Source organism: Anser brachyrhynchus (genome assembly GCF_964034855.1).
Source record: "Anser brachyrhynchus genome assembly, chromosome: Z".
In the NCBI taxonomy this organism is placed as follows: domain Eukaryota; kingdom Metazoa; phylum Chordata; class Aves; order Anseriformes; family Anatidae; genus Anser; species Anser brachyrhynchus.
Genome location: NC_137697.1, coordinates 47912035 through 47983471, shown reverse-complemented (window position 1 = coordinate 47983471; position 71437 = coordinate 47912035). Strand labels below are relative to the sequence as shown.

The following is a 71437-nucleotide window of genomic DNA, read 5'->3' as shown; positions in this document are numbered from 1 at the left end:
CTGATTTACCAAGTAATATTCTCATGCCACCTGCTTGTGTCCAAGAATAAGCCTTCCTGCCTCGGGCTTGCGCAGCCCACTGAGGGTGACGGCCGCGTCCCTCGTCCCTCATCCCTCACCCCTCGCCCCTGTGGCACCAGAACCCGCTCCTCGGCCCACAACCCCCCAATTCCCCGGCACCACGAGGGGATGGCGACCAAAACCTCAGGGCTCCTGCCCAGAAGCCTCCCTCCCGCATCCTCCCGGTCCCCCCCGGCACCTTTAGATGGCACTGCAGCACAGCCCTGCCGCCCCGGGGCCCTGCGTGGCCTGCTGGGCCCCGCGGACGCCCTGCCCAAAACAAGGCAAAACAAGACAAAACACAAAATTAAAAAAGCAATAGTAAGCCAAAATCAGACAAAAAACCCTCTCTGTGTGCAGAATCTTGCAAAGTTTTAAAATGAATGGCAGTATTTACTCATTTTTTTCCATGGTAATTGCCTAGTGTTAAGAAGGATGTTACGCTGGAGACACTTAAAGGGAATAGATCTGTGTAAGAGGCTGGCCCTTGCACTGACCAGCAGTCCAGGTCATGTTCTGGGATTTCAACACTGGCAGCCCTTCCCTTACACTCCATCACATAAGTCAGTTTGGGATTTAGCAGCTCTGGATGATATTTTTTGAGAGAGACCTTTGAGAAAAGGCATCTTTGCTATGCCAGAATACTGGTGGCCAAGCCTTGAGTAAGTCAGTCCACCAGATATGTTCTGGAGACATGACTTCTTGTCTTTGTCCTCCTTGTATCCATCAGAAACATGCAAAGATTCTCTTCCTCTTAATTTTAAGGTAAGATGTCTCAATTTAAAAAAAGAGCATTACAATATAGCAGAGATGGTAATTTCTTCAATGAGACTACATGGGTCTATTATCTTTCAATTGGCTAATTTTGTCCAAAGCTCTTTGAACAAATCACTGAAACTTAAATAAGATATATTACTTACTTGCTCAAATGTCCTGTGAAGCTGAAGAACAAAAAAAGATCATTAAACTCTTTGCAAATTCTGTTATGTGCACTTTTTTTTTGTGCAGCCACCTTCCCCAAATACTCTGGGTATGAAATTAGGGAAAATGCAATGTTAGAACACATGAAACTTTAAGAAGGAACACCAATGTCATGAAGAAGAGAACAGAGATTCTAAGAAAAAAATCAATTTTTGCAGATGTCTGGAGAACAAGAGGGTAGCATCTCAGATGAGTGAAATGATTGGTGAAAGCATGGCCACAGTGGAAAGAAAAGGCAGAAGATAGGACTGTCTAGCAGAGAAGATATGGAGAAGTGTTTCTAAATTCAAGAGTAAAGAAAGAATGAAGAAGATGACAACGTAACAAGGAAGAAAAAAATGGGCTAATGAACCAATAAAAGCTGGGGAAACAGCCAAGGACTGAAACATAAGAAGAAATATGTAGAGCACAGAGAGTACGGTGACTAAAAAGAGTGTTAAAAAGCCAGGAGGGCCATGGGTAAAAGTTATCAGAAAATGGCTACCCGTGCTTCTGGCATCACCTGTTCAGAGAAACCCCTGGGCCTGTCACCAGCAGAGATCTGGGGGATGAAGGTGCTTGCTGCATGCCGAGGGGGCTGTCAGTAAGAGGAAAATCAGGGCTGCAGGGGTCCCACAGGGAGTGTTTCAGAGTTTGCTTTTGGCTGCTCAGATGGCAGCAGGTGATGCCATGTAATTCTCACCACAACAGCTCTAGGACAACTATACCAGGCTGGGGAGATGCTCAGAGAATTATATGTTCCAGTGAATTTAGAAAGAGGCTGATGGCATACTGAGATAATGAAGATGGTAGCAGCTCAGGGACAGGCCTTTCCAGGATGATATGATGGTGCTGGGCACTGGCACGCGCTCACAGAAAATGGCTTCACTTTCACTTCATCCCCTACTCCTTCTCTCCTTGCAGCCAAGGAATGTTTAATGTTCGCTTCTCTGCAGGCTGAGGAATGCTTAATGTTTGCTTCCTGCAGCAGAGGTTGATGCAGTGATAATAACAGTATTTTGAGCGGGCACTTGTAACCATCTCTTTGAAGCAGTACTGCAATTTCTAGTGTTTCCTTCTTGTTGCTCAGTCTGAAGTGGATATAAACATGGTCTTTGCGTCAAGTGCATTCAAGCTGCAAGTTTCCAGAGTTGGTAACATGTTGGGACCCTGAGAGTTGACTGGAACCTTCAGACTTCTCTGTAAAATAAATCAATTTGTTACTTGAGTGCCCCCAGCTGACAAGAAGCATGCCAAGGTGAGAATGTTGAAGTTTTCTATCCATGAAAGATTTACCCTATCCCAGTTCTTGCAGATTCAAAGAAAATCATCTGCTTAATTTAAAAAAAAAAATAAAGAAAAAGAAAAAAAAAAGAAACTCCTCCATAAAAACGGTATTAGCTTAATCATCTTTGATAGCTTAGGAAAACAAAAAGAGAACAAAAAAGCCCACCACAGTTATTTTCCCTTTTACAAAGCAATATAATGTAGGCCACCTTTTCCTTCCACAGAGGAAGCAGAGAGAGGAAGCTGAAATGCAGGTGTATGTGAAAGCCTTTGGCTTATTCTCTAGCTCTGTGACTCACTAAGCCTCATATTCACAACTGCCCTTTCCTTGCAGCACAGAGAAGTCCTCTGACCTAAACCTTTCCTCCTTAGTCTGCTTCCACCTTCTGTTGCAGATGGAAACTGTGTCCTTTAATACTTACTAAGGCCAGGTGCCTGACTAATGGTCTTTGGCCGCATGCACATAGATTCCCGTGGCTTTGGTAATTTGTGCTTCTGATTTTAGCTTTTAAATCCATCTTCAGGGCTGGCATGGACATCCTGTCTTATCCAGAACTGCTCAAGCTCTGTGCCAACAGTATGTCTTTTGTAAAGCACCTTCAGATGCATGCCATGTAAGGAGCTGTAAATACCCTGTTGGAATAATCTGGAGGCAGCACTTGCTGTCTGCAGCATTTTAATGTTCTACCCTTAGACTGTGCTTTACAGTAGGCTAGAGTCCATAGATTTATTCCTGAATTTTTGGTGTTAAGCTTCTTCCATTCAGGAACAGAAGAGAAACTAGACCTAGAATGGTACACACATATTTTGTACTTTCAAGGACATTCGCACGCCTTCTGTCCCTCTCTTCTTCAGGAAACATCCTGGGAATAACTCCAGGGATTAAACAAGCTCCAGTCTGTCACCCAACAGTGCAGTGAGGTGGCAGGCACTGTCTGCATCAAGGAGACAACTCCTTTCCTCCTGTCTCCCCCCAGGAAAAGAAAAACATCAGGCCATTAACATACCCTAAGACTGTCTTCAAGTGCAAAGACTTTAGGCCCAGACAGCTTAATTCCCCTTCTGTTTGCAGATGCCATCCTCATCATCCACCCTGAAAGCGCAGTGCTGTAGTGGGTGCCCTCCATGATCCAGGAGCTGGGGCAGTGACATAAAAATACAAAATGTTATGGCTTTAAACAGATGTTGCAACTGTAATGGATAAATCTGCCAACATATGCAAATAGCCCAGTTCAGTAGTAGTAAATGTAGACATGCTATGGTGAACAGTCTAATAGCAAATACTAGGTATAATATAATATAAAATAAAATAAAAATAATAAAATATGTATCAACTTTATCTAATGGTCAAAAAGTGTCTTTTTCATCGAGTTTTTGCTCTGGGCTTGGATGGTCTCTTGATTCTGAGCAGCGAGAGGCCATGAGGGGTACTGTCATGACTTCGAGTGGAATCCAGAAGCTTTATTGATCAAGCTGCCACTGTCTTCCACACAGCTGTGAAAAAAACAGGTGACGGCACGAAAACTGATCTGCTCCTTTGGTCAGAAGATCCCTGCATGTTCACATCCCACTTCAGGAGAGATTTAGCCACCTCTGTATTCACTCTGTGCTGCCAAGGCTGAGGGGCTTGGGACAGAGGCTGTAACCTTTTTGACAGAGACCAAGCCCTCCACATTGTCCCTGATGAAACCACCACTGAGACTGTGCTCTTGAAGCATGAGAAAATGTAAAGAGAGAAAAGTCCAACCAGGCCTGTTTCAGCAAGGCAGTGCAATTAGAAGAAAGAACAAGTCAATGATCATGTTGAATACAATACTAACTGCAATGCAGCCTTGGAAAGGAAGCACACAAGCATTTGGGTCTCATCTGCCTGCTGGCAGCAGGTCTAAGAGAAATGGCCCCTCTAAGGTCACAAGAAGTTTGCACTAGCTGCAAGGAAAAAGCAAATGTCCCTGCGTGGCTTTCAAATTCAAGTTACACCTTTTTGGTTAGTGGTGTGCGAGGAATGGTGGTGGGGCATAATACTTTCCCGTCATCCCTTGCAACCCAGGGATGCAGAGCAAAGGGGACAAGGCAGGACGGAGGAGGCCAGCCCCAGGGCCAAGCATCCATTGCAGCAGGGGAGCTGAGACTTCTTGTCTCCTCCGTGCCCTCTGTTCTTGCTTGCCAGCTGGGGGGATGTGTGATTCTGTCTCTGCCTGGGCTGTGTCATGTGCACAGCAGAAAACAAGCCCCTGGTCTATAAACTACCAGTCAATATGATTAGCAAGAATGCCATTATCATACTCCAGAAGGGAAAGGTGCCTTTCAGTTTATGTCATTTAAAGCAGTGAGGTATTTAAATGGCGCCTTAAGAGTCATAAGGCAGTGATTTATGCTGCTTTTTTATCTAATGATGCAACACACCCAAGAACCTTACCCTTGAATCACAGAGGAACAAACTTCAAGTGATTTTCCCGTCATTGATATTGCACCACTGTCTTTGTAGGAAAAGATCAGCATTTCTGAGCAGAAGTCACGGAAACTGAGAAGTCCCCAGCCAATGGCTTTCGCGTGTTCTGCTGCCACAGGGAAGCCTTGATTCTCCTGCCCCCTGCCTGGGTGAGGCAGTAGGGCAGACTATCGCTGCCCTCTCAGGCCTTGGCAGACCTGGGGTGGGGATATGGGTGCGGACCAGACGTGTGTAACACCCCAGAAGGAAGCCCTGAATCCGTAACAGCATGAACTGGAGCTGAAGCTACAGCATGAAATCCTCACGACTTACAGTGCAATAACCACCACTGTATCTGTCAAGGGCAACTCAAAATGCACCTGCATATAGTTGTTCTCCAGCGTGTTGGTAAACAAGCCCACAACTTGATTGCCTGCTGGACAGAAGGGAACTTAAGGCCTGGTGCGGGAGGCTATTTAGAGATCTCAGACTGTGCCATCGGCTGCTGAGCTAGCACATGTTGCTAAATCTGAGCCAGCAGTGCAATTGCAGTAATTCCCAGAGCAGTTTACCCAATGCTTATTCCAATAATAAGGTATAAGAAGGGGGGCTGCTAGGATAGGAAAACCCAAACTGCTGCTTCTGTATTTCATAGGATAGGGCAGAAGATGACAGTAATCATCTCACCTGCACTCCAGTTTTACTGCAGGCATTTCAAACTACCATCTACTCTTGGGCTGAGTCCAGTAGACTGGACATGGGTTTTATTTGGTCTGAGCACCTCTTACATAAAACAAACAAACAAACAGATAGTTTTGGTGAGGAGGCCTGGAACAGGCTCTTGGATACCTTCACTGATAACCAGACCCTCCAGTGTACCTCTGTTTTTATAAGATCCTTCTCATGTTACATCAGATCTAACAGGCCTGGGAGTATACTTAGATGCTTTTCCCCTCTTATTTTTATTTTTATGTTTCTATGCCCAGCATGAACTACCATAATACTGTAAAAATGAAAAAAAAAAAATGAAGTTTAGTTTGATTTTGTTTCCTTCTTTCTCCAAACAGCAAATAATGGAGTGACAGATGTTATGGTCACCAACCAAAATCTTGTGCTGTGATTAGCTATTATTAGCATGTCTATAATCTCCAAGGGATTAAGTGGTCACCTAAGCATGGCTTCAAGTGTCACCTATGTCTCACAGGGACATAAACTAATCTGTTTTGTTGGAAACAGATGAAGTGATAAGTGTTTTAAAGCCCTTCTAATTTACAGAAAACGCTGTAGTTCATTCTCTCTCAGCTCACCACTTTGGGGTGGAAAAGAACAGTTCTGCGCTCAGATGCTTCAGGGTAAGTTCCTCTGAAAAGCTGGTGGGCACCCAGCCCTCTTAAAGCAGTTCAGGGACTTACTCCTCCTGTCACACGATGCTTGTGGCCAAGCATTTCAAGCATTCTGCTGATCTTCCTTCCACTCCTAAACGCAGCAAGCACTGCTGGTGGGCAAGATGGGAAGACAAGGAGCGTGTCCCAGGGAAATTGAAGTTGGGCAGCACGGCGTGGGCACGAGGCCACAGGTAATGAGCTGTGCCTGAATTGACAGAGCTGGTTACCTTCACACTTGGTGCTGGAGGCTGCTAGCCCTGTGCAATCCCTTCAGGGACCCCGCTGATCCCCGGGGCACAGTACATATGGTGAGCGGACAGCTGCAGCTGAAGGATTAGTTCGGCAAACAGCCATTTGGCATCTTTCTAGAAAAACAGGCCAAGGGTCCAGACAAGACAAGGTAGATCCACATTGCCCAGGTCATGAGGCACCCCGTGCCTTCCTGCAGCAGCTGGGCACGTGTCATCTCCCCACATCTCCAGGTCCTGGTGTACCTGGATAAACCCAGACACAAACAACCAAAGGGAGAAGAAGGGACCATCACTCATAAAGCTGACCACCCCCAAGTGCTCCGTCAGCTCTCCCCTTCCCACCAGTGCTGAGGAGCAAAGCCCTGTCCTGCTCCTCACCCAGGATCAGGTTTTAGGTACCCACCAGTCTCTAGAGGGTCACTCCCCTGTGAACTTGCCCAGGATGCCTTTGAGGCCACAACACTTTCAGCACCGCCGTGTTCTGCTTCCCAGCTCACCACACGGCCTCCCAATCTCATTTTCAGGAGACAATACCTTTGTCACCATTTTGTGGGAAGGGCAATTGCCTGTAACGACAGGAAATTCTGCAAACAGTATTTTAGTAGCTCCCGCAGACATTTTATTGGCAGCTGCCAATACCCTGTGTGTGCATATCTGGGGCAGGGATCAAGTACAGACCAGGTGGTGGTGTTTGGAGATGTGAAGGTGATGTCCCACCAAGTGCTTCTGCACAAGGTCTTCACCACCCAAGGGCCCAGGTGTACTCCTAGCCATGGAGTACTCCTCTGCTTTTTTTCCCTACCACATCACTGGCTATGATTGGCTCCAAAGCCAATTTTTGTTTAATCCAGTCTTTTGTTTTTAACAAAAACAAAAAGCAAGCTTCTGCTTTTCTATGTAGGACGGGCTTGTGAAGGGTCTGCTTGCAAAGCAGACACTGAAAGACAATTTCATTCTGCTCACTTGGAAAAACAAGGCACACTCAGTCATTCCACCAGACTGCAGATGCAAAGTATCGTCTCCATCTAACATGTAAGTGGAAGCTGCACAAAGGCCAAAACAAAGTTTCCCTTGGCAGCAAGCTGGCACTGTCTTTGCTAGTACACACCAGCCAAAGGGTTCTGGGCAAGCAACTGCAAGCAATCTCTGCAACAAGACCAACACACCCAGAAAGCTTTACCCTTACTATCAGTGTCCAGACTGCTGAACAGTACCAAGAGATTCAGAACTCCCAGGGCTTAGTCCATAGCAACTACAGTCACCCCTAGTGAGGATGTCCAAGGCTTCGTGGCACCCATCAGCCCAGTGGGAGAAGTAGCCACCAGTGATGGCAACTCCTGAGTGAGTGTCTGAAGTCTTCAATCTCCATCCAGGTGTTCCTGGGTTGGAAGAGCACGTGGAGAGCCTGTGCAGTTGGGGAAATGTTTTGATGAGTTTGGGAAATTGAAAGAATGGCAGGCAGTGTTTACTAATACTTTTTTTTTTCCTAGCCTAGCCATTTCTGCATTCTTTCTTTCTTTTATTTTATTTTTCCTTTTGTTCCTTATTGCACTCCCATGGAAAGCACCCAGGAAGAGCATCATGGGAAGGAGAGGGCTGTAACAGTTATGTCATTTATGTAACTGGAAATGTTGGCAAGTTGGGAAGAATGTGTATAAAGATGTTTCACTGTATAGATGTACTGGGCATTCCAAGATTTTGATATGAATATGAAGGCAAAAGTCTTTATTTTTGGACTTCTTGTGTTTTTGTTTGTTTGTTTGTTTTTGTCTGTTTTCAGCAGATAATGCATAATATCTGTCTAGCAGGGATCATCTTCGTTTGATGATGCAGATATTGGAAGTGATAATGATCTATCTGTCCCATGGAAGCGGTTAAAAATGAACACATGCCTATGCAGATGGGCATGTATGGTCCATGAGTTTCCGATTAGTGCTCTGTGCTTATTCTCCCAACACGTGTAAGAAGCAGAAAGACTTCAATGAGACAAAGGTGTGGTACAATCACATCAGCAAAGTTATTAGCTTTCTGGGCAGCTTTTTCCATTATGTAAAAGCTGTGTTTGTATTAGTATAGCAGTCAGACCCACCAGTGTGAGGATTACAGTTGGTTTTTACATAATGGATTATCCAGATTAAGCGTTTTATTCAGGCACACGAGCAAAAATAACCAATTAGTGACTTTGCAGATTAATTATTTAAAGGCAGCTGGAGGGCAATTGACACAAAACTCTCCTGCTGACTGCAGCCCAAAGACTGGTGCAGAGTAGTCTCGGGGATCTCCAGCACCTCTACCCGACAGGTACGTCTCTCTTCAGCAGAAGTGGGCCAGATTAGCATCTCTTGCAGTAGGAAAGTGTAGTTCATGTAGCAGCAGCTGGGAACAGGGTAGCTGCTTGGGTGTTTGGAATTCCTGAGTTGGTAGTTCAGCTTGGATGTTGAACGCAAGATTCAGGTAACTGTGTTTTATTTTTGCATCAGAACAGGTATTCAGGGTCAAGTACTCTGCAAGAGTGTGTATGCTCTTTCTTCCCAAACGCTGGGAAAAAAATATGCTGGGGTATGGATGAAAATGGAATACCCTGGGATGTGAATACAACCATGGCCATCTGGTGGCTGCGCTGCAATGGCAGATCAAGCCTCCAGAAACTGAGTATTATTTGTTATGTTTGTAGGGAAAATAGTGTAAGGGTAAATAACACTAAGATGTATTTTGCTAGGAGAAGCCTGATGTAGTGACAAGAGCTGATCATAAACAACACAGCTTTGCTAGTTTCTCAGTGACGTGGGCACTCACTATGAAATAGCATCCTTCCAACCTATGCTATGCTATGCTATGCCAGAACACATCAAAACATTATCATTGTTGTCAATGTAAAAAATCAACAAATTTCAAATTTCTTTCAATTCTTAACAACCTTACCCAGTGTCTGGCTTGATTTATAATGTAAAAATGTCATAATCTGCTGTGCTACTACCGTCAAGCAAAATTTTCTTGCAAAGTAATTGCCACCAAAGCTCAGATTTGTCTGGAGTCAGGCTCCACAATGACTAAGATTCTCAGGGCAAAAGGTAGTACTCTATTCAGTGTGGAACAAAACCAGTTTTATAATGAGGAGAATGTATCTGTAGGTACAGCGTTAACTATCCACATTTACTGCATGAAATAAAGCTCTGCATGTTTGCTTTTGTCTTGCAGAATGAAATACGCACAGTATGTTTTCCTGGCATCGATCCTCTCCACTATCGAATATAGCCTAGCTCAGACCTGCGCAGTGGAGTCTTTCTCTGTGAAGGACAATTTTGATCCAAAAAGGGTAATTATGGTTACTTCATCTGGTAGATAGACTATATGTAAAGAAACTTCACTATATGAACTGGTTTTCCAAGTCATGGGTTATGTTTATCTAAAGGGGTTCCTCACCAAGTTAACTTTTCGCATGCTGTGTCTCAAACGTTGCTTCTACAGTTTGCTCATCTTGCTACTACTTTACCTCCTGAGCACTGTGGTAAAACTGCCCTCACAGGTCAGGGTTGTCACACGATTAGACATAATCTTCTGCTAGCTGAAATTCAGTAGAGATCTTGGTTTTGAGCAGTCACAGAGATGAAACAGTTTAGATCCCTATCAGAGGCAAAGCCCAAACGGGTACCCTGGGGGACTTGCGTCCACTGCAGGCCATCCCTGGGAGTCGCAGCAAGCTGAAAATTTGGCTGGATGGATATCCTGTGCACAGGACTTTTGTTTTAAACACAGCACTTAATTTGCCTGTCTCCGAGGAGGAAGTATGGGCTAACCTGGTGCAGGACAGGACCAGACAGCTGTGCCAGTGCCCGTGTTGCTGGACCCCTACCAGCAACACTTCCAGCTGCAGCCTTTGCTCTGCATAAAATTGGTGTTGCTGGAAACAAGCACATCTGGAGAGGGTTTTTTAAAAATTAAGTTCTTCTGAGGGCCTTGTATTTAGGAATTACGCATGCTGTTTCAGACCTCAGCATGTAACTTGCCAAACAGATTTCGGTACCTTTACTGGACAGTCAAACTTAACACAGTTAATTTCTGCTTTCCCCAGAATTTCTACTGATAATATTAGTAGAATACTGATGATATTAGCTCATGCCTGTCACTAACCTATTTATATATTCTTTTCATTTTACTAGATATTGCTTTTACATTTTTAGGGAACCATTTTTTTTTTTCCCTGGGAATTTTCTTCTTAATCTCACTTCATTCCCTCCCAGCTGCTGGTCTCCCCAGCACATCTTTTCCTCTTCATAGTGCACATAACATTTTCTGCTTCACTGGGTAGACCGTTTGAGCTGTCAGAGATCAACTTTGGCCCCTGGCAGCCACCAAAGTGGCTCAGGCAGGATGCTAATGCCTCTGTGGCTGCATTTTGGTGTCATCGTTGGCATCTTCCATAGAAAAGCCAGGGTTTGAATGGGAACAGAGAACTGGCCTGATTCACGGCAGGTGTTTCAGGGTGGGAGAAGCTTTCAGAGTTGGGTTGCTGTGACAGGCTTGTCTCAAGTGATAGAACAAGTGGATATTGAAATGCAGAGCTGCTAGATCCATTCCTTGGGGCACAGAGGCAAGGGTTTACCACACCACATAGCAGGACCTGTGTGGGACATACCTACCCAAACTCAGACTTTCTCCATAGGCCAGGCAATGGGTAGTTAGAAGGGCACAGTGTTTACAGAAATGCTTTTTTTTTTTTTTTTCCCTCTAATCTTGCTATGGTGGTTAATCCAGGTAGTAATAACCTTCCACTTTAGTATGCAGGGAAATGGTATGCCCTGGCCAAGAAGGATCCAGAAGGCCTTTTCCTTCAGGACAACATCTCTGCTGAATACACCGTTGAGGAAGATGGCACAATGACAGCATCTTCCAAGGGCCGAGTGAAGCTTTTTGGGTGAGCTTTCTTGACTTTCAGCCCTAGCAGCTGTCATGAGGTACGAGAGGTGGGGATAAGTGCACAACATGACCAGGTTATCTTTGTCAAAAAGGAAAGCTCAGTCAAGTCTGTACTTTTGAGGTTACACTTTTGAGTCTGGGCTGGTTCTCACCCTGGTTGTGGTCTGGGTCCATCACAAAACTACTGCATAACTGCCAGTTCAATTATAAAGTTAAATCTTGAATATGGAGTAGTTAGGTAAGTAAATTGCGTCTGAAAGAAGAGTTAGCAAATACTGCAGGTAGATAAGTGCACCACAGCTTTGATTTCACAGAGAGGTTCAGGGGATGGAAATGAGCATGAGCGAGCATAGCTCTTGCAGAGTTTTCAACACAGTTTTGGATGGACTTCTGAGGAAAACACTCAGTTAACTCTTGGATACCTCTGCAATTCCTGAACAGACAGATGGAAGGAAGCTTAAGAGTTTTGCTTGTCAGTCATAGTTTCTATAAGGGATTACAGCATGCAAAGGGATTAAATAGCTTTCTGGGTATGGAAAAGACAATCTGGAGTCTCCAACAGGCTATCACTACTTCTGTTCTGCATTAACTACCAAAAACTGCCTAACTGCATGTATAATATGGGAGAGTATGTGGCTGCAAACCTTAGTTTTATTTTATGAGCACAGCACTCCAGGATATTTGAGGCAGGGAAATATCTATTTGATATTTGGGTGGGAAGATTCCTGAAAGGACTCTTCAGGGACCAGGTGGGATCTCAAGGCTGCCAGATATTTATTTTAAAGGCAGGGCGAAAAGGAAGCACATCCCTTGTTAGAAAGCAAATGAAGATCCTCCCATTGTTTCACAAACCCAGGTAACACTTGCCATACCATGCACGGGTGATATTCCAAGCAAGCAAGTGCAAAGATTCATTAGAGGAAATAAAGAAGACCAGCTCTTCAGGAAGGTACAGGGTCCTCATAGCCTGTGTGAAGGCTTTTGACTGGTTTGGACAGCAGAGAGGCTGCACTTGTTTCTGTGTATGTAACAGGCACCCCTGTGCTGATAGAAGGAGGATTGGGTAAGGAGAGAGCCTCCACCAGGTTCCCAAAGGAGCCCCAAAGCAGATCAGCTCACTCTGCAAGCTGCTGCCAGCAGGGAGTCAAAAAACATCCATCATCCTGCTCGGTGGCTGTCTGCTTGTGCACAAACGGGTGGTCGGAAGCCTGCTGGGCTGCAGGAGGGTCAGAGTCTGGCCCCAGACACATCACGGTGGCACTGCAGAGGGCAGGGGAGGTGGGAGCAAGGCACTGGCACTGATGGGGATCAAAAACGCTGTACTTCATGACAAACAATGACTTTGCATTAACAACATGCCCTAGGCTGTTGCGCTGAGCCTGGCCTGGTACTTGCCCAGTCCCCAGTGGGGTGCACCCCGCTGGTGAGTTTTGTCTTCAGTCCCCCCAATCTCCTTGCAGGTTCTGGGTGATCTGTGCTGACATGGCCGCTCAGTACACCGTGCCGGACCCAACCACTCCAGCAAAAATGTACATGACATACCAGGGCCTGGCAAGCTACCTGTCCAGCGGTGGTGAGTGAACTCCTTCTGCCTCCTCCCTGGGCTAGCCTGTAGCTAACTGCTGCCTGGATCTGTGCGTTTTCAGCACATGAGCAGGAAAAAACAGTTGAGGTCAGAGTGCACCCAGGCAAGAAACATAAGAGATTTTTGTCACTGAAAACCTGAGAAGTCCTAGTCGTGCTAACACTATTAACCAAGGGTGAAAACAAACAAAGCAAGGTGGGGAACCACAAGGACGCGGGACACACCATGCGGGGATCTGCTGGAGGCGGGGGGTGGCTCTAGATGCTTGGGGAGGCTGCCCCTGCCCTGTGCCAAAGTGGGGCCTCTCTCTGCTGGATGGCCCACGCCACCTTTGGTCTGTTTTGTCCACGGTGATACACATGTGCTCTGGTGTTTCAGGGGACAACTACTGGGTGATTGACACCGACTACGACAACTATGCCATCACCTATGCCTGCCGCAGCCTAAAGGAGGACGGCTCCTGTGACGATGGCTACTCCCTGATCTTCTCTCGCAACCCCCGTGGCCTGCCCCCCGCCATCCAGCGCATTGTGCGCCAGAAGCAGGAGGAAATCTGCATGTCTGGCCAGTTCCAGCCTGTGCTTCAGTCAGGTACTTCGAGCTGCTCCGCACACTCGCTGAAATGGCTGCATGGGCAGCTTGTAGGGGAGGTGACTGCATTTGCTGTAAATGCAGCAGAACCGTAGCAAGACAAGTTATATTCGTTTGGCAACCTTATATCTGTATCTATTAAGAAAATAGCTTTAAAAGCCAAGCCTATAGCAGGGAGAGAGCCTGTTCTGCAGCCTTAAGTTTCCCCCCCCGTAGGAATCCTGTGTGCTGATGCTGGCACACTACCAAAGGAAGATCAGCTCTTTGTTTCACTAGCAGATAGATAGGTTGGGGTGCAACAGCCTGGTGTTTCTGGACTTGGACATGTTTGGCTTGGCCACCCAAATAACAGCATCTTACTTCAGGTGTGTGCACTGTCCACCAGAAAAAGGAGGGAAAGCTGTCTGCAGGAAGGAGCACCTTTGCTCTCCTTAGCTCCACCACAATTTGTGTCCTGGGCTGTCGGAATAGCAGAGATTAGGGGCTGTGAGCAGCCGTTCTGGCTGTGTCTGCAGGTGGTGGAAGTCAGCACTTGCTCCACATGCATGCAAACAAAGCATGCCTAGAGCCTATTTTGAGGACACTTTTTTTCTGGAGTTGTGGAAGCTCATCTAGCTCGTCTGCTGTTCCTGATGTGAGCAGATAAATTTCCAGGGCTATGCTGGAGGCGGGAATGTCTCTTCTCGTTGGCAGCTTAGCACCCACACCATTTGCACACACAAGGCCTTGCCTGGGTAAGCCCAAGCCAGGCCAAAAAATCATGGCCATCTGGGACTGGCAAAAGATGGGATGACAGGCACAGAATAACACAATTTATCCTAACCTTTACTATGAATCAGCAGTACCCGAGCAATGTGGTAGCTAGTTTCACCTGAGACAAAAAGGACTTTACAACACTTTGCAAATTTACTTACATGGACTGAAGTTTCTTTTTCTTTCTTTGCAGGGGCCTGCTAAAAGCACTCTTCTGATTCTATCCTTAAGCACAGAAACCAGACCCTTTGGTCTTGAAGTTGCCACTCAGCTAATTAAATAAATTCTAGTGTGTTTTTCCAAAAAACACATGAAAATATTGGGGATTTCGTAAACTCTGTGCAATACAGTATTGGTGTCTGAATTTTCAAGTGGCATTTGTCAATAAATGTTTTTTAAAAACCTGTCTGTGTAACTGCTTTCTGTTGCATGCTGCTGGGGAGCAGGAGGAGTGGGGCTGCCTCTCTGGAAGGAGAGCCAGAAGCCAACGGTGGCCCCAGTGCAGCCCAGGCAGTGTCCCTGCCCTGCACCATGCACACAGCAACACAGCAGCTATGGGGTTCACCTCAGCAGCCCACCCAGTGCATGAGGGCATTGAGGCTCAGGGTAGGGCTTGGGGCAGTGCCAAGGAATGCCTGTGATGTGGCTCCAGCCAGAAGCAGGACTGGAGGATGGTTAGGGGCAGAGCTACCGGCAACGAGGCTCCCAAGGGGCCTGGGCCTGGGCTTAGCTGAGCTGAAGTGGGCTTGTGGCCCATGGGCACAGGGTACCTAGGTGGAGGTCCCAGGTGAGGGACTTCACATACACCATACCTCTTCCAACAACATTTCTGTCCAGATTCTGAAGAAATCCTCTTGATCATCACCTCTGAAGTGAGACTGACAAGTGATCCTTGCTGCCTGGTAATGTCTTAGGGTTTTTTATGGTACATCTGAATACCCTAAGAGCACTTCTAATTAGACCCTGACTCTAGAATGCAGTATAACAAAATGTTCCTTTCAGCAACACTGGGCCATCGCTTTAAATGAGCAGCTACTTGTGTTTCTAATGGCATAAACTGTATTTTACTCCCCACTGCCTTCCTAATCCAGTCTCCAGTATCTGAGAGCTGTAGAACTGAAATAAAAAACTGGCAGGTTTTGTGGCTAAGAATTTAATAGATAGAGGGAACCAAAAGAATAACATCTAGAGAGCTCCTTGTGGAAAAAGGATAACCTGAGTCAGCATTTTTGAGTTTCCACAACTCGTAGTACAATCAAATTTACTCTGAGTATTTCCTATGAATAAAACTGCCAGACCAGAACACACCTAACACCATGCCGAACCCTGCAGCTTGGCAGCAACACAAGGACACAGGGAATACAAAGCTGGGCAGCCTCAGCTCTTGAGGCCTTCATAAGGTATGTGGTACAAGGTTTATATTCAGTGAAGAGCTTCAGAGCACCACACCATTGAACAGCTTCTGCAACATGCAATATCTTATCTACAGCAACTAATGACTATCCACTGTATCTGCTGGAAGGAGGATATAAAACACTAACTAAAGACTTCTCCAGGGCCAGATACATTATCCTCAGGTTGCTGGGAGGTCTCTCAAGCTTGCTTTTTCCAGGCAGGGCTCCTAAGCCTCTCAGCTAGCAGAGAAACTATGGGATAGAGGTGTTGCTCACTCTTCTGGTATAGAATAGCTACCTTGAAGGGAAGCAAGATGTTGAACTACCACATAAAGCTAAGGACAGAAGCAGAGGAGCAGCACACAATGCAAAAGGAAAACCACACAGATTGAGACTATCAAGTGTCGAAAGAGTATTAGCCTTTTGTGCTGGACTAAGTGCAAGGTTGGTGAATCGATTGAATGTTCACCACTTGTCCACCTCTCCCGTGAGGAAGTATTGGGGTGGAGTTCTGTGAACTTAGGACTTGTATCACAGCTAATTAGACAACACCAGCCCCTGGTGCCTGACCTTTGGCCAAGACATTCAGACCAATACTACCAGTCCTAGGGAAGTGGGATTTTAATTGTCTGCAGTTATAGCAGCTGTTTGGCCAAGGCAGATGGGAGTTATAGTAAGCCTGATCCAGATGCAGGACCAAGCACATCCTCACTGTGCTAGGTATAGTCAGTCCATAAGTTAGGCAGTGAAATCCCTCCTCTGTCACGCAAGATTGTGCCTCCACAGATGCAGAAGGATAGTGGTGATTCTAGAAGAACACACCACAGAGTTACATGTGCCCCAAGAACCTGCCTTGTCCTTGGAAGAACTGGAAGAACACATTCCCATCAGGACCACATGCAGGCCCTCAACATCTGATCTGATGAGTTAATAAACAGACCAAAGCTAGCTAACTAGCTCGGATTCATTCCTCTCCATTCACTGCAGGGATCATTAAAGGCTAGGTAAGGTGGGGTAGGTAGCAATGAGTGCATTCTGCTCCAAGCCACACTTCTCTCATTCCACTGAATTCCATATATGATATCTAGGATATGTCTAGAGGCAGACGCACTTCTGTCTGCTGTTTCAGCTGGCTGATAAGAGCCAGGCTATTATTCCTGGTCGTAAGCGTGTGTATATGTCCCAAGTCATACTTCCCATTCTGCACAGATTTCTACTAACAAGAGAGAAGAAAAGGCTGTTTACGAATGAAAAGGGCTGTTGTTTTGTCCTCAGAAGGTCCTTTGGTGCTGGCAGAAAGGCTATGACTGTGCAACAGCAGGAGGGACACTGCAAGGATTTTGTCCTGCACATGCTAGTGCACCTCCTCCCAGCAAGGACGCTGCAAGTCCTGAGATCACGCTGTGTTAGACCAGTTTTCCTTTGGGCTTAAAGAAGAGTGTCCCAAGCTGTGATAACTGAGGCAATCTATGCATTTAAGGTCCTACTTCAGCCTTGAGACTTTTTATGGTCACACTCCCTTCATGCTTCATTTCTATATAGGGCTGGCACTTGCACCAGTCAGGCGTTTCTACCTTGAGAACTGAGGCTTTAATTCACATGATTAAGTGGTCGACATAAGAGTTCTGAGCAGTCTCCAGAACACAATGATCACATGCTGTTTTTACAGGACGTATGTCAAAGATTTAAATCTGGTCTTATTGTGTAGCACAAAACATGGTAACACATCCAATATATACCCAACTAGACAATATAAAACATGCCTTCGAAAGTGTTTTCCCTTTGTATTCATTTTAACAAATAGTTGCAAAACAATCTCGAAAACTTTTGCTTGTTGAAAAGCAGACAAACAATCTAATTTTGCAGTTGCAGTTAGAGTTACTTGTATTGGTTGGTCAGCAAGAGACACACCTGAGTGCTCTGCCATCTTGCTTTTGTTCTGGTTGTACAGAACCACCAAACACGTGTTACTTCCACTTACTGCTAAGCACATCCAGCACTTCTAAAAGCTGAATGTGTGAGGGGGAGCTGATTGCTGCCCCAGTAAAGGAGAAGATGGTAGAGTTGAAGGATTAAGCAAGCAATGTTGAAAGCTCTCTGAGACAGAATCAGTTGACAGATGGTTATAGAAAACTCAAGTTTTAAGTACTAAGTAGGAAATTTTGTAGGCCTTATGTTACAAAAAAGACCAGAGAGGCCCAAAACTTCTATATGTTGTTGGTTGGAAACAATCTCCAGTTTAGAAATACCAAATTCTCTCTTCTGCTGAAGATTTTTAGACTTGCTCTTTGCTTAAGGTAGTAAATTCATACCAAAGCAGCAAAGAAAACGTAAATAAATATTGCTGAATATTCAAATCACGTTTCTGAACAGCCAGTGCACCATTTTTGGTCAGCTCTATTTTCCATGGATATTTGCCATTGCCAGCAAAATACCTGAAAAAAGCACTGTGGCGTCCACCCTTTGGCCCATGCTTAATGTAGAAACCCTAGAAGAGGGAGCTATTGACAGATTTTCAAAGTGGCTGGACTGCATCCTAAGAGCCTAGTTTTTATTTGCATCTACAATATGCTTAGGTCTGCCCTTGCAGATAAAATTTCTGTAAGTAGTGCATGGTCCTTGGTTTGAAAACTACTACTACATTCTGCTAACCAGTGTGGGAAGATTGTGAAGCAGAAGACTACGCAAATATGACATCCTAACAGGGTTAACTGTCCTCTCAAGCTTCCGTATCGTCCCCTACTTCAGATGCACTGAAATCTCTTACAGACCAATACTTGATTATTTCTAAGGGTTGTTTTCTGTGTGGTTCCTCTTCATACTGGAAAAACAGTATGTCTTAGCTGCTGCATTTATTTGGCTGTATTTCCTGATTTATCACTTAGATGTAGTTATAACAACTTTAAAATAAACTTTTACTATCTTCATCTAGGTGGAATTTCTCACTAACTCTTTTCTGAAACTGGGAAAGTTATCAGTTAGGCTCTGATGTCCTTTTTCTGTTCTACACAAACCTTTACAGGTAAGGAGTTGGCAGATTAGGATGTGACAATCACTCCTTAGTAAAACTTCAGTGAGGCAAGAAATATTTCATCTGATTTCTGAGACCAGATGCATCTTTAAGGCTAACTTTCAATATAAGCACATGAACAAGTAACTAGAAAGTAAGGAGATATGAAGCTTCATCTGACATACACCAACTTTTTCTATATGTTTCTTTTCTGTGCTGTAAATATGAAGCCATTCAAAGTAGTTTAGCTCTCTCCTACTGTGTGAACTTATTTTTTTTGTCTGTGACCTGAATGTTTCATCAAATATGCAGGCTTTGTTGTTATGCTGGTTAGGTGGCTGATGTCAGCAAAGAGAGCAGTAGGGGACTTGTTTATGTGACAAAGTTGCTCCTCTTATGGAAAACACTCCAGCTGTTTTCACTGGCATTATCATTCCTTCTACAAGCATTTTAAAGGCACAGTTCAAACTGCGCCAGTTGTGAAGCGGGATGAATAAAAAAACATCCCTGCAATTTCAGGGAACTTTGCTGTTACATAAAGTGTTTGGCATTTGCAAGGACAGCCAGAGGTGTTCTGTAGCTCATCTGAGGCAGTGACACACTTGTGCACATGCTTCAAGAAACATAGAAACTCAAACAGCTCTTGATTAGTTTCCCAGCTGGTAGTAGTTAAATGCAAGCATGTGCTGGGGTGTAATATGAAAACACAAAAGGCACTAACTAGAATTTCAACTTTCCTGGCCATCCAAAGCCAAGCCTCAGCTCCCTTAAAGTCTAAGCATGAAACTCTAGAAAGGAAGCATGTTGGGGAGAGATGTTACCGGAAGGACTATAGAAAGCTAGGCTAGGTGATAGCAATGGAGAGAAAGAGAGGTTTTGAGGGCTAGAGCCTTCACCATTAAAAGGCGTTGGCTGACAGGCTTGTACAACCACACAGGCCTCCACAGTGCAAGCAGGTGACTTGGACAAAAGCACAGAGTGTAAGAGGCAGTCTGGTCTGGAGACTAGAGCTTCTTGTGTCTCCTTCTGTTTGTGTGATGGGAATAGCTCTGGAATGCAAGTAACAGCCACAAATGCAAAAACAGCTGCATAGAAATCCCTCTGTGAGAGGGTGAAGAACCTCATACATCTGAAGACAGGGAAAGTGCTCTGAAATAATCCACTGGACCATCTATGATTAACTGGTGGGGAAAAAGAGACCCTTCACTTCATGATCTGGATGTGGCTGTCCGGTTGCTTTGTGCCGTTCCATCACTCTGTTATGTCAAGGCAGCCAGGCAGCTGAAACAGGCCATTCACTCTCAGACAGGTCCTCCTTGTGCCTTTGCTGCCATCCTCATTCATACAGCACAGAGATGACACAGCTCCTGCAGCACATTAAGGCTTAGTAAATCTTAGGTTGTCCTGGGCATTAGCTCAGTGTAAAATAGAGAATAACAAAAATTTATTTCCATAATTCCTAGTTAGAAAAACAAATCCCAGTCCTATAATTGTACAAGCTGGGTTGTTAGTTGTGTCTGTTTGCTAATGCTGACTTTGAGCTCTGAAGAGTTAACGGGGGCAGTTGCTTCCAACTTGCATTCCCAACTTGCTTCATCAGGTCCTTTCAATACTCCCTCCTAAGCTTGGGAGGAGTTTACTTTTCTGGGGAGTTGTCATCTGCAGGGAGCATATACCACTCAGTCAACAAACCAGGCACCACTCTTCAGAGTCACTTGAAAGCTTCAACATACTCCACAGGAACGGAGGACAGGCCTGCCTTCCCCCAGTAGTCAATGGCACGCACTTTGTAAAAGCCGGAGACTGAGCTTCCTGCAAATGAAAAGGTTAGAAATGGTCACTGTGAAAGGCTGACACCAGTGGTGCTTGGAGGGTGTCTATAAAATGTAGGTTTGTGGAATGGAGTGGAGAAGCAGTGAATTCAGTCCTGCACCCTACGTAAGTGTGTCTGTACCTGCCTAACTAAAAATGATTATAAATTCCTCAAGGCCAAACACTAGATCTTTTTTTTTTTTTTTTTTTATTCCCCATTTGCACCATGTACCTCCTCCTCTCTTCTTCTTAGGATTTGTGAGTAGTTACAGGATTGCTTTCACAGCATTCCCTTTGGAATGAGGCTAGGACATCTCTACTAATTTCCTTTTTTCTGACTCACTTGAATTCTGCCTATTATTCTGCCTTTGGGACAGGTTATATGCAGACAGGATCAACAAAGAAGCAGAACAAGAAGTATGCAGGCTGACTGAAAACCCTCTGCTCCGGTGGCAGGACGACTTACTCCAAAGGTATGTGAGTTCCTGTTCTGCAGCTCTCCTGGTTTTCATCCTTGATCCAGTTCAAAGAACACATCCTTCACTAGCAGACACTTGAACTTCACAAACGATATAAATGTTTGTGTTTTTTTCTAATTTATTTACTTGACTTTTATGTGTGATTTAGTATTTTATGTTTTCTTTTCTTAAAGGAAAAAAAGAAGGCTAGAAATAATGAGTAAGAAATATGTACCTAGCTATAACGGTTGCAGAGATGGGGGACTTTTTCAGGCACTCCTTCTTTTTAATTTTTGAAACAAGCAAGTAAATCTGGTAGGTTTCCCAGATGGGCAGCACTAGATGATAATGAATTCTAATCTCAGAGATTTGCCCTGGCCATGATTTACAGTTTCTGGTTACTTGTGCAGCCTTTATGTTGCAACAAGAGCTCTGAATTTTATTATGTGCCCACTGCTAAAGCCTTTCTCAGGCTAAGATGAGCTTGTGTTTCTAGAAAAAGCTTCTCTGAATTGCAACTTACTAGTATCACTTTGAGGTAAGGTCTGTCAGTGTTTCACACAACTCTGATCAGTGCTTATTAGTAATTCTTGTTCGGCAGAATCACATTAAGAATTTGACCACTTATGGTTAAACAAACAAACAAACAAGAAAATAACAAAGAAAACATCACAGCCTTCTTTCAGCCTTTTTTATCTGGGTATGTCTGCATTGCATTTAGGCTGTACTTGAGGAGATATGACCACAGCCATGAGGAGTAGCTTTGCCTGCTGACAAAGATGAACTTCACTTCCCTCTAATGTGAAACCTCTAAAACTCAGGCAGCCAGTCAGGTCTAAAAAGGAGGCTCTAGGAAACAGCAGAGAGAGGAGTCTCTCCTTGGTTAGGTGTTCAGACAGCTAAAACAAACTGTCATACAGAAGGACCTCTTCTGTTCTTACAAACTGGGGGCTTCAGTAGCTTAAGCCTGTCAAACCATATAAATGGGTTTAAGAACAGGGACAGATGACCAGGAGGAGAGCAGAAGTGCAAGCTTCTGCTGCTGCAGCTCAGAATATGATAAATGTATGACAGTCAACCCCTGCAAGAAAGGTGGATGTGACCTCACACTTGCTTGTGTGTTGCCAAGTCCTTTGGTAGTTTAACACCTCAAGACTCGGTGGTGCTAACAAATGTTATAAAGGCTGCTTGCTCCTACCACCCTACACCAACAGGACTGTACAAATTGTATTTGCCACACACTCAGACTAACTCATGGCCAATATCTGTGGGAATGAGCCCAAACCTCAGCATTGTCTTGCTTTGAGTCAACAACCAAGAGTACAATGCCAGGATCAGCACAATGCCAAGTTCTGATCATGTGGAACAATTTTTTTTTTCTCATTTTTGCATGCCTCTACACCCGTAACAACAGAGACAAAGGAGCTGCTTTGCCTCCCAGGGAGTTTGCCAGGCCCATGTCTGGGTGACTTTGGTTTCTGTGACAAGAATTTACTTGTAGCAATGTTCATAATAATGTCCTCATGACTATTTTTCAATAAATGTTTGTCCTTGAAAATAAGGATTTCACTAAGAATGTAGTCCTAAAGGAAGGGACATGCTCTTATTTGTGATGGGAACATATGTCACTAGCAAGTTACATGTTTTCAGTAGTTACTAAATGGAGTTTCACACATTTATCAGTGGAGTTATTAACATGACAAATTATGTGATATGTGTGTTTTGGCCTTACCTGGACTGTAGACCCAGAGAGTGAATATTGTGTCTTTGGCATTAATCCGCTGGTAGGCTTTTCCATCTGGTGAGAACTGCACTTCAAATGTCTTTATACATCTAGAAAAGAAAACCAGATGAGTTGGTAAACACAACTGATAATGCAGTGAATTATCAAATCTTAATCTCAGAGACATTTCAACAAAGGCCAAAAATAGAAAATATTCAGTTGACTCACGGCTATCAAATGCAGGATGGCATGAATTGTCTATATTAGGAGGAATCACAGCTCCAACAGGCCACAGAAGAAAACCCAGCCTGACTTGCAATATGGGGTACTTGTGGCATCACAAACTGGTAAGCCTTTTTTACTCCCAGACCAGGGGTTATCAAAGCTGAAGTCTGACTTGAAAAGAAGCTGTATCAGTGCTTCCTGAGGAACTCTGGATGCATATTGGGCCACTGTGGATAGTTCATCTACAGAAAGTTCTATTCCAGTATAGCTTGCTGGATCAAGGAACTGGAGGTTTTCTCTTCCAACCTATATCCTTATGGATAATTCTACCTAAGCACCTGTTAGTACAACAGTTTTTATCATGAATCTTCCTATGTGCTATGCTGAAGGAAAGTCCCTCAAAAATGTCCTTGGATACTGGTGAGCAGCAGGCAGATTCTCTTGCTCAGACAATAAATTAGTCAGAATTACTTTCTTTAAATACATAGGGATTCTACAGTTCATTTTGTCATGCAAATGTACTGTAGCATCACTCAAGGAGCAAGTAGTCATTAACTAGTAAACTTGTTTCACTTTGAAGGACTGGTGGCAATTTAGCAAGTCATGTGTTGGTTATACCCATTGCATTTTAAAAGGCACTTACTTTGAATTTACACAACCATCGTCCCACAACACAACAACCTGTCCTTTTGTGAGAGGGATGAAACGAACACCAGTCACCTGTCCAAAGACAAATGCCCATATAAGAAAGCTGTACAAACCAATCAGTAAGGTCAGATGTTCTGTCCTCATCCTACCTTCCTGAGTTTTTCCTTTGATTCTTTCCATTGAGACTTGGATTAAAAGACAAAACTCCTAGCTCTGCAGCTTTGGAGACTAGAAGTCTCCAACCTCTAAACCTTGCAGAAGACCTTCAGAGGCTCTGTGCACCACTATGAGCATGGTTATCACTTGGGATTGAACAAGCAGATACAGATATCTAATCTAGGACAGGCATGATTTCACTTCATTTTTAGCTATGAATTATTAACTGGAGAGCTGTTGTCAAGCCTGGTAGCACATGACATAATTTTAAAACAGAAACTGTATTGCTGCGTTATTATTTTCCTACCATTGGTAAACTTGCTTTTATCTCAGTGATGGCTCCTATCACTTGCTGTGGAATGCTTTATCTTGAATTACGCCTTGGATAGCCTTCTTATCAAAAGAGAGAACTGTTTATTTACTAAGTGTACTGTGGTACTTTTAATAAATAATAGGCCCAAATGCTTAATGAGATTTGAAGAAGGAAGCAGTTTCTAATTTGGCGAGTCTGTTGGTAGAACACCACACATACTTGATCAGGAACAGAACTGGGTCTTGCACAGATGTGGATGAGAAAGACTGAGGGAACGGGGAAGTCTTGCTTCAGTGTCAGGATGCCACCTTCAGGAAAAGTGAAGGGGCCTGTTGCCACTGGATCCTGTGGATTCAAAGACAGGCCTTGTGAATAATCTTCCATTAACATTACGGAATGTAATATCTAACTGTTACATCAGTGTAAAATGAGTGTGTATTTACTTAGGGGCTGTAAAAAAATTCTAGTAGAGTTGTAAATATGTGCTGATACATGGCTTATAACCATCGAAGTTCTTCAACCTAGCAGACTCTTTTCTATTTTGGCTGTATTCCATCTCTTCACAAAACACACATATTATGTCCATCCCACAAAATACTAGGCCACAATGCCCTATAGCTGCAGTCTGCAGGTTTAATTAACCTCTCAGGCATGCCTTTCAGGCTCTCAGGTCTTTACAAACTGCGCCACCTCTTTGCTGTAGATCTCCAGTGTGCACTGAAAGTTATTGCTAGCTACAACAGCCACTCAGATGAGGTTCCACAAGATGGCCAAAAGGATTTAAAGCCTTTCTGCTGTCTTGCCAAAGGAAAACCTGATGGCTCCTGTAGGATCCCATAGGCCTTAGCAATAGGGGTTTATAGTGATTGGGAAGAGATGACACAGTACTACTGTACACCTAAGTCAGAAGGCAATTACTGCCTGTGAGCACTGAGGTGGTAAAGGTGGTCTCCTTTGTTTTAACCCATGGGTCTGAATGCTATGCGAGAATGAGCTAAAATTAAATGCCACTCACATATTCTCATACACAGTAAGTAATCTGGGCATGGCTTTCCTCAGTGAGGGGGGACACCTGAGAACTTATTCCTCAGTCCCCTCTGGGGTGAAATCGGAATTGGTGAGGATGAGGGGAAACTGCAGGCCTCCCCAGGAGCCCCTGAGAGGCACAAGGAGAGGCCAAGTGTCTTCTGAACTAGTACTGGGTAGTTTCCACCTCACGTGGCTGTTTGTTTTCTGTTACAGAGGGTTTTTCTTTTCAACTATCTGCTGAGGCAATGTGACCCTCCTGTAATAGATGCAGGGCCATGTGACCTATTTGGGGCCACTAGCAGAGAAGCTAGTGATCTACATTTAGTCTCTTGTATAACATGAATGCAAAGCTATCAATTGTCTGTGAGTTACGCTTCTCTGCATGGCTGCAAGTCCATTTTCAAATGCATAAGAGACGCACACGACTGTGGACTAAGGAAAAAAATTTGACTACCTGAGCTGATGCCTTGTCTCTTTATCTTTAATTAACCAATTAACAACCACTTTAGCCACACAACACTTCAAGGAAATACACGGTCATACCTCAGCATCCCTGATTTGCTGGAACTGCTCTGGGGACGGAAAGTCAGGGCTTCCTAGTTCCTTCCACTTCAGGTAGGGATTGGTTTGGTTGTTATCCAGGTAATACGTCATATACACTGGCTCTTCAGGAACACAAATGAAAGAAAGTAAACCCTTCATTTGGATTTAAATACCAACAAGAATAAATTTAGCAGAAGGTGCTGATATATACATTCGCAAAAGCGATTTCAGCACTTTGGAGCCTGGCTTCCAGTGGAAAGTCATGAGGATAGGGTTAGCACTCTTATGAGGTTCTACAACCCAGCCTGTATTTTCCAAGTTCAAATTTTAAGTTATTATGTCCACATCCAGAATTGAGGCCCACTTATTTTTTCGCAGAGGTGCTGCATGTATTTGTTGGACAACTGCATCAATTGTGTAATAGTGTGGTCATGTTGGCTACCTTGGAGTGATCTTGGTAAGGGAATTTGTTGCCTGGCATTATCCAGCCAAGATAAATAGCTTTCTGAGAAGGTAGCATTTGCAGCTGTTGTTAAAGACAGGGGCAAAGTGGAAAGAGTTTTTCCTACAAGAGCACCATCATATCTCAGAAAAAAATGGGAGTGCCCAAAAGATGAGTGAGAAAGTTAGCAAATGAAACTCACTCTCGCCAGGAAAATAAACTCATCAGAAGTTTTTCAGCACACGTTCTGCCTTCATAATCAATTATGTGAACTGCCTACATGATGTTTGCTTACCTCTAAGTTTGGGGAAGTGGGTGGCATTCACTGTGATAGTGCTGATATTGGATGAAGTCCTGTTATCTTCACTTGAATAAATCAGTAGAGTAGCTTGCCAACTGTCAGAGGGCTGCAGCTCACTTGGGTTGTGCACAGATGCCAGGACACCAACTGAGTCGTTTTCAGTGCTTTCGCCTTCACTGCTCTTTACTTCTGCAAAGATCTGTTTTTCTCCTTTGAAAAAATGTGACAACTCTTTAAACATAACTGCTAGTCTACCCAACTTCTGATATAAAAAAGGTCAAAACATAGGGATCTATAGGTTGAGTGGTGTTCTAGCTTTTTTTTTTTTCAGGTATAGCATCAGTCAGGATTATGGGTGGATTTTATTACTGCAGAGCATGCACATACCACAGCAGGTCTTATGCTTAGCAGTTCAGCTAACAAAGTCTACATATGTAACAGTGAATTAGGATCTCCCTTTAGTAGGCTGCATGTGTCTTACAGCTGTAGGCATTTATTAAAGTCATTTGCAGCCTGAAGTGATAGCACATGAGGAAGTACCAGTCAACTAAAAAGAGTGGTTGGCATGCAGAATTTGTAAACAAAGCAGTAGATTAAATCAAAGAGATGACAGACTGTCAGGAAGATTCTCCTGAGCTATTAATTTCTCAGAGGAAATCAGAGTTCATTTTTGTAACAACCACAGCTGGGTAGGAGAAATCTGGCTTTTATCAAGAGTGAGATGGCTGACCCAATCTCTGTCATGCATGAAGCTCCTAGGTTGATGAAGTTACTGATGTGCTCTCTCCTCGGTGATTACCATACCTAGCAGTGCCAGCAAGCCCATGACAGTTAGCACTGGTTTCCGCACCATCTGGACATGAGGTGGCTTTGTATTGTTCATCTGGAAACGTGCTGTCAGAGTCCGCTGTGTGAAGTAATGGGGGTAGTAGCTCAAGAAGGCATTGTCATTACTCAGTAGTGTATAGTTGATGGTGTTGTTGGCTTTGGCAATAAGCAGGTTTTGATGCTGGATGATTACCTGCAAAATCATGGAGAAAATGGAACTTCATCGCGGAAAAAAATCCAAAGAAAACACGATATCTTTATTTATTTTTTATTTTTAATCTTTACGGCGTATTAGAAGGAACTGTCACTCTGTCATTTAGAAAAGTGTGAAGAACAAAACTGTTCTTCACACCTCTTGAAGAAACTATTTTTAGGTAATACATTAATCACGGGAAAATTTGAAGTATCCACACAGTTTAGGCAATAAAAATTCTCTGAAATGACTACTACTAGTAGTTTGCATAAATTATGAATATGTTTCCGTGGTGACTGAACTACAAATGATATTCCTCTGTTTTGAATATTGGATTAGTAAACTGTATTTATTAGCTGAAATAAATGTAAATGTAAAAACTCCAAATCTGGAGTTACTTTGTAGCCATTAGACTAGTGTCTATAAGTTGGTCCCGGATTCCATTCCTCAATCAGTAGTTTTATCCTTTTAGTGCTAACAAGGAATACATTCTCTCTCAGTATTGCACTGGTCACTGGGCTGTTCTGCAAAATGCCGGAGTTCCCAAGCTCTCTGTTTACCAGATTGTGCCTAGATATCAGAATCAAACACTACTTCAGAAAGCTGACAACAGAGAAGGTCTCATAATTGTGACTCTGAAGAAAGTGCATTTAACAACACCAGGCTCCAGCTCCTATCTACCGAAGTGTTAATTTTCTGTTGGATAGGTCTTTTTTATCCCTTCATAACACCATGTCACTATAAACACTGCTCTTTCTCTCAAAAACTCCCTGCAGTGCAGCCAGTGACTTACTGCTCTGGAGAAGAATCCTTCTGTATGCAGGCTAAAGGAGCTAGAAGCCTTTGTTCGCAGGCACAGCTGACAACACGTATCCCATTCCTGGGTGACACACATGCTCCCATGTTTGGGAATTTCTGCTTTGCACAGGTGTGTTTGGACTCTGGATGCTCTATAAGGTAGTGGGTCACAAAACAGGCATGCAGTGGGAACTGTTGCTTTGTAAGGGCAAGACCTGAGCTTGCCCTGGGACCAGACTACAGTTCCTGCAAGGGCAGGAAAGGTGAGCATTCTCTTCTCCTGCTTTTCTGATCATGAGCAGTATTAGCAGTAATTAATACGACCATATGTAGAGAATCATTATCAAAAGACAAAGAATGGGCTTATGCTTAGAGCTCAGTGGACTTCATAATTATACCTGATGTCCCTTGACAAGATAAACTTGTGAAGAGACTGGGAAATAATCCCACAGAAGTGAAGTGACAGCTTGGAGAGAGAATGTGTGGGTATAGTCTTATCAGGTGGATTTAACTGGGAAATTGTGTACAATACCCAACACATTCTTCAACATATGGATGGCTAGTTATTGGTTTTTTTTTTTTTGGGGGGGGGGCAATGAAGAAAATTTATACAAAGTAAATAAAGCTACTGTTAACAAACTGTTCAGGGAAACACCAGCTATATCTTTTAGGCTCTCTATTTTATCTCTATTATTCTGAGTAGTCAGAAAAAATGACTCTAAGTCTACTTTTGCAACTGCGTTAACAGTTCAGAAGACCCTACTGTGACAATGTTTTACCTTTACAACCATAGCTGCATATGTCACATCAGCTCGCCACAGCTGTGGGATGGACCATCCAACCATAGGATCTGCTTCATCATTGTATATGGGAACAGAAGCAAAATTTGGAAACAACTTCTGAATTTGTCCAACTGCTTCCACTTCTTGTTCCAAGATGTAGAGAGAACGCCCACCTCCCTGCAACAATATTTCATATCTGCGTAGTGAAAGTGAGCAAACAATAGTAGAGACACAACATGGAGACCTAAACACATTATGAAAATATGTTACTGGAGTCCCTGAGGAGCTGTGGACCACAGAGTATTAGAATCTTACACCTAATCCACTACAGTATCCGCTGATTGTATGAGCTCCTCCTAAAACATAAAATGGAAAAGATGTAGAGGAGCTGAATCCCCGTGGGCATTAGGCATAGGCCTTTGAGTTGAAGTCTTGCAACTGACCATCTTCTTCAAAATTTCTTTAGAATAGGTAGCTAGTTATGATTCCTGATATAGGTTGCACACTCACCTAGGAATCAATGTCATAAATCAGAATAAAATGTAAGTTGGACTAAACTGATTAAAAATAGCTTTAAATTGAAGTCTTGGACCAACCTTCTTATGAAGAGAGATGTAGTCCAGCCTTACACCAGTCTCCCCTGTGAAGAAGTTGGTTCCATTGTAGCAATGACGCAGAAGACTCCAGCATATGGGTGACTTGGGAAAAGGGTGGAAGGAATCTCCAGGCCCTCCAAATTTTAGTAGAGGACTGGCTGCTCTTAATCCTTCTGAGCAGGCATCGTAATAGTTGAGGAACCCTGAAGTCCAAGCAGATACATGTATCAACAATAATAACTCAAAACAGAATCTTGATCTAAAACTATGGGGAGATATTATAACTCTTTCTATTTTTGCATTTATTGGCAGGACCTCACAAGCTGAGTCTACTCTTTCCTAGGCAATGACAACATGAGAAGACATGAAAACCTCTGCTGCATTCACAAGGTTCTTTCAAAGGTCTTGTGAGGACAGGTTCCCAAAGCATGCATCTATCAGTGAATGGTTTTCCCCTTACCCCACCCTCCATCCTGTTACTCCTCGTAAACTATTTTATAGTATTTTATAACCAATGAACAGGACTTAACAGTTTAACTCCTATTCTGTTTTCCCTGTTCTGCTAGCCCTGTATTACACTTATGCTCAAGCAGGGAACAGAGTAATTATTGTAGTAAGTAATATGACCTGAGCAAAAAAGATTAGATACACCTTCCACACTCCTTAGCTCTCCTATCTACCTTATTACTTTGCCAGCATCTCTCCTTTCTCACTATTTCCCACCCAACACACACACACTTCTCCCTTACTACACTAGTAAGTACACCAAAATATGCTTACCTTCCACTGTCATAGACACATTGTCAAAGTCATGGTGGTCTGGTTCATTCCAAGTTTCAAAATTCCATTTAGCAACATGCTCCAGTCTGTATCTATCTGTGTAAGAGGCCTCATTTATCAGTGAGTTGAGTGCATGTACAGACAATCCTATCAGTTAGTCATGTGCTATACATGAGGTTATACACCCTGTTATACTGCAGTAGGGTGTAAATTACCTATTTTTAATAAGCTGGCAAATGCAATTTTGGTGATTTCAAAATGATACTTCATTTTGGATGTAGCAATATGTGAAAAAGATGAAAGGACCACCAACACAAAACTGCAGTGAGGTGATGTGAATAATAGCTTTGTGGGTAGGGCATCCGGGCTAAGTGAGACTCAGGCTAAGGCTTCTGCTTTGTTGGAAATATTCGAAGCTGTCACGTTGGATGCATTCAGGTTATCATGCCCTAATGCGAGCTGGTGGTTTACAACCACAATAACATAAAGAAGTTAAAACTCAGACCCCAGAGGAAGGCCAAATGTGCTGCCTAGAACACACTGCTCATTCAGGCTGTTGGACATGGAACAGAAAAATGGGGCAATAATCCCATTGGCTATTCTGGTATTTCCTGATATCTGGTATATCTGGTCTTTCCCTGTTTTGTGATGAATACCAGTGTCATGAAATTGAACACAACCCAGATTTTTTCGAGGTAGTTAGAAAGGATCACAACAGAATAAGTTTTTAAAACTTAAAACACATAAGAATGTGTGGTTTTTTTGTTTGTTTGTTGTTGAAACTTACTTATGTATCTCCTGGCCAGAAGTGTAATTAAATTTCTCCATCTTACTGCCTGCTCTTTATCTTCAAAATTTAAAAAGTATCCTGATGGATTTCCCATCAATTCAAATCCTAAAATATATATAAAAGATTAATTAATTAATTAATTAATTAATTTATTTATTTATTGTGAATGATAATCCCTTTTGATTAGCTAAAGGGTTATTGCATTATCTGAAGCAACCTTGTTAGTGAAGAAACAGAGATAACAAGCAGCATCATTTAGTAGGTTTTCTTTCCTGTTTCTACATGTCCCCACTGGGAATATTTCAGATTTGAGGTTGCTCGCTCTTGTTACTTGTTGATGACAATAGTAATCAATAATAATACTTACAATCACAAACTGAAGGTACAGGGTGAACATCAAACACTGCAGAAATACAGGGGAAGCTATACTTTGAGGACCTGCTTCTTTGGCCCCTTTGAGGCACAAAGTTAATGGGTACAAAACTTGCTCCTCTTCAAGAAATCTCATTTCCCAATTGGTACATCTCAGACTATTGTTGCAAGCAATGTAAAAGCATTTGTGTTGTCTTAAGTGCCCTAATAATGCTTTTCTTACACAGTTTACATTTACATGGACGTGAGTTAAATGCAAGCAGTAAAAAAATGAATTTTGATCAAAATCAGCTTTGGCAAAGCTCACTAATAATGGTTCTATCTGATGATTGCACAATATGGTCAAACAGATGTGGCTAGCAGTGAGGGGAGGGAGCTGCTCTTACCTGGAATTAACTTATTTTCCCACAGGAGATCCATAAGGTTATCCAAGGCAGTAAAATTGTAGTGAAGTTTCTCATTCATCACTCTGAAGAATACAGGTGATAAAATGGTCCAATGTAAATATTGTAGCACTTGTTTGCAGACAAGCCAGATGTGTGCCTTCTTTTGGCTCTCAGAATTTACATATAACTAGGTTTCTTGCAACTGCATGCACGTGTTCTTGCTCTAAAGGGTGTTCACGATAAGCAAGCCATTTTTCTTGTCCAACACACACTGTTTCCCTATTCCAGCAGCAGCAACAGAAGTAATATAATGAGGTTGCTTGTTGGGTTTTGAGTGTTTTACAGTGTGTTAGGTTCCCTATCCTCCTCCCAAAGCAAAATTTACCGAGACTGTTCTTGGCTATCCTCCTTTTTCAGTTTTGAATTGATCACCTACTGACAGGCCAGCTGGTTTCCACCTCGTCTCATATGCAGTCTTTCTTAATGCTCTTTTATTTGCAATATACAACCGACGTTCCTTAAAAGTTCTCATGGGTTTAAAACGAGTTGAGAAAATAGCTCTATGCCTTTCAAAGAATGGTGAATTTATACACACAGTTGTAATTTGCCTGTAATTACCTGTAATTTTTACTTTATTGCTAGCATTCACTTACTATTTCTCCTGTACTTCTTGGATCTCTGGCTGCAACAATTTGTATTTCCAACTTGCTTTTGTATTTAGAAGTGGAATTCTGTCAGCCACATTTAAATATCTGAATTTTCCATATCTGAATATCTCAACTCGGGATATTCTATGATTCTGTGAATTCAAAGACTTAGTAAAAGCCCCATGATACATTCCTTTGTGTCAGCAATTCTTGCAGGAGTGCAAAATTCAGCAGTGCAAAATTGGGGTGTGCAACTGCATGGGAACACTGGAGTTCTTTTACCCAGGGGCTGAGAAACGCAATTTGCAATGATCTATGATACATTTGAAGATATACTTTAAATTCCTGAAAGGTTTTTCTCACATGGCACCCACTGAAAACAAATATAATGTGATATGTAGGTTGTGTACAGTTTCCCGTAACTTCTGAACGTGTAGCCTGATTTAACTGAAATCTGACAGGGCAGGAAAAGTCTTGCAGTCTGAAGTATCAACAAGAAATTCAAAATTAACTGTTGTTGACAGTATTCTGTTAAGGTAACTTACTGCCATTTGGCACAAGTCACAGCTTTGGGCTGATGTCCAAATTCTGCTTCGGAATGTCCTGAGCAAAAGGTTTTGTAAGGACCCTTGGAGACTAAGTGCAGCCCTGGTAAGACCCTTAACGAAGATGTTTAGGGTCTTGCCATTATCTGTCAGAGCTGATTTCTCCATTCTTGCCGGAGAAACCTACCCTGGTACACTGCAGCCTGAGCTCTGCCTCTGCTGCCTTGACCACTTTGTCCTAGGCACCTTGCCTCTGCTTGGGTTGTACAAATGAACTGCAGACGGAGTGCCCTAGGTATGATAGAAGGGGGAGAGACAATCAGTTAGAGGGATTTTAACTGATCAGAGCTAGCACGGCATGCTGGGCACAAAGGGTAGAAAGTGGGAGCAGAACAGTCAACAGAAAATCTCTTAAATCACCGCTGGGTTCTGTGTAGAGATTCACAAACTCGTTTCTTTCCATGCCCTTAACAGGGAAGAAGGGGTCTGAGCCACTTAGACTGAGGGTTCTTCCTCTGTCCTCTCTTGCCAAGGGAAAGCTTCAGTTGAGAACCTGTAATAGTAATCTTGAAGGTCTCAGAGAAATAAGAAGGGCTGACAGAATTGCCTAGTGAATACAGAAGGGAACTGTGCAATGTAAAGAGGAGAAAGTGCCATCAGCATCTCTGACTATGACTTAGAGAGCAAAATAGAACAGGCAAAACAAATGTAATCCAAGCTATATCCACTGTACCAAACCCATCTGTGACATAACCATGCACATACTCTTAGTCCCAGCACGGTCACGCTCTTAGCAAAGACCTGAAGCTGGCTCGTCTCTTTTAAAGTATGTTCTTCCACCATGACAGACATTGTCGTGCCTGCAGCCACTGACAGGCTTGCAGCTCCTGCCAAAGTCAAACAATGCAGATGTGAAAGAAGAAAAAGTCAGATTTACTGTAGTACCCATAAGAGTATTTCAGAAGTTACTGTTGAACTAAAGAATGGCTGTTTGGAACGAGCTTTTTTTTTTAATTATTATTTTTTTTTGGCTTACACAGACATTTAAAAAAAAGAAAAAAAAAAACGGTCTGTCAGTCCTATTCCAAAGTTCAAAGACAATTATTTTGTTGCAAAATGTAGTTGTGCTCCCTCAGATCCATTAACTATTTCCAGTTATACCCTGTGTTCTATTGAAATATTTGCTTACTTGCACACTTACAGTCAGTGAGCATAAGAATGATTAACTCTACTGTCTTGTAAAAACTTAATAACACCATTCAAATAATAGCAAAGGAACAAATGTCTTTCTGACTCCAGTCTAAGGGCTACACAGTGCTACGTGAAAATACACACATAAACAAAGCCTTCTGTCCTATGCAAGTACACTCAAGATCCCAGCAAATCTACATTTTTTTCTCCTATGCCCACTAAGTAAAATATTTAAAACAGAATGCCATTGCCAGCCATGACTGAGGTGGCAGTACATTATTTGCTGTGCTATGTCTGTAGGTGTAGAGGTACATCTTACTTCCTTTGGCTGATCTGCCACTTTATGAGAATATTTTCTTGCTTGCAGACGGATTAGTATGTATCCTGCTATTAACAAGATATGCAAGTTACAACCTTTTTCTATTTCAATATCTGAAATAATTTCTGTCAGGAAAAAATACATTAGAGGTGCTGCTTTGACATAGCACCAGTCATCAGACCAAGAGTTTGAATAGCTGCATGAAATAACGTTTTCCGGGCTCTTGAAAATTCTTGTTTGTATAACCAATTTATCTCCAACTTCAAGAACATAAAATGACTACTTGCCTGATATGATTGCCATTTTCACAGACCTTGTTCTTACCCTTTATAATGTTACTTTTCTGATGTGAAATGGATGTTTTTTTTAATGACCTGTATATGATCACTAGAATTCGGGTTGCAGGGCTGCATGTCATGAGGTGTCTGTAGGCAGTGCTGACTGTCAGTCATGAGGCACAGCAGGGAACTCGTAAGCTGGTATTAAATACAGACATTCTACATGGTGAATACTGGCTCAAGTGTCAGGCTGTTACCACACATGACAGTAAATATAATTTCAAGACACTGACGACAAGATCAAAACTCATCAACGCGGCTGTAAGAAACAACTGCAATAAGGCATTTGATGCAACTTGCAAACCTTTACCAATATTCAAACTCTTTTTTTGCCAGCTTCCTCCCTGATCTCTCTGCTCCTAAGTCATGGTTTCTAGATAGCTCTTCCTCTATTTATGAACAAGCAGAAGTCTCTGTACTCGTCATTTCAGCTGAATGCTTGCCAGACTGGGATTGCTCACGGTTTGCTGCTGGCTATTTCTGATGTGGAGCAGCAATCACTGCCCTGTCCATGCCTGGCTTTCAGAAGTTCCTCTACTGTGCTTTTCAGGGAGACTTGCCAGATAAGTCCTTCCTTTTCTTCAGTCACAACAAGGAACTGCACTTAAGCATTTTTACTGGCATCCTGGCAGCAATGTCTCTGTAATTCCCAGGCCTGAGGCTGCTATACTCCAGAGCCTGCTCCTGCTGGTGAAGTTTCTTTCCAGCCATTGCCATGGTCATGGTTCCAGGACCATTTGTATGTGCTTCTCTTGTGCGTCTCATGTCACAGCTGTGCTGTGAACATGAAGAGCAGTGATGAGTAAGGAAGGGGGCCTGCTTACTGCCACAAAGTCTTACTATTTTTTTTTCTGGAAAGATGGCTTGCTTTGTGGGCCGTCCTTTGCTGAGTCAAAGGTTACAGGCCATTGTTAACAGCTTTCTGCAGCCTTTCCACATACTGGAGGAAAGGAGGTAATTATTAAGGTGTCAGCACCTTAGTTCACATGAAGCTCTGCTTCAGCTAGCACAGCTGTGGATTCTGCTCCTTAGCCTGTGGCTGTGGCTCCCCTCCTGTGCTCAGCAGGTTGCATCTGCCTCTTTTCTGACCTGGGCTGATCCCGTCAAGGGATATAGTAGCACACTCTAAAAACCTAATGCACACACAGACATTGGACCAAATATCTTATCTACAGAGAAGAAAGCAAGAAAAACAAAGGCAGGGAGTGTTTCTATTCCAGGTAATCTTCAGTCAAGTATTGAATCTCTGATAACACGTCAAGGTAACTTTATCAAACTTTAATGTAGTGAACAAAATTCCCCGGAAAAGGAAACACTGGCTGACCCCCATCGGTAGACCACAGCCCGGTTTAGGAATTCAAAGGTAGCACGTGAGGTGACCATCAACAGAGGTCTTCTGCTGAACAGAGCTTTGTCTAGTCTAGAATTGATGTGATCAGGAAGTATCTATATATCAGAGTAGTGCCCTTCTCCTCCAGACGTTCTCACTCAGCTCGTGTAGCCTCCCTTAGCACTCCTCATGGACGTAGTTAACACACAAGTCAGAACCTAATGCAACTTGATTTATTTTCACCAGTGTCTGAGAACAGCAACAGGGCCAGGTATGTCTGTTGCTTACATGCAACCTCTCTTCCAGCAGATTAGCTGTGGGGGCAGCAGGGCAGCAGAGCCTGCTTACATCCTCACTGGGAGCTCCTCATGGGAAAGACTGCTGGCCAAGTGGTGAATGCAGACAAAAAACAAGGACAGAAAACTGGCACAAGGTGTTGGCAGAGGTGAGGTGCAAATGACAGCTTAACAGTAAACGTAATTTTTCCACAGAGTACTGTCTGACCTCAGAAAATAAAGGTGCACTCCATGAGGGAGCCACCTAAAAAAGCCCCAAATCCATGGGAAGCTTTCTGCCTTGCCATCTTATTTAGAGATAACTGAAGGTGGAGCCTGAGGTACTAGGCATACTAGGCATCCTGGTGTGGTGTCACCTGAGATAACAATCATATTACATACCTGTATTCATTTGATAGATGCTTAACTGTGTGCCAGACCATCGTTATGTGGCCTGGTAAGCTGGTTCATGCAGGCATACACTTCCTTGGCCATGGTGCCAGGATGTGGCCTTTGGCTAGGTGACACGGTCAAGGTTGTTCTGATGAGTATGTATGCACGGTAATTAAATGCCACCTCTCAAGTGTAACCAACTGTTGTTTTAGGTAACTAGTATAAGGAGAACCCTTAGAAACAGTGTCCTAAGGAACCGCTTACTGCCTTTTCAGTGTTCCTCATGACATTTTAAGAGAGCATGAATCTTCAGACCATACTTAACGTACACGATGAGCAAAGTGTCCCTATAACCTTGAGAGTTCAGCATCCAAAGCTGAGTCTTACTTTTTGCAGATGAAAGGAGAACTGACTCTAGGGAATATTCACTGGAAAGATGTAGGCACAGTCACTGATAAACTCTGTCGTTCAACCTTTTGCTGCTACCAGCTTCTCCAGAAGGAACTGTCTTCAGAAGTAACTGTCTTACTTCTTCAGCCAGGAAAGCAGTCTGTGAAGTGACAGTGAGCCACACAAGCTGTGGGCACAGCATCTTCAAGATGAAGGTCAAGAGTTTTAGACTGGCTATGTCAGCAAGTTTATCTTTTCCAAGAGGGCAGCTTGCTCCCCTCCAAGTCCTTCTTACAGCACAAAATAATCCTGCTTCCTGTTTTTCACTTGACTTTTGGCAGCTATGAGGAGTGAAATGGAGACAGTTTAAAGTTCAGGCTGTTACAAAGACCTTGTTTGCTCCAAAACCACCAACTGTCTACATGAGATTCTTGTTCTGCTGAGTACTTTAAAACCTTCTGACCTTAGAAGCAGGTCCTACGGGACTGTGAGTAGTATGGAAATGATACCTCAGAGTATTCGAAGGGCAGGGTATTTCATTAGCATTCACCTTTCCAGAGGCTGCCTTCTCAGCAGTTATTGCTCCAGGTTTCATCAACATCAACCAAAAAAACTACTAAATTGATACCTCAGGTTTAAGCACAAGATCATTAATGAATAACTACGAAATCAGCAGGCTCCTGGGTTATTAATAAACAACACTCCCCTTCTGAACGCAGCTAGAAGCTGACAGTATGGTACTCATTCACATCAGAGCTGCTTCTACCATGTTCTTGCTCCACTTGCTCTAGCTTTTTACGGTCACTACAGGTATGGTAGTCGGCCCTCTTCTGTGAAGTCTTTGTATCCCCAAATGACCATGATCACTCAGCCTTTTGCAGATTCACAAACACTGTTTCTTCGTCCCTAGCAGTCCCTATGCAAAACATGGCCTGCGCTTTTCACAGGCTTTACAGAAAAAAAAGCTTCATTTAGACAATTTTTCAGAGCTGCAAGATCAAATATTACTAAATAATAATAATATCTAGCTAAAGAACTGGCATATTTTATCACTTCCAGCTTCATTTGTTAGCATTAATACCTCTTTTCGTTTGCTTCTCAGCAATACCATTTGTGTAAACAGGGACTGAAAATCTGCCTGCTTTGGTTATGGCACAGCTTCTGCACAGAGGCAGAATGCCAAAGACTTCAGCACATGCTGTGCCTCTCTCTGAGGGCAGAACTGGGCCTGTGCTAAGCATAATTCACTCACCCTGTAGAGTGAATGAGTCAGCCCAGCAGTAAGGGGAGGGAGGATGCATTGCCAAACTACACAGCCAGGCAGCATCCAGCCCTTGCTGATGTCACAGCCTGTCACAGTTAATCCATCCACACAACCAACCAGCACGATACATGCACAAAATGAAGGACGGGTATGAATCTTTGTATTTTAGGAACAAACTGGCTTCATACATGCAAAACACAACATTTGCTAATTTACTGGAAATCACTATCTCTTCTACAATCCAGCCAGGAGCTGTGCATTCAGCGGCATCTTTTTATTTTTAAATAAAATCAAAATTGAAATTCATTTTTGATTGAATTCATTCAAATTGAATTTCATTTATAGAGCATCTTAATTAATTTCTTTCCTCTTTGAAATCAGCATTATTTGATGTTTACCTTGCAAAGCAACTCACAAAATTTTTGTTACGATCTGGCTAAATCTCACATGCACAGAAGTGCAAGCAAACAATGAATGCTCTCAAGCCGCTGTTAATTGTGGCCTATGATTTTCCATTTCTTACTCAGCCTGCTTTTGTGAGCACAGTCTCAGTCCTTCCTTCAGCAATGTGCGTGTTGGTTAGGGGGGAAGAGAGAGAGGCAGACAAAGCATCAGCAGCTTCCTGTGCCAAGGTGAGTTAGCTTGCTAGGAAAATATTATTAGTCTGTTGTGTCTGTACCCCCCACCTCCCTCCTTTTAAAACAAATTTAAGATGTAAAAAGAAAAACAGGCTACGGAAGTGTAGAAATGGAGGTAACAGTTAAAGGCGTTTTGGTATCTGGCCTCTCCAGACATGTGAACATACCCTATCGGATTATCTAGGCATGGATAATTTGGTATGTCGTGAGATCTTATTGTGATCTCTTGTTGAGATTCGTTGAGCATACATCCATTTGTGAAGGGAATTAATCAAATAACGGTAAGCAGAATCCAGTAGCAGGAATTGGTTTTTGGCTGATTCTTGACTACAAATTTAAAGGCAATTTGATTGGTACGCTCAGCCACTTTGTAAGCCGGGCTGCGAGAGCAGACCCTCCTTTCTGACCGGTTTTGATGTGTGGAAGTGATTTGCTCCTGCAGAACACATGACTGCAAGTGAAATGTTTACTGTAGTTTTATGCTGTCATTGCTGATGCCACTATAAATAACGTCACATACAAGCAAAATTTTGGAGAGTTGGGTAGGGAGATTAAATCTATAGTGAATGTTAAAGGACGACTTTGCAAATGCACAAAAAAAAAAAAAAGAGGAATGATGACCGAGTGCTAAAACTAGTTTGAGTGAAGCATGTAACTCCTTTTGGCATTGCCTGTGAAAGCTGTCACTGAACTTTTCATTCCAAGTGGCAGCTGACTGTTCTCTGTACATATCCAGCATTCTAACTCAAGCACCCAGTGTGATAATGCATCTTCACTGTAAGGAGTCTCCGTGGCACATATCAGACTTACTGGTTTAAATACACAGTACTCTTATTGTTACTTCCTCATTTTCACATCTTTATTTTCTGTTTGAGCTCCTTCTATTGTTTTGCCTGTTAGCTTTATGTGCAAACATAGTCCAAAAGTGCGTGAATCCAACTACTGCACAGGACCTGGCTTATTTACTGTTGTGTGGTAGCTCAACAAGGTGTTAGAATGGTTGCACTCCCTGCTGCCAAATATGCAATGAGAACTAAACTCAACAATGCTCTGTAAATCTGACAATCACTCACGTTGCTCATAGGCTGGACTCATATGCTGCAACTGGATCTGAAGTTTTGGACGAATGCAGTGTGCTGCATTTACCAGGTCTTCAGCTTTTGCCATCCTATGGTTCTCAAAACTTGTTTTCACTTGGTGAGATCTGTAGGGAGGAACCTGTAATGGGACAACTAGCAAACAGCCAGAGAAAAGCAAAAACATGGATGTCACACTGAAGGTGTGAAGATACTCAGCTAGCCTTCTCAGCTGATGTACTTTTCTAGTGTCCAGCTGAAGTACAGATTGAAAGTGGTGTCTGACTAAGCCCATCTGGATCTATTCACAGGACAGATGTGCTTTCAGGTGTGTCTTTCTATGTTAATCCTTTTCTGCCCTTGCCTCTATGTCTGATTTGAATATATCACTTATATGCAAAACAAAAAATTAGAAAGAATCTTCGATAAATGATACTGAGTTCATTTCCTTATTAAATGATGATGGCGAAAAGGCACAGTGAGTATGTCACCCACTGTCTTGCTCTTAATTTTTCAGAGTTTTTGTGATGAGAGGTTTCTGACAACTTCAGAACTGTCAAACAAGCATTATAACCCAATCTGGAAAGAGTAGCTCTTTAAATGGCAGGTGTGTCACCTCCTGGCTCTTGAATGCAAAATGTAGCAAAACATTTTACAATTAAGCAGATAAAACTAATCAATTGAATGGATAGGCAGTTTTCAGTGAAATACAAACCTACAGCTCTCTGAAAACTTGAGCTGATAATTCTATTATGAACCTGGCTTTGGCACTACAATTTAGGCTAGTGACGTATGATTAAACACGGCAGCAACAGTTCTTCCACTCCATGGTCTTCTTTAGTTCATGTACAACCCTTCTTTCTTCTTTCTTCCCCTACCCCAAACAACTTCCGCTAATATGGAAAATCTCTCCCTTTTCAATATAAAAGTAAATTATCTTGTGCACTTATGAAACATTAAAATTTAGCTCACGTTGCAGTAAGAAATGCTCTATTTCCTTTGCACACAGAAAAGGTTTTGAATATCCAGGTAAGATTACACATGAATGCAAGGAACAGTTGAAGAAGCTTTAGTGTTCCTTAGAGACTATCTTTGCTATAGTAAATTTTCCCCAAGGGTTTGCAAGTATCACTAGTAAAGTTCATCTTAAACTGATGAATAAGCAAGATTTAGTTCCACAGTTCTGCCTGCTTAGGGATAAAAATGTCAAAAGAACAGGACACCATGGGACAAAGCTACTAACTCTGACTACTGTGAGCCCTCTGATCACTAAAATTCAGTAATGACAGCCTCCAGTCTGGAATACATCTTTTTCATAGGAGAGATTTCATTGCTTTACAGGAGCTGAATCCTGGGAGAGGCTGTAATTTTTCTGTTGTTTTCAATGGAACTAACAAAATCTTTGCAAGTAATTTTCAGACATTAAGGCAGATTCTTGACAATCATTACTAAGGATAGCAATTCTGGGAACCTGCTGAAAAAAAACAACAACACAGTTTTGTTTACTAGACAGACAAGCTCAGGCACTTTATGCTTAAGTGTACCCGAAGGTATGTGAATTCCTCCGGGACATAAGATTTATTAGTCAAGCCCCCCCCATGATGTATATTAATGAAAATCCTTTTTCAGTGGACATATCTACGTTAATTACCATGGACAGCTCAACGCTGTGTACATATAAGGGACACTACATTACCTTAATTCCGTTCAACACATCAGTGCATTTTTTTTTTTTTACATCAAGTAAGTATACTGAACCCCTGCAAATGTTAAAGTCATGACTGTACTTCTATTTAGTCTCCATGCAGTGCAACTGGCTCTATTAAAACAGAATAGCAGAGATGAGTAAGAAGGCAGAGATTAACGGCCCCTGTACTTTAATGATTTTAAGCTTATCTTCTTCTACCTGTAATTACACTCTACGGGACAAAGATTTTCTCCAGTGCTACTATTTATTTATGTTATCTCACTGTAAACACCGCTGGAGTAATATAATTGGACAGACTCAATCTATATTATGACAGAATTTCTAATCTACTCCTGTAGAAAGCTGTGCTCCTGAGGAACTGTGCTACTGTGTGCTGATAAGAAATCTGTTGTGGAACTACCACAGCTACTTCGTGCCTTCGGTAAGTCCTATGCAATTGGTTCTATGTTTGTAGTAGGAAAAATGCATACTAAAGGGTGGTCTTACTCATTTTTATATAGATACAAGTTTGCAATGATTTTTTCCTGATCTCAGAATTTCTCCTGCCAGCAGGGACTACAGAAAACTAAAAAACAAAATCAAGAAAACTAACTAATAACATCTTTCCACTCCCATATACACAGAATTTTCAGCGGCACTGAAGACTTGCCACAGCTAGAGAAGGAGTGTTAAGCATAGCATGTAAGGGCTTTTAAAAGTGCTGAAAAACATGCTTGTGCTTTTCCCAGGTGATGCTGGCAGGAAGATGAGGAAAGGGTTAGTGATTTTTCTTTAACAAACTCTATGCTGTTGGAAGGGTTTAGGCACTGGTCCTTGTATTTTCTCTCTGGTGGACACACTGTAGACTTGGTGGTTTTCCTAACACTGGTGCAAGATCTGAAACTCATCCTGGTATGCTGGTGGTTATGGGCGTTGCATATGAGTAGGAGAGTGGAAGCTAGTAGAGAGATGTAGAAGGATTTTCTACACGTTGTTCTGATCTGAACTCCTGTTATATGTTCATCAAAGAGTCCACCTGTTTTTGACATTAGTGTTCCGTTCACCTGTTTCTCCCTAATTCTGCTTATTTAGAGCACTGGAATAACAAAATTATAACTTTGAAAGTGTTGGAGGGCACTGACGAGGACTTTGCAGTAAATGCTTATTTTTACTGCTCCCATGTTTCATATAAAATTGCTACCAAATGCCTACAGCTACTCTGACTGATTTCTAGGCCTAATTTTAAATGTTATACTACATTTTTTAACCCTGAACTGCAACGAGAACATTCTTGGCATTTTATTATATTTACCATTGATCATAGTCTGAAGACAAAACTTAATACTGTTATTCCTGAACGCTCAGGGGACCTGTAGTCTATCCTTCACCGAGATGTTTCAGTGCTACGTTTAAATGTTCTTCGGTTTGGTTGCCGTTGGGCCACCAGGGGAGCTCACAGACAGTATCTGCAGATCCAGGCACTTTGCAAATGTTTGTAGTTCCACCAGTAAATCCTGACTCCTGCTAGTGTTGTTTCTCTATAGACATTAAAACCAACGTAATTCATGATACTTCATATTACATCGATGGACTTACAGACAAATTACTTTGTTTTTTAGCTAACTGCATTTGTATGTGTATTCAAAATGTAGTCACTACTAGATTATCATTTGAATGTGGTATAATTTTCTGAAAAACTAAAATAGTTATTTTATGTTGTGACTTAAAAAGCTCGAGGATGTGTTCAAATCAAAGCTCTTTAGAGAAATGCCTCCTATTTCAAAGTAGTGAAATAGCATTTCAACCTAACACCAGTCTGAACACCTGATATGCTCTCAAAATGACAATTTTAAATTCAAAACAGTGTTTTGGAAAAAGTACAGGAAAAAGACAAAAACCACAACAGACGTTAATTCATCACAGTGCAGTGGGAAGTCTTCCTTTCTGCTTTTCTGATTTAAGCAGTTTCCTTAACTCAGCTGAGTCATTCCTGTGATGGTACTGTTAATGTATAGTTTCTAAACATAACTGTTTAGTTTCCTCATGCATTCTGGAGTGACATGACTGACCATGGAGTGCACTGAGTCTCTTTTTCTTAGCAGCTGTCCTTGCAGTATTCAGTGAGTTTAAATGCTGTCTTAAATTACATTTGGTGAACAAAGGGCTATGTCTGCAATATATAACCATTCTGAAGGTCAACAGACACAACTTTAGCCAGGCTCTTTTCAGTGGTGCCCAATGCCAGGACAAGAGGCAGTGGGCACACACTGGAGGACAGGAGGTTCCCTCTGAACACCAGGAAACACTTCTGTGCTGTGCAGGTGGCTGAGCACTGGCACAGGTTGCCCAGAGAGGCTGTGGAGTCTCCTTCTTGGAGATCTTCAAAAGCTGTCTGGACGTGGTCCTGGGCAGAAGGCTCTAGGTGGCCCTGCTTGCACAGGGAGGTTGCAGCAGGTGACCTCCAGAGGTCCCTTCCAACTTCAGCCATTCTGTGAATCTGTGAAAACTAAAAAGTGTTTGGCTAAGCAGCACAAGACATCCAAATGAGGAAAACAGTTCCAATATAAGGGAACTGAATGAGTTCTGCAGTCCTAACACCGTCCTGATAACAATCAGTAGACTAAATGGCAAACTAGACAACTTCAAAGACCACCAAGAGCACAGTTTAGCCCCACCAGGTGCATTTGGTCTTGTATTTCAGCTTTTAGAAAAACTAAGCCACAGTAAGTTGAAGCAGCACTGACTTGCTTTGTGGATTGCACCAACCGTAATGAGGGAAAATAAATAATACTCTATCATATTAAAATCAGAATCACAAATTGGAATACTCAGTAATACATTTCCATAAATTGTTCTTTTCAAAACATGACTGAAAGTACTGTTTAGGCACATCACCTGAGCAGGTGACCACATGGTATAAAGGTAAATTGTATACTAATTAGAGTCCTAAGGGCATTTTAATTCACACAGATATTAATTAGGCTTAAGTGTTTTTTGTTTGGTTGGTTTTGTTTTGTTTTTTAATTCACTGAATTTATGAACTTCAAACACGCAAAAAGAGGAACAAGGTTATTTCGTTTGCACTATGTACTTCTGAGAATTTGATGTTATTGATTTTAGCCCAATAAACAAGCACTTGTAAGATTCCTTGTATGAGTAATTTAGCAGTTCATTATGCTTTTAAGTATACAACTAGGTAACCAGATATGAATTGTATGTAACAATGCTTTGAATTTTCTGAAACATTCTCCTTTCTTCAAGTAAATGTGCCAAAAAAGCCGTAAATGTGCCAAAAAAGCCAAATATATTTTATCTCTTTATAACATCTTTTTTTTTTTTCTGAGTGCCATCAGGTAGATTTTGCTTTTAGACTTTCACTGCTCTTAATCCAGTTAATATTAGGCATCTGTACATATGCAAAAAAAGTAAGTCAGGCCTACAGGAAAGTCGGGGAGAGACTCTTCATCATGGTGTGCAGTGACAGGAAAAGGGATGATGACCTTAACCTAAAAGTGGGTAGATTTAGATTACATTTTAGGAGGAAATTCTTTACTTTAATTAAATTACTTTAAGAGGGTGGTGAGGCACTGGCACAGGTTGCCCAGAGAAGCTGTGGATGCCCCATCCCTGGAGGTGTTCAAGGCCAGGCTGGATGGGGCTTTGGGCAACCTGGTCTGGTGGGAGGTGTCCTGCCCACGGCAGAGGATTGGAACTGGGTGATCTTTAAGGTCCCTTCCAACCCAAACTATTATGTGATTCTATCAAAAGTTAGACACTTACAACTGACTCCAGTAGGGATCAAGTGATAACTTGAACGTTCTGTATTACTTGTGGTGATTACCTGATTATCAGGTGATTATCAGGTGATTACCTGATGCTGGGAAAGGTGCTGCTGGATAGAAATGCAGAGAGCCCTCTTCCAAGAAAAAAAAATGTTAAGTGGGACACAACCCACATATCTAGATGCTTCCAAGACTGCAAAAATGATCATATTGGATATGTTGTAAAGGAAAACAGAGTAGGCAAGTTTATGTTGGTCCTGAAGTTTATGGCATGCACAACTTAAGAACTCATTACTGAAGATGATGCCTGGTTCTAAGAAGTAGGTAGCAAAATGGATGAAAGGACAGATTTGAAAGACTGAGTTTGTTTTAACTTACTTTATTTTCAAGAATAAATACCACAGACCTAGAAAGAAACAAACAGAAGCAATGAAGTCATTTTCTGGTCCGTGGTGCACAATGCCAGAGACACACAGCCTTACCGCCTTCACTGTGTGCAAAATTCATTATACAGCTGCTTCCCTCTTGTATGTACACTATACTCTAGAAAATACCTTGGGAATGGCAAATGGATGGGTATTGATTGTTGCTTGTCGAAGGAATGCTTGACAAGACTTTCTGCAGGAAAGGGATAAGAGATGATTTTATTAAGACTTAAACGAACCTCTTTAGCTGTTGGGCTTAGAATGTCTCAACTACAGTAAAGAAGTTTGAGTTCTTGGTTACAGCCAGTGGTTTTCAGAATCCATGACATTTAACATCACAGAGGTGAGATATGCTTCTCTTTTTGTTCCATTCTCGTGTTGGAGTTGTGACTTCCCATTTCCTTCATTTTAATATTTCCTTTTTACTCTTAAAGAACAGGAAACAACTTCTTGTGCTGGGATAAAACACTTTTCTTGGAATCTGGCCTTCTGTAGATACGTTTGTGCCTTGTACCTCTGCTGGCAAGGAAGAAGCATTTTTGCCTGTATGGCAACACTACCTTTTCCAGGTCTTGCACCTCCCATCTCAGATTCTTACTGCATGCAAATGTTCCTGTTCTGTCTTGCCTGTGAAACATACACATCTCCTCGTCCTTTAGCTTGTAGCCCAAGACAATTTGCCTGATAAGAATTCTGGAAATTCAGTGGCCCAGAACAAGATCAGAAACTGAATGCAGTTCCTGTGAGTCATGGCCTTTTGCCCAGCCTGTTAAGCTACACTGCCTAGTAACCATTAAACATTAATTATCATCTTTGTTGGGAGATGCATAATTATTGGTCATTTGGGTAGGTCTCTACCAACAAAGAGCTAAGGTAGGAGGGGGGACTTGGTCATTTATATACTTTACAAGGAATGAGCAGAAAGACAGTCTATGTCCCATTGACCTGACTACATTTTACAGTCTTTAGTTTACACAGAAATAGCAGAGATCTTGTGATCTGAAAGCGCTGACATGTAGGAATGGAACTCTGACCTCCAGCAGTCCTGTCCCCTGCAAAGAACAGAAGAGCACTTATTCCAGCCCAAGAAATGCACAAATCTTAGGCAAGACCGCAGTTCAATTCTTACACCACGAATATGTAAAATTAAAGATAATGCTATATGAGGGTATATAAAGCAGAGCAAATCTCATATAAGAAACAGCTTCAAAGGTCAGAGATGTGCTGGCCTGAACTCAGCATAATTTTTGGATCAGCGTTAGTTAATTAATAATCTTATGTATTATTTAAACTCAAATAGTCAGTGAGTGCTGCATATATATCCAAGTTTTCAGAGAAGTACAAGTGACAATACACTACCAAGCAGCGAGCTTAAGATTCCCTAACTACCAATTCCTCCCTTGAAGAATACCTAGTTAATTATTATCATTTATGCAAATAGAGCAAAGCCAGACTGACGACTTTCATTCATTCGAACATGCAAAAACAGAGGTGAACATTCCTGTCACAAAGCTATCCAGGTAAGAGATTTTCCTCCCCTCCCACACCTCTGAACTCAGTATTTGTTTGTTCTTTGCCTGTTTGCCTGTGGCACCTTTGAAAGGTGCCAAACTGCCTCTTTCCAGTTATTTTGCACACTGGTGTTGTTTTGTAAGTTTCGCCATTATTTTGTGCTTCAAAAATTTTGCTTTATAAGGTTGCTACTGGGCCGAGGTTTTTAAAACATGTACTGTGCAACTGGAGCAAAAGTAATCTTTCCTACTAATGTGGTCTAAGAGTTTAAGATAAGGCATTTGGCTTGTTTTTATTTGTACTTATAAAGCACTACATGAAGCTTATCTGTTTCTCAGTGTTATTATTAAAACTGAACATTTTCAAAGTGATTAAATATGAGAGAGAGAGAGACGATAAGTATTGTCCTTATTGCTTGTACTAAACCTAAGATATCAGGGAAAGTATCAGGGGATAAAAAAACGCAAGAATGATATGTCTATTTATTTTTTTTCTACAACAGCTTAAAGTCGCTAAACAGCCATGGAACAGGCATCCAGCAAAAGCACAGGGCAGCAAACACAGTTTACTGTTTAGCATTGCGACTGATGACTAAGGTCTTGGAGAGCTGTCTTGAAAGACATTTTTAAAAAGCAGACTTTCACCTTGGACCAGCAACCTTTCCAAAGCAAGAAGTCTGATTTTTAGGAATGTTCTTTGGTCCCGCAGAAAATGTTTCTTTGGCGGTCATGCCCTAAGACTCTCCAGAAAAAATAACATAGTCTTGCCTTCGAGTGACTGCCTGTATTTTGACCAGCATGTTCTGGAACCCCTGAGCAAAAATAGTCCCCAGAGAGCTACCTGATCATTTATTTCCATGGTCTGATCATTCCCACAGCGATCTGATGGGCCTGCCTTAACAACAGCTGCTGGCTGAATGTATGATTTCTCTTTTGGCCTGCCTGTATCACCTCTGGGACTGTTACCTGTCCGTGGCAGTCTTCTTACTCATTGGGACACTGGAATCCTTTGGGGAAACATGAATTGAATCAAAGACAATTATGAATGCATTTGAAAAGGAGCTTAATTTGCCTTGGAAATATTAGATTAGTTTTACAGCTAGAAGTAAAAGTTGTGGTTGAGATTTCAGTTAGAAATACTTAATCTCTAAAAGACTGATTGACTCTCAGAATAACCCCTTAGCATGAGCAGCATTAGTCTGTTAGACTGTTAGACTAACACTGTTAGACAAATACTCTGACTTCCCTGACTTATACAGATCAATAAACTGTAATATTTTTTCCTCTTTCAATTTCAGATGATCATAATGTTGAAAAAAAAATAGGAAAATGCTTTGAAGCTACATTATTTTGCCCAGATAATCAAAATAAATTGAGCTCATCAAGTTTCACTTGATTTTCCTCAAAAGCACTCCAACATTCTGTTTAAAGGCTGAAAGTTTGCTAGGTCAATGCCTAAATAAATGGTTTTGGTTGCTGGCACCTTGCTTAAGTTTGCTTCCAAGTACATTTGGCTCCTGGTGATCTAAAGCTGAAAACATAATTGCTTATGCAAGACAGAGAAACATTCATTTCACTTTTTCTGTTTTGTTGCTTGATCCTTTCTAAAACTTACCACATCGACATTTCCAAGTCATTCTGCACAGTAAGATTAATAAATCAAAGCAGTTGGTACCAAAGTAGTATTACAGTATAAGCAGTTCAGGGGATTTTTCTTCAGACTACTCAAGTCCTGAAGACTAATCGTCTTCACCACATCTATTCAAATCCGTCCAAAGAACCAATTTCTGGCTTAGGCTTTTGTGTCACCGTAAAGGGTCAGAATGCACTGGGGAAGAGCTTCTGGGTATTTTCCTTTGAAAAAAGTCTGGTTTGCATGCATAGCACTCCTCTCTATATTGAATCTATGCACAGTAAATGAGGCTATTAGGATTTTTTTGCAAAAATGTGTTAATGCTCAAAAGCAGAACAGTAATGTAGTCATAGCCATTAGAGACCAAGAGAGGTTTCTTACAGGCAGAAAAGGTTGCTGATATGAAAGGCAAGTAAGTAACATGAACAGTTTAACTCAACACCTACAGATGTTTTAAATCAAATGCTTAGCTTAACTGAGGTGTCTCATTTTTTTTTTGTGACTTATGCAACAAAAATGTAATGAAATTTCAGATCATAAATGCAAACCTTGCTCCACCCACGTTACTTTTTAGCTGACTTTTCATAATTTGAACATTGAAAAAACATCGAGCACTTGGCTCGAACTGTATAAAGGGTTCCATCCCACCTTACACTTGCAATCACTATTACAGCAAGAAAGGAGTGATGCTAGCACAGAGCTGTGATACATAGTCTGATTTCTGTCCCCAAAATAGCATTTCTGAGATCTCCTTAGCATAGAGAGGCAGGCTTATCCTACTTTTCCCTCCTATGCTTTTCAGATACAAAGCTTCAGATTTTTTGATGGAGACAAAAGGATGCATCAGGACACATTTTTTTTGGCTTGTGCTGTTTTGCAGAAAACAACTCAGCCAGGAAGAATAGTTACATATGTCCCAGTAGGGACTGCCCGTTGGGGTATCTGCCAAGAGAATTCCCATTGAACACGTTGTGATGAATGTTTTCTCTCATGGAGAGAGCTTTTATCAGTTCTGTGGTATGGTGAAAAGACAGGAAGAAAGGTGGGACTAAGGCCAGCTGGAAAATTGGTAGTTTGTTTGGCTTGAACGGTTCCTTGCTTTCTGTCACTATTTCTCAAGATGAACCAAGTCATTGCATTTAACCTGATCAAATAAGTGGTTCAGGGCTCAAACTGAAAAAAAAAAAAAAGGTATGCTTTTTGCTCATATGCTCATGGACAATTTGAAAAAACTTATCCTTTAAGAGTCCAAACATCAAAATGCAATTAAAAATAACCCAGACTACTTCTCATTGTAAAGATACAGATGGCACATTTGTGTGTGCATGTAGCTTTCACCTGTATTAAACAGCTGAGGATGTTCCAGTATCAAAGTCAAATACAATTGTAGACATGTTCTGGGCTATATGTTGCTTCATCTGTGTGTTCCTACTAAGAATAGCTCTTTTAGTAAGTGATGGGAAACCTTCACTTGAATAAAAGGCAAATACTGTGTTCTGTAAAGTTCTGAGGTATGAGGAGAAGCTGGAAATGTGTGTTATCCCTGTTTCTACATACTGATGAGCATGGGCAGAGGTGAAAATGGGTCAGCTTGGCAAAACAGTAGAGAAATCTGTTCAATGGCAGCCTGAAGATTCCTGAATATTGCCTGTGTGTTACCACAGTGGCAGGACAGTATGGTATATCAGCATCAGAATCAGCAGGACAGAGTCTACTTGTGTACAAGAGTAGGCAGATTTGCCCTTCGCTCTCCTGTCTTTGGAGGTGGCAAGAGCATTGGAAGCTCCTAGGTCTTTGCTAGGCTGCACAAAGGTATTGGTGATAGCACGGAGCCACAGTGGAATGCCATTTCCTTCTGGTGAAGCAACTAAATTATTACTGAGGTACAGCTAACACAGTCTAAAAATTCTTGGTTTACACAGCTGAAAAATGTTTTGCTGGTAACAACGTCCCCTCCATTATTTGCTGTGGATTTACTATGTTGTTCTAAAACATCAATTAAGCTGTAAACATTGACAGTACCTGCCAAAAATGGAAACCAATAATATCTCATTGTAGAGCTGAGTATTTTACAGCTAGCATGTTCATTTGTCGTAGAATTCGGAAAATGTATCTAGAAGAAGAAATGGTTATTCACAAGAAGGAAACCCTTATTTTCAGGAGGAAAAAAAAAATGAAGAAAGGGACCTCCTGTCAGCATTTGTCTGTGTTTTGCCTTGAGCACATTCTCCCATCAGAAAGGGTTTTTGACCTTTGGCTAAAATGCATCAAAACTGCTGAAAAGATATAAATGTTATCAAAATAGCTTTTTTCTTAGCTTTTATGACAACTACCATTCTGATTATCCAGCAGCCCAGATATCATACACGTTACCCAGTACAGCCCAGACATATTACAAAATTATCATTCATACACAAGATCTCTTAACAGAATTTCTAGAGAAATTATATTCTAATCATCTTATGTATTAAAAACTACTATCAACCCTCAGGATCAAGCTGCACAGATTGTGCATATGTATTATTATTACTATTTTTTTTAATACAAATTTACTAGTAAGTAAATTGCTTGAGTTTAGAGAAAGGCAGGCAGCATCTGTACAATTAAATATTTAAGCCTAGAGTACAGAAGCCAATGAAATCTTTTTTTATGTAGCCTATCAAAAGCAACCATTGGATATTGAACTGCCCACTAGCTTGTATCTATGTAAAACAAGGCCATTACATTTATTTCTTGGCTGTCTGAATTCACTTGCCTGTAAAGAAGTAGGTGGCATTTGAACAGGACTTGCTGTCCTCAAGTACAAGCCTCTCGTTCTCTGAACTAATTTAGGTAAGACAGGAAGTGTTTGTTTTTTGCATCTTAAAAAAATGAATGTCTTTATTACAGTTTCTAGCATATAGTATTTGGTAAATTTTAATCATATGCTCTTAAGGTTTTTTTTGGTTCTGTAACTTCTCTCTTTTCTCTCACCTTTGCATTCTGACAAAGGCTAGATCCACCCTATTTGCTGTCAAGGCACGTCTTGCCTAGCATAACTCTCAATACATTAGAGTCCAAAGTAAGTTTGACAATACAAGTAAAAATAGCCATCAATCTTTCTAAATAATTACGTTAAAATTATAATTAGTTTTCCTTTATGAGGGAAAGAAACTGTAACAAAGAAATGTATACAGTGGTAGTTAAAAAACATTTAATGTAATTGGGATGGATAGAAATCTACTAATATTTTAAAATATATTTACACTAGGCAGGTCATTAAAAGTTTGGACAATCAGTTCACACATCTCCAACCAGAATCTCTTTTCTGCCTGTTACTGTATTATGATTTACAAACCTGAAAATATAAGCACTCTGTTTCAAGCTGAAGTTAAACTCTGGATGGCCTTAGAAATTACATTATATCATTTGAAATAAAACTTGGGACATTTTTGAAGATTTTTGCAGTAGCTACATATACATAGTTAATAATTGTTTTCAATTTACTGACAGAAGGTATCTGTTAGAATCTAGAAAAAAGTTCTTAAGCAGGATAGATAACCTAAGGAGACAGAAAATACTTTATAATGAGCTACTTCCTATTAGGCATGCCCATACATTACACGCTTACAGGCTGTTGGCAATGTATTCCTGTTTATCAATCATAATCCTAGTCGGCCTCATAAGCTCATTGAGCTTCTCACTACACTTTAGTTGAATGTTACCAACCACGAATACATTTAAATACTCTTCCTAAGAACAACAACAACAAAGTATGGAGTTTACGCAGGGAAAGACAACTCATGTCACTGCAGTCTAAACTTAATATTATTTGTTAACATCATTAAAATATATCAAAAGAATGATGTGCCAGTGAGTGACTTCAAGTTTCAGGAAACTGAAGAGTATGGCTTCTGTCTCTAGATGTTGAAGGAGTTAAAAAACAGCTTCAGCTTTTGGGTTAATACAAGTTTGACATTTTATTGTAATGTCATACCTGGCATCAAAAAGCTTTGTCATCATAGCTATTCAGTAAATTTTTCCACCAGCTCTCTTAACTGAGATACAACTTGCACCACAGAAGAACTTGTCAAACCTCAAAGTTATACTTTTGCTGGTAGCAGCTTTACAGGTTATTGTCTATATTGGTGTTTTTTTTTCATGATTTTTCTTTTCACACTCTCATCATAACCATGCCAGCGAAGATTCTGAATAGGGGTCAAGTCTGAAAATATGTTAATTACAGTCCTCAAAAAGATAAGATTTATACTATCAAAAATAAAAGCATTTCCATTTTTATTTCCATTTTCCATTTTTTTTCTGCAGAACTTAGGGTACTTCCACTTCATTATGATGTGCAGGTGAATTCCGTTCTGTACCTGGACATGTTAATTGACAGCTTTCAATAGCAGCGATGTTGTATGTAGAATTCTAAAGACACAAGAAAAGCAAAATTTTTAGGGGGATGAAATATTTTGCAAAAAGCAGAAGTGCTTTTGGGCAGGAACTCTTCTTTGCTAAAATGAGACAAAATACCTAATTCTTGCACAATTTAGGTACTGGAATAAGGTGCTTTTGAAAAACCTAAACAGCACTAATTCACATTCTGATTTGCTTAGTTAACTCTGAAAATCAGGCTCATGAAGATAAGAACAGCTATTCATTTAACTAAGTAACTGCAGTCGATTCTTTGCGTCTTTTATTAGTAAGTCAAAATACTGAAAATATTTTGGGATAGCAGACAGGCCAAGGGCTTTAGCAATGGTGTTAGCACAGTATTGCAGAGATCCTGACTCTTTATTATAATGTGAGAAGCTGGGCCTGGGAAGTTCTTCCTTCCTAAATTCTGCATACTGTTCATAGCATCACATACTCTCCATTCCGTATCTATCTGTACTAATATACAGGCATCCACTTTTGACAGTCTTCTCTCTTTCCACTGTGAACCAGAAGACAAGACTTGCTACTTGGCATAACAATTTTGACATTTTCCACCTTTCTACTCCTTTTTGTATTTTTAAACTGCTTTAGGTGAAGCATTTCTATGTGACACTGTTTGGCCTCTCAGTCGCATCCTACCACCAAATGACATATGAAAGCACTGAAGTAATTTCAACTTAATTTGACAATCAAGCAAAAATGCAGAGGTCTGAGTTAGCTGAAAAAGAGTTGTGTTCAGAAGGGCAACAGATACCAAAAGCACCTCCATCTGGGGAAGACAAATTTTCCCACCCTTTACGTTATCAGAAAAATGAAATGCAGGAGACCCATAGGAAAAAATGCTTCATTAGTTCTGCAGCCCACAGAATGAAGTACTTGGTATACGTTATTCCCAGGAGAGAAAAGCTAGGAAAACTATGATTTTAAAACCTCAAAATAGTAACATCTAGCACTCTTCTGAGATGGTGACAGACTTCATTATGCAGCATGGTCCATAGGTTGCCAAAGCAGTCTTTCTAAGGAGATGTTTGTTAATTAATGAGGCTGCATATCAAAGCAGTCTACAATTCAACACGTTTATGTTACATAGCAATTAATAACGTAAGGCACAACTTCTAACCATCAGTGGTTTGTGCATAATGTTTTGCCTAAGACTAAGGATTAATGCTGCCTAGGAAACTCTGCTTTATGAGTTCTACTACCAAAATCCATCTCCTGTGCACTGAGGACATCTGCAGTGGCATACCACTATATCACACATGAATTCCACATCAATGACTACAGATATGCTATTTGAAAGACCATAGCCTACGTCTCTACTATATGTTTTACTATATGCTTATTTCACACCATCAAGTGCTGCCTCTGATGACAGAAACCTCTATAATGCAGCATCTGGAAGAGCTGTTGTACAACAAGATAACTATTTTAACTCCTCTTTTCCTTAGTAAAACAAATTGGATTCAATCAAAGGCACACTTAAGGGTTTACAGGAAAGGACTCAATTTGCATATTTCTCAGTGTTATGTGCCTAGTCACCGTAGCCCGTGTCAGGATGACGCCTCCTTAAAAGCTTCCTTAAAAGGTGACAAACTTTCATCATTATGCATCTGTATTAAAAAACAAAACAAAACAAAAAACTTCACAAGTTGCAACCTAACAGGTATTGTTTTCACACTGCAGGAACAGATACTTGAAGTAAACACTGGGACAATGGAAAGACCACTTGAGGCTACCAGGATGGAAAAGAGCACTTCCTGCTTTCTAATGGAAAGAAAGACTCGTGTGAAGACTAGTTGGAAAGAGATTGTGCTAGCCAAGCTGAGGAAGAGCTGCTCCTACTCTCCAAGGAAACTGAAGAACTTCGTCATGGACTTCCTTCCTGTTTTACGATGGCTTCCCAAGTACCAGTGTAAAGAGTACATTTGGGGGGACGTTATGTCTGGGTTAGTGATTGGGATCATTCTAGTGCCCCAAGCAATTGCGTACTCACTACTGGCAGGTCTGAAGCCCATTTACAGTCTTTACACATCATTCTTTGCCAACATCATCTATTTCTTGATGGGCACATCCCGTCACGTCTCAGTTGGCATTTTCAGCTTGATAAGCTTAATGGTAGGACAAGTTGTGGACCGAGAACTTATCTTGGCTGGGTTCGACTTGAATGATGATGCCCCACCAGTCTTGGGTGACGGCTCCCTTCAGAGTGACAGCCAATCCAACACAACTGTCTTCAACCTTACCGCGGGGGGGATGAATGCCGAGTGTGGGAAGGAATGCTATGCTATCGGCATTGCCACAGCCTTGACATTTGTGGCTGGAGTCTATCAGGTAAGTGGGTGCTGACATCCAGAGGCAAGGTGTTAAAGTCCTAAAGCTCTTTTGCATGACCTAGGCTTTGGTTTGACTCTCTTTCAATAAGGGATACAGCATCATTTCCCTCAAATGATCTTGGACTGTTTTCTCCAGGAAGCCTAAATGAGTAACCAACTCACAGAAAACATGACGTAGGCAGTTGTAGTAGCTAAAAGCAAGTACAAGCGAAACAACAGTCTTCCGCAAGTCTGATAACATTGTTTTAATGCTCTACTGGCTCTTGGCCAGGAATCCAAAACAGATCTCATCATGAGGGAAGTTCTGAGGTACATGTGTACTTCAGCAATGAAGAAATGATTATCTGATTCTAAATAATTCTGTGTCCCTGGATACTTTAATTAAAGGGCAGGCCCATTTGGCTACTTCTACACCAGTACAGAATGTGCTGCTCAGTGTTTTAATACTGGCTGCTGTGCTCTACCAAAGTGCTCTCCAGAGATAATTCAGAAGCAGAAAGTAGGCAAGGAAGTAGACTAACTAACCCACTTTTCAGACAGTGACTGTGCTGGATGGTTTTGAGACTCACCAATCTGTTGCCCATCATAAGGATATCAAGAGAACACAGAAGGAAGCCCAAAGAACATACTTTCCTGTTAATTGTATACATAAGAATTAAGAAAGAGCTAGCTGTCTTCTTTTTACTAGTAACTTTCAGGTCACATACAAAAGCAACCAAATGCCCATGTCAAGGCATACTTTCCAAAGCCATCAAAAGAAGGAGAAGCAACTAGTTAGGTCAATATCCCAGGATCTGGGAAAGACTGCGGTCTCTTCTGCCAAATCTGATCTCAGGCATGTCACAAAGGCTGTCTGTGTTTCACCCTCCTTTCTGTTCACAATGCTAAAATCAAAAGCTGTTTAATGTAACAATGCCACTAGAATAGAGGTCTTAGTCCTGTTCATAAAGCAACAGCTGTAAATTGTAATGTTAATCTCTGCTAGCTAGGAGAAAAAGAAAATTCATATTAACAGAAGCACTTTTGGTTCCACTGCTCTTTTGCATGGAAAATAAAATTCAGACAAGCCACTTCAGTGGAGTTACTTCAGACCAACGATGAAGTTAGGGAACTCCTCATTCATCTCCTGGGTTTGCACACACAACAGTAAAAGGAATCATACTTTATAAGTAGACTGGAAACATCGAAGGGTAGTTCCTGTTTTAAGATTCAAACAGCCAAATGCTATCTCCCTCCAGCTACTTCTCTCCCATCTGTATGTAATTGTTTGCAGTACCATTTACAGCTTATCTTTTTTTCCCCCCGTGTTTCTCTAGGTTCTAATGGGAGTCTTTCGTCTGGGTTTTGTATCTATGTACCTGTCTGAGTCTGTACTAGACGGCTTTGCAACTGGTGCCTCCCTAACCATTTTAACAGCTCAAGTGAAGTATCTGATTGGAATAAAAATCCCACGTAGCCAAGGGCACGGAATGCTTGTAATTACTTGGATTAATATTTTCCGGAACATTTCTCAGGCTAACATTTGTGATGTCATCACAAGTGCCATTTGCATTGTAGTGCTGGTCGCTGCTAAAGAACTGGGAGATCGGTATAAGCATAAGCTGAAGTTCCCTCTACCCACAGAGCTTGTAGTTATTGTTGTGGCAACGCTGGTGTCACATTATGGAAACTTAAACGAAGTTTATGGATCCAGTGTTTCTGGAGCTATTCCAACAGGATTTATCGCCCCTGAGGTACCACGTTTCAACTTAATGCTCCGTGTTGCTGTAGATGCTTTACCTCTTGCTGTAGTCAGCTTTGTCTTCACCGTATCCCTTTCTGAAATGTGTGCAAAGAAATACGCTTACACCATCCGAGCCAATCAGGAGATGTTCGCTGTGGGGTTCTGCAACATCATTCCTTCTTTCTTCCACTCTTTCGCAACTAGCGCAGCTCTGGCGAAAACACTCGTCAAGACATCTACAGGCTGCCAGACTCAAGTCTCTGGAGTGATCAGTGCAATGGTGGTTTTGCTGGTGCTGCTCTTCTTGGCACCTCTCTTCTACTCCTTACAGAAGTGTGTCCTGGCTTGTATCATCATTGTCAGCCTCCGAGGAGCCCTGAGGAAATTCCGAGATGTGCCGGCACGATACCACGCGAACAAGGTGGACACAGTGGTTTGGGTTGTTACTATGGCTGCCTCTGCCTTGATCAGCACAGAAGTAGGGCTGTTGGTTGGTATTGTTTTCTCCATGATATGCATCATTGTTCGCACACAGCGGCCACGGACAGCCCTGCTTGGTCAAATCCAGGACACCAGCTTTTACGAGGATGACTTAGAATATGAAAATCTCTCCTCCATTCCAAAGGTCAAAATATTCAGATTTGAGGCACCACTTTACTACGCAAACAGAAACTATTTCCTAAAGTCTCTGTACAGATTGACTGGTTTGGATCCTAACCTAGAAGCTGCTAGAAGGAAGAAATATGAGAAGAAGGAAAAGCAGCACATGAAAAAGGAAGATCACACAACTGCTAATGGACTGGGCGGCGGAGACACCACTCTGCAACTAGTTCCTAAGCAAATCGATTTCCAAACTCTTATTGTAGATTGCTCTTCCATCTCATTTTTGGACACCACTGGAGTTAATACTCTAAAGGAAATTCTGAAAGACTACAAGGAGTTAAACATTTCTGTTCTTCTGGCTTGCTGCAATCCCGCAGTGATAGACTCTCTGAAAAGAGGAGGCTACTTTGGGAAAGATTTTGGAAGTATGCAGGAAATGCTCTTCTACAGCATACACAATGCTGTGCAGTTTGCACAAGACCAAAAGCTTCCGGAAGATTGTTCTGTTTAATCCTGTGTTTCCCCTGATGATACACTTCAAAAGTGACAGATGGGGAGGGGCAGTTTGCAATAATTAAATTATCAGACATCCTGTGGTCTGTGTACAGCAACAGGCCTACAAATCATTTTTTCCTGAAGAGTTCTGTGGTTTGCTAGATGCTACATAGAATAGTCATTGGGGATATAGTCCAGGACCAGGCTGGAACAGATTGGATTACTATCTGCATCTTCACTTCAAAATGCAGGTGATGTGAAGGTGCTGTGAAGTCAATCTTAAGGGCACCTTGAGACTGATTTCCTCCCTGTGTCCTCATCATGTGTGACCAAACATAAATATCATGAGACTCTTGTGCTGGGAAGTCTGCCCAGTGCCAGCTGCCTCTCCCAGTGGTTAATGGCTGGTTTTGTTAAGAGGGATGAGCCATCTTCAATAAAATGCAATGAATCTATCATCTTGGATACATAACAGTTTATGTGGCTTGCAAGGCCCTGCCTCTTCACTCATTCCAGACATGCTCTGATGCAACTCCTACTGTTTGCATACAAATAACATCTATAAAATATTGTGGGATGTATTATGTCTCTCCTCGTCGCTTTGATTGCATGGACTTAAGGACACAACCTGCCACACGAGAAGAAACCACGATTCACCACAAATTCCTCTCAAAACCATCTCCTCCAAAACAAACTCCGGGAGTCAACTATACTATTAACTTTGATGTGTGGTAATTAGTTACTAAAAGTTTTCATACCTTTAATAATGCAGAAAAAAAACATGGCCCTGATGAACAATTTTGTTGTTACTAGTAAAACAGGATAAATGTGATTAAGAAAACTGAATGGCTTTGACTGACAATCATACAGTTACTGTAGTAGTAGTAGTACCATCCTGTCAAAATGTGTTGCCTCTGTTGGGTAGATTCAACTCTAACACAGGGACGTGTAAGGATCACTGAATATAAACCCTGGAACCGTGCCACAACATGACATGTTCCCACTACAACTGCCCGCATGGGTGCAAGGGCAGGAGAAGAAAACGGAAGAGGGTAGGGTGGGAAGGTAAGTCTGATCTGCCAAGTAGGGGAGCAATGCATCAGACAAAAATGTCGAGCTTGTCTTCTCTGATGCAATGCTAATGAAGTTTTATAGTAGCATACCTGGGACAAGTGAAGTGAACAACGCTTTGTAAGCTGTGTATCCCCATACGCTAGAAAAATGTCACCACTGTTTGTACATAATACAGACTTTTTTTTTCTCCCTACCATGTTAGTCTTTGATTAGAGGTCCAATAACCCGTGTTTTAACGAGATGGGTTACTTTTTATAATAATTTGCATTAACAGCTGTTCATTCTGTATTGTGTCAAATGACACCCTCGGAGTCAGTTTTCTTGTTTTATATGCATGCTCTCTCTTTACAAATACGCACACACCTAGATTTTGACTGCATCACTGTTGGTACTTAGTATTCTAGCATATGGCATTGGCAGAATACCCTCTCTTACATCTAAGATCATAATTACCTGCATAAAAGGTAGGTTAGGTGCCCTACCTTTCTCTTCTTAGTCATGGCTGGTTCACACATGGAATAACACATGGAAGGGAACTGTCACAGCTGTGCCTTGTACACTTAGCAGACTCTAGAAATGAGTTCTATACATGCTGAAGCCATTTCTCTGCTGTGTCATTTAAAAAAAAAATTGCTGAGCCAACACATCATGTGACTTGCTTATTTCAACTTTTCAGGTCACTGAATGAAAGAACACTCAAACTGTGGTTCTCCAGGTGCCCCAGAGCCTTTCTGGCTCTCAAGAACAAATATTTCATTAAAGGAAAAGCAATGCATTCCCAAAAGACAAAATAAAAAATGTCTTCACAGGGATTGAGAATAGCACAGAATTAGGTAAGTGACTCAATGCTGACATTCTTATGCGCTCATTACAAAACAGCATATCAGCTGCACAGTTAGCACTGCCAGAGCAGTAAAACCTGACAGAAATGCCTATCGAGAGATTACAGGATTGACCACTGGCAGTGTTTTCCTGCCATAAAACAATTTAATTACATAATTCTTTAAAGTGCTGATTTGGTATGACGAGCTTATTTCTGTCATAAAAGCAAATGAACAGAGCCCAAGGACAAAGTGCTGCTTTGTGTCTGGTTTTCTTTGTAACAATTCTTTGATCAAGGAGTATCTCTTCTAATGTCTTGCCAGAACCTCACATGAAGAAGTGGGTTCACAGGAATTACTGCTAAACAATTAGTACCAATACAGACACTCTTAGGCTGTTGTGACAAAGCATCCACTGCTGGAAGTCAACTTAAATTTTTTGAGTCCAACAACCTTTTATCCTTATCGGTCAAGCTACCAATTAGGAACATAAAGGAAAAAAAATGAAAAAATACTTTTACCTCTAGATTAATCTTATTTTAAAAGAGAAAAAAAAAAAAAAAAAGAGCAATTCCTAAGGAAGGTGTATCCTTGCAACAGTCTTTCGAGAAAAATGAATAGAAGTTGCCCTTGCAGTCCTTCTTACCCATCAGACTGAGAAATTTAGTCAAGAGTCTCTTTTTCATCCTACTTATTGTAGGAAAAATACACCAAAGGACAGCAAAGCAGAGAAACTATTCTATGCATAACAGAGGGGATGAGCTTTTAGTCTTTTGCTAGAAGGAACCTATCAACCATAAGAAACCATAAGAACCTTTGTTTGTTTCAGTTTCATTGACAGACCTGGCTCACAATCAATTTGTGTTGGACAACATCAAACACAGCAGGGAAACAGCTTTCAGCCTTCTCATGTAGGGACACTGGGAGGCTGTGAACTATTTCTGAGTATGCAAAAGGTAACTAAAAAAGTTTACCTTTTTCTGGCAGGTTAATGTTTGCTATACTAGGTTACACCAAGATTATGTGTATGATGACTGAAAATGTTAAAAACTGCTGATTCTCTTCTCTCCTATTGTACCAGGAATTATGTACTGTGACTTGGAGAGGAGCTGGGGATAGTCTTGTAATTCCAAATAGGTTAATGTTAATTTTGAAATAAAATTGTTATATGCCTATTAGAAAACATTATATCCATTGTGTACATTGACTATATTTTTTGTCCACTGTGGTGCCTTGCATACATATTGTATCCAACAAATTTTAGTACTGCTACACAACAATAAAAAAGGGACCTTAACTTGGGGACAGTCTGGGTCCCATGGAGCTGGGCATAGAGTTGGGAGTGTTTACCTTAAGCTCTCCTGTTGACTAGTGAGTGCAGGATGGCCAGACTATGCAGCGATCAAAATAGCTACTTTTATTGGCACTGGTAAATAACAACCTTGGAATTGTCCAGTCCATGAAAGAAATCTTGGGTTCCCCATTACCCTGAATCCTGTGTGGCATGATCTGGAGACAAATGTGTGCTTTTGGTTGCAAAATAATTGTCCAGTCCATGAAAGAAATCTTGGGTTCCCCATTACCCTGAATCCTGTGTGGCATGACCTGGAGACAAATGTGTGCTTTTGGTTGGAAAATAAAACTAGCAGTTCTATGAAAACAGCTTGCCTCATGGTATCCTTTCATGGGTGGTAAAATAACAGGATAACGTGCAATAAAGTGTAAGATAAGAGGCAGGCCTGGTGTCCTAGAAAAGGGTTAAAATACAGGGATGCATTCAGTATTGAGTCATTTATTATTAGAAGGCATAATGAGGAAGATCATTACAGAAGTGAAAAAGGAAAAAATAGAAGTCTTCTAAGTGGACACATCTACTTTTTGGGAGGAACATTTAAGGCACCTTTTTACAGTACCACTGGGAAGAAAAGCCACACACGTTACTGGTAGCCTTCCACAGTGGTGGTACCTCCCAGCCCACTGTCTTCTATAAGAAAGGTACTTCGGTCAAGTCCCTACCATCATCTTACAGGAAGTCCTCTCTATTCACCAACCTCACAACGTAATACAGCTTTGCTGTTACAGGCTTCTTACTCAAAACCTCTCTACATACTTCTGGAAGTCAATGATTCAGAAAAAGAATTGCGCATGCACAGAATTAAGCATCAACACAGAATTCCTCCCAACCAAATCTATGTACAACCTAATACCTAGGAAGAAAACCTCTCCTGTTCCTAATGCACACTCTGAAACCCACTACTGCTCTGCTCACATCCCTTTTTTCAAAGTCTGAGCTTTCCTTCATGTTGTTGTTTCACCAAACTTATGACCTGTGCCAGGTACAGGAGATGTAATAGTGACATGGATTGTCATGATAAATATGGCCAGCTTAGCAACAGCCTGAGGCTGAAATTTAAGAGCTATTACTGCTTTGAATGTTTTTTGTGTTTTTTTTTGGTGTTTTTCTTTTTTTAATTTTGTTTTGTTTTTCCCCACAGTCTGTATTTCCTCCTAGACCAATCAATCCTGTTCTAGGCACCTTCCCCCGCCGTCTCCCCCCCCACTCCCCTGGGGACATGGAATCATAGAAAAATACAGCAGTTTGGGTTGGAAGGAACCTTAAAAGAACATTTAACACAACACAGCCACAGTCCGGGACATCTTTCACTACACCAAGCCGCTCAGAGCCACGTACTCCAACCTGACTTTGAACACTTCCAATGCAAGTGAACTACAGTTCTCTGGGCAACCTGTTTCAGTGTCTCACCACTCTCATTGTAAAAAATGTTTTCCTTATCACAGAATAGTTCGGGTTGGAAAGCAGCCACAAAGATCATCTAATTCTCACCCCCCTGCCATGGGCAGGAAGACCTCCCACTAGATCAGGCTGCCCAAAGCCCCATCCAGCCTGGCCTTGAACACCTCCAGGGATGGGGCATCCACAGCTTCTCTGGGCTACCTGTGCCAGTGCCTCACCACCTTCAGAGTGAAGAATCTCTTCTTTGTATCTAATCTAAACCTCCCATCTTTCAGTTTAAAACCATTACTTCTTGTTCTGTCACTACAATCCCCAACAAGGAGTCCCTTCTGTTAGCCCTTGTTAGGTACTGGAAAGTTGCTGTAAGGTCTCCCTGGAGCCTTCTCTTCTCCAGGCTGAACGACCCCAGCTCTCTCAGCCTTTCTTCACAGGAGAGGTGCTCCAGTCCTCAGGTCAGCCTTGTGGAGTTCCTCTGGACACACTCTAACAGAGCTACATCCTTCTTGTGCTGGGGGCCCCAGAGTCCAGCTGCAGTGCTCCAGGTGGGGTCTCACAAGAGCAGAACAGAGAGGGACAATCACCTCCCTTGAACTGCCGGCCATGCTTCTTTTGATGCAGCCCAGCATACAGTTGGACTTCTGGGCTGCAAGTGCACACTGATGGTTCATGTCGAGCTCACTGTACACCAGTGCCCCCAAGTCCTCCTCAGGGCTGCTCTCAATCCGTTCATCACCCGGTCTGGTTACTGGTGATTGCCCCAGCACAGCTGCAGCACCTTGTACTAGGCCTTGCTGAACCTCATGAGGTTCCCACACAGACCCACTTCTCAGGCCTGTAAAGATCCATCTGGATGGCATCCTTTCCCTCTAGTGTATCCAACTGCACAACTCAGCTTGATGTCATCTGCACACTTGATGAAGGTGCACTCAATTCCACTATCTGTGCCATTAAGAAAGGTATTAAACAGTATCAGTCCTTGCCTGGACCCTTGACTGACACCACTTACTACAGGTTTCCACTCGGTCATTGAGCCATTGACTATAACTCTTTGGACACAGTCATCCATCAATTCCTTATCCATCTAGTCGTCCATTTTTCAAAACCATGCCTATCCAATTTAAAGGTAAGAATATTGTGAGAGGCCATACTGAAGGCCTTACAGAAGTCCAGTTGACATCAACAGCAGTTGACATCCGCAGCTCATCCTTTGTCCACTCAAACTGTCACTCCATCATAGAAGGCCACTAGATTAGTCAGGCATGAATTGTCCTTAATGAAGCCATGTTGGCTGTCCCTTTTCACCCCTGCTTCTTCCATATGTTTCAACATAACATCCAGGAGGATCCACATGCCATCATCTTACTTGGTCAGTAAGTTCCAGCATTCTCATTACCCATTTAAAAAATGAGTGTGATACTCCCTTCTCTCCAGCCACTGGGAACTTTTCCAGACTGCCATAACTTTTCAAATATGATGGGGCAACTTAGCAACTACATCAGCCAATTCCCTCAGGGCCCTGAGAAGCATCAGGTGCCACAGACTTGTCCATGTGCAGGTTTATCACGTGGTCTCAAACCTGATCGTCTCTTACAATGGGAAGGATGTCATTCCCCCAGTCCCTGGGTTGGGATTCCGGGACCTGGGACATTTGGGAAGAGTGACTGTCAGTGAAAAGTGAGGCAAAAAATTGTCAAGGAACTCAGCCTTCTCCACTTTGGTTGTCACTATTTCTCCTGTCTTATTTATCATGGTGGGGGTCACATTTTCATTAATGTTCCCTTTCTGAGCATTGTATTGATATAAGTTAAATGGGACTTGAAAAACAAGGAATTCCAATATTGTCCTCTTAATGCCGCGACATATTTGTCTTCCCTTGAATTAGAAATTCTGTTTTGTATATGAATCCTTTAGAAAGTGGGTAGTAAATTGGTATGAAAAGCCACAATATTTTAGTTGTTATTACCTGCCACTAGATGCAGTGCATAGGTAGGTTGAGGACATAAAAAGAGATTCCCAAGGGGAAGGACGCTAGAAGTAGTAATAGCAGTGGCGGCTTTCATTTGGAAATCTCAAGAAATCAGGCTTGTTTTAATCTTTGTGGGACTTTTTTTGCTGCATCATGTCTCCCAAACTAAAGGAGAGAAATGTAAGCCACCTTCCTACTGTACATAGAATGGCTAATTGTTAGCCAATAACACACTTCTCAACAAAAGTCTTGTTCGGAACAGCATTGCTACCTGAAGCGCTTTGGTAAGGAATGCACTGAATTTACGTCTATCATCATATTCTGCTCTGTTCCTAGCTTTCCCCAAAAGATACAGCTACCTGTAAAGGGAGTGTTAACACTGTGAGCTGAATATTAAAACCAGAGTTACAGCCAGAGGGAGCTCTAGGTACACATGCAGAGCCAGGCTGTAGACTGAAACAACTCTCAAAGTCTGGCTTCTCCCAGTTCTTCCTCTCAGTACTGAGTAGCTGAAGGTGTTACTGTGCAAACACCAGACTCTGAAGGAATGGCAGTGATAAACCTAGTGTGTCCTGAAAACAGCAGGAGTAACCGTTGACTGAAATCTGGCTGAGTTCCCTCTATAATACTAGGCATAAGTGTCCTGGCTGCAAAGCAGAAAACTTCCTTGCTTAAAGAAGCACTGGGGACTCCTCTAGAGTCCGATTTTCAAGTCTGCGCCGAGCAGGATTTTAGAAAGGATGAATGCAGTAAAAAAATGCTGCCCTATAACCTTAAAGTGTGTAATGGTCAATGAGACACACTTCTGCTGGCCTGAGGCCTCCCTGGAGGTCAGGGCACAGCTGAGAATCAAGCCACTGTGGGCTTGGAATGGCTGCAGTGGAGATGTGGAATGATTGCAGGATGTCACCTGAGGTGGTCTTGGTAAAGCCTGAAAAGTGCACCCACAGGACTCTTCAGATGAAAAGATGCCTTGATCTGCTCCTTAAACTGTTGTTAGGATGTAATGGATGAAAGTTAACCAAGTCTTTCTCAATACAAGCTCTCTCTATCTTCTTCTCATACACCCCCAAATTGATTCCCCTCAACTGGCCATCATCTGACTTCCAGGAAAGCAAAAACATACCCATCTTGCAGTTACACTATGAGATCTACCAGTGTGAGCACTCATTGGGCACTTAATGAGACACAACTGTTTTTATTGAATTTTGACATCAATTGTTTGCTTACCTGACAGCAACCAATTCCAGTAACCAGTGAATTCGAACTTGTTCAATGCCGCCGTGAGGAACAGAAGAAATGTATGCAAGGTTCAGCTCTTGATCTTTGCTCAGGTCAAAGAGATCAGCACGGCTGTGAGGTAAAGGAGGGCTTCGGGAAAAGGACAGAGAAGAGGAAACATATTATAACATTAGCTAGCAGTTCCACTACGTATCCAGAGCTCCCTGTGCTATGTCTATACCACCTGCAAGATCTTCCCTGGCTTGAGGACCCCTGTCTTAACAAGAGGTGAAAGCAAAATTCAAGTTATCTGAGGCAAAGGGTCTACACCTGAGGTGTAGCAAATTTGAACACTACTCAGGTGCATCTCATTGCCATGCTCAAAGCAAAGTATTGCAAGCAGTCATTGCTCCTCAGGCAGTGAGTTCAGTCAGTGGTGGCCTAAAGTACAACGGAACAGAAATCACCTTGATGCTGAGTAACCAATGATAAGGAAAGCACAGTGGCTTCTAGGCTCTGGAGTGGGGACTAGGTTTGCCCAGGACTGTAGCAAAACAAACATGGGCTTGATCTTCCTGGTGAAGTCCATGCATAGACATCAACCCTTGCTCTGCTATAAAAGCTAACCTGGTTAGAAGCAGAATTATACTTTCCAAGCCTCTACATTCTTCAGCAATGCTCAGTTCACCTCTAAGCATAAAGGAGCTCTGGAACATGTGGCTTGTTTCTACATTCAATGCTGCAAACTGTTTAACCTGCTCAGGGCTGGTCAGCAATGACCATGTTAACAAGACTTCACTGTCTACCTATTCCACCAAAATTAAGAAACAGTGGGGCAAATCCCTGCTGCTTTTATCTCCACAGAGAAATAGCTGCAAGATGGAAAGTGATCTTACCCCCACCTTCCACAATTCAGAAACTTATAACGCTGCCCAAGTCAGTTGGTTTGGGCATCCTTTCAGACTCTCGTTAAGTCTCCTGGGAATATGGAAATTCTGAGTGTTAAAGCGTTTGTATTACAAGACAGATAAAAAAAAAAAATTGTTCCCAAAGTCTGGTAAAATGCTTGTACACATCTTCACATAGCAAGGAGAGATGGCTTGTGCTCTAATATATTGTTCACAGATAGTTACTCACTTATACAGTTATGCACTAACATAGTTTATGCTTTGCATACTGTGATACCTCCTCCGATAGGCGGGTCACACAAGAGGTCCAAACTTACTACTGCTTCCATGCTAACACACAGGTCTTCTAAGTTCAAGTTTCTGCTCTTCAGCAATAAGCTTTACTCTCTTCTGCTGGAACAAAACATATGGTCTGCAAGGGATTCTGAAATGTAATCACTCAGCTGCTGTCACCGGCAGTAGATACTGGTAGATCTTTGGAGCTCTATGATGACTTTAACCATGCTAGGAAGTTACAATGCCATCTCCTCCTCCATCCCTCTCTACATGTTCATCGCAGCTCCAGCAAGGATGCCAATGAAAGAGTTTGCTACTGTACAACCATCTGTGCCCAAAAGGGGGAAAAGCCTGACCCGACCTGGAAAAGGACTTGTAACATCTTTTCTCCTAGCTAAGACATTGCCCATCTACCACCCCATTCCCGCATCCTCATTTGAAAGTGTAAGTCTTGACATACACTACACCCTTGTAGTGCTTCATACAAATCAGCCAGCACGTGTGAGCCCCACTGGGCAACTTCCCTAGCATACAAGGCACTTAAAAATTATTTCCTTGGGATTGCTGCAAGTCACACAAGACTGAGAAGTTACTGATTTCACTCTTACTCAAAACGCACCAGCCATTTAGGTGGTTTTGATTGTTCCAGTGGATAAGGACAATGTTAACTACTGGATTTTGAAGCAGTGCCTTATGACTCCACTAAGATTCAAACTTGGACCAATGCACTGTTTCAGTGGCGAACTAGACAGAAATCAAGGCATAAAGCACTCACATGCTGTGTCCATGCTGAATAAGCATGCTGAAATTCACACCCTGATGGAGAGAAACCCCAGGACAACAAGATAAAACAGAATGCTGGAAAAAGTAGGGTTTTGTTACTGCTGGTACCAGTATCTGTCCTTTCCTTCTCTGAGTTCGAAGTGTCCATCCAAGAGAATCTCAAGCCTTGCAGTCTCCCAGGTTTTAGTGTCTGCTGCTCCCCAGCTGCACATGTGACCAGCTCTCTGAAACTGTGATGTAGAAAGAAGCTTTAACAACTGGACCCCAGCTGTCACAGTGAGACCTTTCAAGGGAGCTGGGATCCTACAGCCTGAGAACTACGATGTTTGGACCATGTGTTACACTATAATTGAATAGCTGCTGACCAGAGGGCATCTGCTTCTGCTCCTCAGCATCCTCTGTGACATCTTCTCCCTCTCGTAGTCTGACAAAATTTCTTTAACACAATTAAAAGCATCGGTGTTTCTTGGACTGAAGTTTAAATGAGACAAATATACTATTTAAGACAGGCTTTCGTGAACGTTTCCTAACCTTGCAAGGAGAAATTAAAACCAAAAGTGAAACAGCAAAAGAAAATCCAGAAAGCCCAAATGTTTCTCTTCACCAGAATGTATTATAATTAATACACTCTAGGTGCTTTTAGGGCCTGCTCTGTTTCTCCACTAATGTGAAAAAAAACAATGGAAATTTTTTCAAGTTTTCTCAGAGTTCCTTTATATGCTATATTAAAAAGTGCACAAATTCCTTTCTGTCCTAAGCACATGCCGCTGATTCCATCCCTGTTGTGACTTTTTATCCTTCAACTATTATTTAATCCACTGTATGGCTGAGTGAAGGGGGTCATAGTTAGCTTAAACCAAGATAACAACACAGCTGAGGAATATGCTGTCTCTTGTTTTTCAGCCTGCTAGAAACCTTCACGTTTCTTGAGAGCTGCTCAGGCTCACTTGGTTCAGCAAGACAGGCCTTTCTCTGAGAGGTAAAGCACTACTGGGAGAAGTGGTGGAGCTGGGATTTGTCCACAACTCATGCCCATTCCCCTGACCTTGATGAACTGGCCTTGCTGACCACATCGGGATGATGGTCCACGCTGAAAATGCCTTGCAGGGAGAACAAACTCCTACAGCTGTCAGGCAATAAAGCTTTGTATGGGCCTATTTAGGGGCTGTGACAGTGTAAACACTGAAAAGGAAGGGGCATAAGCTCAGGGCATCACTGTGTGTGCCGTTCTGGGGCAGGAGAAAGAACTTGGCGTGTTGGAGGGGCCCTGAAACAAAGGAGCAGGATAGAGGGGCTGTGGACCAGCCCCATTTGGTGACGTCCCGCTTACTTCAACTGGCCCCACGTCCAGCTCCACTCGTGTACCACACTCTGGATAAACCACAACCACCAGCATGGTGCCGAGCCCTTCACCCCACAGCAGCAGGCCCGGAGAAGCCCGGACCCCTCCATCACATCCCGGGGACCCTCTCCTTCAGGCGGGCTGCCAGCCAGCGGCTCCCACCCTCGCTGCTTGGTCGCCCGCCATCGTGCGCAGCCCCATGCCCTGAGAGGACCAGGGCAGGCTTACCAAAAACCCGTGCTCCGCCAAAAGTGCTCCAGGGGCCGCCCGGCTTGCCGGACATCCACCGACACCACGTAGGCGGCGGAGCCCGCGCCGAGATGCACGATGAGCCAGGGCAGAAGCCGCATGGCGGCACTGGGGGCCGGGACGAGCCAAACCGAGCCGAGCCGAGCCGAGCCGAGCTGAGGGCACACCACCGCCACCAGCACCCACACCGGCACCGGCGCCCTTTACAAACGCAGCACGGACGCGACGCCGGGCGCCCGCCCCTGGCGGCCGTGTGGGGCGCCGGCTGTGGTGTCACCGCTTCGGCGGGCGGGGCCGTGGTCTTTTGGGTCGAAACGGCTGGGTTTGAGGCCTCGTAACTCGTCTTTTTTTGTTGTTGTTGTTCTGCCGGCTGTCAGGCGCTTCCCTCAAGTTGTTGCGCGTCCCGCGGTTGTTGCTGCTGCGCTTAAGCCTGTGTGCCACAGGAGGGAAACGTACCCTCACGCTATCACCACATCCTTGTGTGTGTTAGACTTCAGAAAAACGAACAAACTAGCATAATTGAAACCATATCCATTTTTATTTTCAGCCTAAGCGTATTCAACGATCTCGGTGCGGCGAGGAGTTTCTAAAGCACTAAATAGGCAGCCTAGATTAAAGTTATAAATGCTTATTTCTCGTGACGTACCTCAGGACAGGGTCTGCCATGGAGGTGGGTCTCTCTTCCCTAAGGATCTCTGTCACAAATTGTTCTGGAATTTCATCAGATTTTGTGAGCTGGAAGAAAAATGAGGGAAGCTGAGCCTCCTTTTCATGTCCCAAAATACTGAGGGATCTTCCCATGCTGTGTTTGATACTTCTGTTGAATTGGATGGATGGGGCATTCCAGTCAGATCACCAATAGAGGTGCTGGATTTTGTCAGATTGCAACAAGGGTGTTGGATTTGGGATTCCTATGTTTGCAGCTTCAGTTGTTTCCTGGGACCTTCAGTCGTCTTGGGACTCACTGTGAGCTTGCAAAGTGCACAAGGGCAGCCAACACTTCTGGCAACAGCACTACATCCCTGAGGGATCTGCAGGGAAATACTTGTCTCTTCCAAACTCTCTGCCTTCTGAGGAGACCCAAGGAAGGTGTTAAACAAGCAGTGGTAGGGGGAACGGACAAGCTGGGGGCCAATGGAAGCCAGCACTGTGTTGCCAGCTGCACCCAGAGCTGGAGCAGCAGCTGTCCTTGGGATGAGTGCTGCTGCCTGGGCTTGAGTGAGGAC

At 42.3% G+C, this 71437-nt stretch overlaps 3 protein-coding genes across 8 annotated transcripts; 2 read left to right on the top strand and 1 right to left on the bottom strand.

Annotated features, from left to right (window-relative positions):
* Positions 1–7778: 7778 nt before the first annotated feature.
* LOC308186182 (purpurin) lies at positions 7779–17195 on the top strand. The gene is made up of 6 exons (XM_080575211.1): positions 7779–8675; positions 9573–9690; positions 11153–11289; positions 12752–12864; positions 13255–13467; positions 14414–17195. The coding sequence occupies exons 2-6, from the start codon at positions 9574–9576 to the stop codon at positions 14422–14424; spliced, it is 591 nt and encodes a 196-aa protein (XP_080431337.1). The 5' UTR covers positions 7779–8675; position 9573; the 3' UTR covers positions 14425–17195.
* A 2856-nt stretch (positions 17196–20051) lies between these two features.
* On the bottom strand, positions 20052–70992 carry IDUA (alpha-L-iduronidase). 6 transcript variants are annotated; one of them, XM_080575206.1, is made up of 15 exons: positions 70191–70992; positions 68729–68850; positions 66663–66803; positions 31800–31882; positions 31039–31146; positions 30252–30347; positions 29472–29674; positions 28873–29052; positions 27079–27295; positions 26269–26484; positions 25532–25653; positions 24179–24304; positions 23486–23562; positions 22627–22727; positions 20052–20436 (listed from the first exon to the last, which is right to left on the bottom strand). In XM_080575206.1, the coding sequence occupies exons 2-15, from the start codon at positions 68830–68832 to the stop codon at positions 20336–20338; spliced, it is 1875 nt and encodes a 624-aa protein (XP_080431332.1). In that variant the 5' UTR covers positions 68833–68850; positions 70191–70992; the 3' UTR covers positions 20052–20335. The 6 variants fall into 6 exon arrangements, with proteins under 6 accessions (XP_080431332.1, XP_080431331.1, XP_080431334.1 ...); XM_080575205.1 differs by lacking the exon at positions 68729–68850 and having other exon boundaries at positions 70191–70695; XM_080575208.1 differs by lacking the exon at positions 70191–70992 and having other exon boundaries at positions 68613–68745.
* Positions 47158–61899, top strand: SLC26A1 (solute carrier family 26 member 1). The gene is given in 4 exon segments (XM_080575204.1): positions 47158–47591; positions 47594–47619; positions 55346–55993; positions 57312–61899. Coding segments are annotated over 4 exon segments (2256 nt in total). The 5' UTR covers positions 47158–47530; the 3' UTR covers positions 58833–61899.
* Positions 70993–71437: the final 445 nt, after the last annotated feature.

Bases quoted from the DNA above. Each gene is read 5' to 3' on its own strand.
- LOC308186182 (XM_080575211.1), top strand. From the start codon at position 9,574: ATGAAATACGCACAGTATGTTTTCCTGGCATCGATCCTCTCCACTATC. The intron at 11,290-12,751 runs GTGAGCTTTCTT...ATCTCCTTGCAG, and splicing joins GGCCGAGTGAAGCTTTTTGG to GTTCTGGGTGATCTGTGCTG. The intron at 12,865-13,254 runs GTGAGTGAACTC...CTGGTGTTTCAG, and splicing joins AAGCTACCTGTCCAGCGGTG to GGGACAACTACTGGGTGATT.
- IDUA (XM_080575205.1), bottom strand. From the start codon at position 70,312: ATGCGGCTTCTGCCCTGGCTCATCGTGCATCTCGGCGCGGGCTCCGCC. The intron at 25,654-26,268 runs GTAAGCAAACAT...GTGTTCCTGAAG, and splicing joins CCACTTCCCCAAACTTAGAG to AGCCAGTGTATATGACGTAT. The intron at 23,563-24,178 runs GTATGTGTGGTG...GTCTTTGGACAG, and splicing joins CCAGTTCTGTTCCTGATCAA to GTGACTGGTGTTCGTTTCAT.